General features: G+C 52.4%; 1 protein-coding gene and 1 long non-coding RNA gene across 2 annotated transcripts; one reads left to right on the top strand and one right to left on the bottom strand.

Annotated features, from left to right (window-relative positions):
• Window positions 1–16286: 16286 nt before the first annotated feature.
• On the bottom strand, window positions 16287–19212 carry POU3F1 (POU class 3 homeobox 1). Its single transcript, XM_043878753.1, has one exon. The coding sequence runs from the start codon at window positions 19161–19163 to the stop codon at window positions 17808–17810; it is 1356 nt and encodes a 451-aa protein (XP_043734688.1). The 5' UTR covers window positions 19164–19212; the 3' UTR covers window positions 16287–17807.
• Window positions 19213–19572: 360 nt separating this feature from the next.
• On the top strand, window positions 19573–67755 carry LOC122677467. The gene is made up of 2 exons (XR_006335795.1): window positions 19573–20045; window positions 67226–67755. It is a non-coding gene; the product is annotated as an uncharacterized LOC122677467 (long non-coding RNA).
• Window positions 67756–70212: the final 2457 nt, after the last annotated feature.

The raw sequence follows: 70212 nt of genomic DNA, 5'->3' as shown, positions 1-70212 counted from the left end.
GCCATTTCCTTCTCCAGGGGATCCTCCCAACCCAGGGATTGAACCTGTGTCTCTTACATCTCCTGCATTAGCAGGTGGGTTCTTTACCGCTAGCTAGTGCCACCTGGGAAGCCTAGGGGTCCAGAGCTGCTCTTAAACTGAAGGCTGTCTTTGAGGCCCAAGGATTCTAAGGGGAAAGATTGGCTGCCCCTCTGATGAACCTAAGCAGCTCCAGCTTCATGGGTCCTGAAAACAGGCCAAGGGCTCTGACATTTGCGTGCCTGTTGGAACCTCAGACTCCTGGCTCCTTGCTTGGAAAAGAGACTATTGTTTCTTTAGGATCCATCCCATCAAGGTCCAGAGGGTGCTTGGGCTCTTGGTGGCATCTGTTCTAGCTGTGCCAAGGAGAATGTGGCAGCCTCCAGATGTGGAGAGCATTTTTCTTGGCAGAACACATGTGAATCAGATCTCTTGTACAAACCCAAGTTTTCAAAGCAGCAGCTAAACAGGCGACATAGAAGCCCCAGGCCTCTCCAGCACAGAGAACCGGCTAACCCAGCTCCATCTTAGTCCATTGACACCTCTTAGGGCCCTTCTGATTGAAGCAGCAGCCTATCAAGCCCTATTCTGGGCTTGACAATAATAATAATAAATAACCCCCTTGATATAATAATAATAATAAACCCCTGTTCTGGGTTTATTTGAAGAAAACCTCATACTGGACCCATCCCTGGCAACACAGTGGGGAAGGGCCCAGTAGGTGGAGCTGCTGCCCCTTCGCTGAGGTTAGCTCTCAGGGTGCTGGTGTTGAAAGCTCCCAGTACTACATAGGTGCTTAGTAGGCATTTGGTTATTGGAGTTAATGCCATGTAAGTGAGCTCCTGTGAAAAAAGATCTTCTCCACCCCAGTCCCCTTCCTTCCCCGCCTCCCCTCTCCCCACCTTGAGATCGGTGTGGCCCCCAAGGGACTGGGCAGGAAAGGGCCTTCCGCTCACATTTCTGGTGAGGATCATGGAGGCAGCCGGTGTTGGCGTCCCAGGTGGTCCACTGATGGGCGGTCCCACCGAGACTGTGGGGGCAGCCCGTGTGCAGTTGTGTTCGCGGCTTGCTCCCTGAGCTGCTGGCTGTGGGGCAGCGAGCAATGAGAGCTGCACTCCCCAGCCGGGGAGGCTGCAAGTAGGCGCAGACTGGCTCCGCCGACCTGTGGAGGCCAGCGAGGCCGGGCCTGCTGGGACTTGAGACAGAGAGGTGAGTGGGTGTCTGCTGCTGGCCTCCCTTCCTTCTCGAGCTCTCCCAGCGCCAGTTCACAGAGCCTCTTGCATGGGGTGTTGGAGACGGGCGGGGGAAGCCTGGGTGGGAGTCCTGGCTCAGAGCCCCAGGTGAGCGGAGTCGAAGGCGGACCTGAAAGACGGTCTCGGGGCTGAGCTTGCAGGTTTCTTGTGCAGCCGTCTCCTGGGGTCAGAGGGTGCGCTCTCTTGCCAGCCAGGTCACGGGGCCTCCCTGCTAGCAGGGCTCCCGCCACCCGGCTCCCTGGGTCTGTCTCAGCAGAACTGCAGGGAGGAGGCAGACAGCAGCTATGGAGCTCCAAGAGGCAGAGTTTCCTTCCCCAAGCCCAGTGCGTAGACTTAGGAGGTTCGAGAGGCTGCCTGGTTCATGCTTCTGCTTGTTCTCCGTTCCTGGCTTCTCTGGTCAGACGGAAAAAATCTCTCCTGCTTCTTCAGACTCCCTGTAAGGAATCTCCCTGTTCCTTATTTCCAGATGCATCATCAGTACTTTTGGGAAAGTGCAGTCTAACCTGTATCTCTCCTAACTGAAGGGGCTACCTCATTCTCCCTGCCCAGTTGTCTGCGTCCCTCGATGGCCCTGGTAATGGCCATGGCCCTTCCCTCTCTGGTGCGAGGCGAGCTGACCGGGTGGGGCGGTGGTGCTGAGGGTAGTGATAGAGGCAGGTTCCAAACAGAGCCAGGGACCTACTGCTTCTCACCAAGAGGAGTTTATCGGGGGACTGCTCTTTGGGGTAGAGGGTGGAAAGGAAGCCCTTTCCTTTCCTCTTGTTGTCTGTCACCTGACGGCCAAGCCCAGATCATAAGTGTTAATGAATCGTGGTGCCCCGGAGGCAGCTGGGCAGCCCCCCCCGCCCTGAATCAGCCTGACTCATTTACAGCTCTCTCCCAGTTCCCCCAAAGGCTTCTCTCTGAGGTGACAAATATGGGTGGGGGGGGGGGTTGGTTTCAGTTTCATGTTTTCATATTACTGGATGGAAAAAAAAAAAAAGAAAAAACCTTTCCAAACCAAAAAACCAGCTTCTATAGCAGAAACATGTCCCGAGAGCACTGAAAATTTCCCCATCTTCTCTTCTCAGCTGCTCGGCGACATTGAGGCCAGTGACAGAGGGGTTAAGAGGAGGGGGTTGGAGCCAGGCTGTGTAGAGCATTGGGGACAGTCCCTTTAGGGGTGGCAGCACCTGCCTTCCTGCATAAAGACAGGGGAGGACCTATGCGGGGCCCTCTGCTTCTGGAGTCTGTGGCCAGCTGTGGATTGCCAGGGGATGCGGATGGGCAGGGGCTGGGGAAAGGGTGGCCCTCTTGCATTTCGAGCTAATTTGATCCCAGGGGGTTGGAGGGCAAGTGTCCCTCTCTCAGAGAGAGCTCTTGAGGTGGAGTGGTATGTGGGGAGATTTAGGGTCCATCTGGCACGTGGAGACTCCCGGGCACCACCCTGTTCTGCTACTGGCTGGTAGCGTTATAAACCATGACCACCCCTCCTCGACTGGGGCAGATGGCCTCCACGGCAGATGGAGACTAGGCCAGCAGTGACTGGATGAGCTTTGTAGTCTCAGTCTGGCCTCCCTGGCTAATAAGACAATCCAGAGGGGCAGTGGCAGGGGTGTTTGCATGTGTGTGTGTGTTTGTGTTTAGGGGCTGGGGCGCTGGCCTTGTTGGGTCATTCTGGAGGAGAGGGAAACAGGGAATCCCAGATGGAGCCAGTAGATGTTGGGGGCATACCTAAGTTTGCCGTGTAGAGGTGGCAGGTTCTCAGGGTGGCCCTGACCCAGCCCACCTGCCTGGCCTCCTGAAGCTGCCCAGGTTAATTCTCGAGTGTTAGTTCTCAAGTGAAGGCGATGGTCCTCCGCAGCAGGAGTCTCTGCTGCAGCTGGAGCCTGGTGGGCTGGGGCAGACCCCCCGCCAGGTCCCCAGAGCCCAGGGCCTGGGCAGCAGCAGCTCCTCCCAGAGGACGTGCCCGTTTATTATGCGCTCGGGCTCCCTCGCTGCGCAGGCAGGCAGCGGCCTTCATTAGCGCAGGAGCTGGGGTCTGTTTTGGCTGCCTCATCAGCATCAGTGAACTGCGTCCCTGCGAGATTTGATACAATTTAATTAACCTAATTAAAAGCTCTGATTGCAGAGATGATTGGGGTAGCGCCAGCAGCGACTGCATATTTATAATGAGCTGCAAGGTGTGGGACCGCAGCCAAACGCCACGCATCCTAATGAGCGGGAGCCGGGAGCCGGGAGCCAGGGAGCGGGAGAGCGAACGTTTATTTTTGGCAACAATGCCCAGTTCCTCCCTGCCAGGGAGTCAGAGACCTAGGGAGCGGAGACGGACCTGCCCACTGAGCTCTTCGGCACAAGGTGGGAGCAGAGGCGTGCACCCCACGTGTCCTGGTGCCTTTGGATGCCCACAGGAGCGCACAGTGCCCATGCTTTCTGCTGCAGAGTGGGGGTGGGGGCCCCAGCAATGCACTTTTCCTGCTTCTCTCCATCTCTGGGATCATGAGCCGTGGTGTGAAGAAACGGCCCAGCAGAACGACCTTGATGTCAAGTCTTCTGGATCCCTGGGCTGTTTTCTTCCAACTTGTCGAGGAAGATCAGAGGCTGAAAAACTGGATGGGGAATCAGAAAAAGGGGTCTGAAAGTTCAAGAGACCCAGTTGAGGATCCTGGGCTTGGAACAGACGGGAGAAACAGGAGAGATGACCCTCCAACTCAACCCGGATCCCCGTCTCCTGACTTTCTTCTGAGAACCCTGCGCCGGACAGGGCCACCTCCCCTGGACCTCTCCTCTCTCACTGCCTCTGCTGGGGAGTCTTGGTTTGTCTGACTCAGCATTTCCGCTGTAAATCACATCTAATAATAACGAGAGTGAGAGCTGTGGCCGAGATGCTGTGGGTGAAGGGGGCACTGGTGAGAAGGGGTGCGCTGCCTAGGTGCAGAGGGGTGTCGAGAGGGGAGGCAACTCCGGGCTGGTGGGAGTGGGCACTGGGTTTGGGAAGTCACCACCAGAGGCCTGGGGGATGGGGGAAGGAGGTGTGAGCCTCCCTCAACCCCTAGTCCTGGGGAGCTTGGGTATGTCATAAGCTCAGCCAGACTGCCCAGCCCCCTGAGTGCTCTGAGAGACGCCCGGACAAGATGAGATCTGTCCCCAGCCCACCTTGCAGAGCTGCAGCTGTTTAGCTCTCTTATCAATCTTCTCTGTGGGTTTAATCATCTCCTTGTCATCCTGCTGGGGCAGCCCTCCCCTTGCTGAAGCCTGGCTTTCCTCCCGTCCCCCTCCCCCAGATATAACCATCCTTTTCCACCTGACTTCCCTTGCAGGAGACAGAGGATGGGCCAGGGTGGCTTTGTCCCAGGTTTAGTCTTGGCGGCAGGGGCAGCAGTCCCAGTTTTTGCAAGGAGTCAGGAGGGGAGAGGGGTGGGTAGAGGAGAATCTATCCTAGCTGGGTACTTCTTGTGATCTTTGACTCCACTCCTGGCGGGGTAGGTGGGGCTCAGGGGTGCACCACAAGGACCTTTAGCCCAAATCGTGAAGATCCTGCGAAGTGTCCCTCCCTTCCTTCTTCCTCTCTTCTGCCAGCTTCTTAGGAGGTGCATCCACCCACGCCGTCCAGCCAGCCAGCTCTGGCCTCTTTTCCTGGGTGAGTCCTGTGGGGCCAGGCCCTGTGGAGCCTTGTGGGACTCCGGGGCCCGTGGGCCGGAACCACGAGCCCACAGTTTTGCGTGCATCTTGGGAAAGAGGGTTCCCAGGAGTCAATGGAGCCTGTGTTGTGGTCCAGGCCGGGAGCCAGGGCGCAAGGGGCTCTGGGGCCCATCCCCATGCTGACGTGCAAGATGACCTTCAGGGCAACTCTTGGGCCCTTCTCCACTTCCCCACTTATGGGAGGGGATGGGGGTGGCAGGGGTGGTGTGTGCAGCCCTCAGAGGGCACACGAGAAAGAGGTCCTTTCCTCCTCCGCCTGCTCACCGCTCCCATCCCAGGCACTCTCAGTGCAAGTGGAAGGCTCTTTCCTTCCCGTGTCTCAGAAGTGGCTGGGAGGTCCTGAAGAGGTTGGGATTAGTCTGAGCATCAGGCGGCTTGTCCTCGAGGTGGGGGCTGAGAGGGTCCCTTCAGGAGGGGACCACAGATTCTGAAAGGGCCGTTGCTCCCTCCAGCACGAGGCTGGGCTCTGGAGGACAATGGTGTGTTGATGAGGCTTTGGTCCTGGGCTCACATGACCCGACGGGGGCGGGTGGACCGCACGTGGCTGAGCCGCCTGGGCTGACCTTTGGTTGCTGGCTGGGGAAGAGAGGAAGCCATGAAGCTCCCCTCCTACTCCATGCACCCCAGGCGCCCTGCTCCCCGCAGCCGGGAGCTGCCTTCTGGGCATACGTGATCTCTTCATCTACCTTCTTTGGGCCTTTCCCCTCCCCCCTGCTCTGTGTGTGCATAAATTGCGTGTGAACATGTGTGTCCATGTGAGTGTGAGCAAGGAGGCTCCCAGAGGATGAAGGACAGTGAGGGAAGAAACGTCCTTCATAGGGATGAAGTTTTCCCCATCGTGAGGACACCACCAGGGTAGGGCCAAGGTGTGTGTGTGTGTATTTGCCCACATGTGTTCGTGGGCACAGGGGGTGCATGTGCGGGCATGTAGAGGTCAAGGCCTCTACCCTGCCTTGTCCTGTGACCTATGCCCTCCTCCAATGAGAGTGGGGGAAGTCTAGGTCAGCACTTTCCAGCTGGGGCTGGAGCCACACTCACCCACCCTCTGGCACTGGGCCAGAGTGTTACTTTCACAAGGAAAAAGGAAGACTTTGGGGGGATTGTGTAATTATTGTAATCAATTGAATTAACCAAAAATTATCATTCAGTTAGGAGGCAAGGCGTGTGCGTGCGCGCATGCGCACACACATCCCACCCCCCACCAACAATGAGTTACACATAAGACATGTTTACACAGATGGAAAGTCAAGATATATAGAGAGGTAGATAGGGATATACGCACACTTAATGATTCTTTTTTTTTTTTTTTTGAGAAGCTAGGGAAAGGTCCTAACGCATTTTCTTTTCTTTAAAAAAATTTTAAAGGACTTCCCTGGTGGTCCAGGGGTTGAGACTCTGCCTTTCAGTACAGGGGGCGGGGCGGGGTGGGGGGTGGTTGCTGGTTCGATCCCTGGTCAGGGAATTGGGATCCCACATACTGTGAGGCAATTAAGCCCGCACGCCAGAGCTGGAGAGAAGCCTGGGCACCACAACCGAGACTCGATGCAGCCAAATAAATAAATGTTAAAAAAATATTAAAAAAAATATTTTATATTGGAATATAGTAGATTTATAATGCTGTGTTAGTTTCATGTGGGCAGAAAAGTTATTTAGTTATACATATTCTTACATCTATTCTTTTTCATATTCTTTTTCCTCATAGGTTATTATAGAGCATTGCGTGTAGCTCCTTGTGCTATATAGTAGGTCCTTGTTGATTATCTATTTTATATAGATAGTCTTTTGTCTGTTAATTCCAGCCTCCTAATTTCTCTCTCACAGCTATGATTCTTGAAGGGGGTTATCCATCCTGCCTCTTCTTCCTCACCAAGGTGGATACAGCCAAGCAGGTTATCTGAAGAGAAACTTGAAGTCCCCAGGGGGTTGAGAACCGGGGCCTCTGAGATGGGGCAAGCCAGAACAAATGACATGCTACGGAAGTTGGAAAGCAAGTCCACGGTCTACTTTGTCACGCAATTTATTACAAACATTACATGAAGATGTTTTACCACATTCTCCTTTGTTGGGAGCCTCATCCAAGCCTGACTCTAGGGCTAGTCTACACCAATACCCCCTTGGTGGCCCAGGGGGGTATGTAGAGGGAAGTTAAATTCCCAGATCTGGGATAAGGTGGGGGTAGGGTACCCAGACACTGGCATGGGGAGGCCCGTGGGTGACAAGGGACCAGCATGGGCACCCTCAACCTCAACCTCTCAAATGGATAGCTTTGAGTGGTTGGATTGAGGGGTGTTTCTGGATGCTCTTACCCCTCCCCCCTCTGTTTTTTTCTTTGCCTCTTCCATCCCACCCCCATATAGTCCTGTTGACCCCACTGGATGCTGGGGACACAGTATGGGAATGTTTCTCAGCACTGAAGCAGAAAGAGGGCCTGGAGGGTAGGGATGGAGGCCGGGACTGAGACAGAGGCTGCAGCTGGGATCTGGACTGGAAGCCGAGCTCAGTGCGGACCCCGGTGGGGGCTGTCGGAGGTTGGGTTGCAGGGTGTCTGTCTTAGTCTTGACATGATTCTGAGGAGCCTTTTTTTGGAGTCCAAGGCAGGTGTTCTCCTCCAATGAAGAGCACGTTTGGCGTCTGCTCACCCCTTGGAGGGGCGGGACAGGTCCCCTCCCCCTGCTCCCCTCGGCTGAGCAGAGTCATACATCACCAAGGGGCCGGGCTCCCTAGATGTATTGCCCTAATACGTCGCTATAGCAACCCCACTCTAATCCTGCATTATTCTAATGTGGTCCCCCTCCTCACTGTGATGTATAGCTTGGGTCTTGGAGCTATGGGGCACCTTCTCCGAGTCTGCTCCAAGTACCCCAGGGATAAGTGGGTCCGAGGCTGGCTTGGCTTCCCTGGGTCCAGTCTTGCTTCTCCTCACCCTGCGCATGTGATCCTTTTGTGAGCTGGGGTGCGGAGGTGGGCTCTGGCCTGGCGGCCCACCCGTCCGCCTGCCCAGGGAGGGCAAGCGGCAGGCTGTGTGTCCTGGCCCTGGCACACGAGCGCTTGACGCACCGACCCACGCCAGCCTGCCCAGCCTGGGGACCTGAGGCCTTGGGGTTGGGGGCCAGGGCAGGACAATGGCCACATTCCGGCTGCCAGCCACAGGCCCCCATTGTTCCTGTGGACACTGCCCACTTGAGGGCCTCGGTTCTGGCCCTCACCCCGCTTGGGGCGTAGGATGCGCCCTGGACCACTCCCCCGGGGACCATAGAGGGGTGATTCATGGGGTGACCAGGGCATAGCAAGCCCCAGCTGTGCCCGGATTCTGGGGGGTGGCAGGGGGAGGTGACTGAGGGTTGTTTGTGTCAGGAGAGGGCGGGGCTGAATAGCCAGAGGACTCGGGGCTGTGGACACCGACCACGTCATTTCATACTCCCCCTCGTGTGTGGGCTGCTCAGACAGGCTCCATTGTCCGAAGGGCAGGCCCACCCAGGCCGGAAGGGAAGTGAGGATGCAGAGGGGTCACCTCAGAGTGGGGAGGACCCAGGACACCCCCACCCCCACCCCAACTGCACTGGGATCCAGAGAACGGCAGGGACTTAGTCAAGATCACACAGCTTGGTGGGGACAGGCCTGGGTCTAGAACATTCCCCAGACCTATCTGGTGCTGAGATGCTGCTGCTGTTTCTGGTAGAAAAACAGACCCAGTGGTGATCTTCAGCCTTGCCAGAAGTTATACTCACAAGCTCCTTCCTCTCCCTCACTTGCTTTGAAATTCCTCTAGTTCAGGTCAGTACCTGGCATCCCTGGAATGAGAATTTGGAGCTAAGGGGAGTCCTAGGGCCATGCAAAGGCCATACTGACTCCATCTTCTGTAGGGCCCTGAAGAAATGAGTGGGGCATGGAGGTTGCCAGCGCTCTGACACACAAGGTCCATCGATGTAACAATAGACTTCATTGCTTCCTCCCAGTCGGTGATCTCACTTGGGCTCTCACATGCCTGCTCTACATGACTGAGAGGTAGGGAAGGAAGAGGCTAGCTTAGGAGTGTTTTAAGAACAGGGGGACTGGTCTTATTTACCTCCATGTTCCTACTTCTCAACATGGGACCTGTTAAACTGGATGACTGGATGAGAGGATGGATGGGGAGTGGTTGGGTAAATGGAGAGTGGGTGGCTGAAGAGGCGATCAAGGGTTGCATGGATGAGTGGATGGGTAGGTAGACAGATGAATGAATGGTTGCCTGGGTGCACGGGTGGCTGGCGAGTGGGTGAATGGATGGATGCAGAATGGATGAGTGGGTAAGCGAGGGAATGATTCATTTTATATACTGAGGTCCAGAGATGACAAGTGACCCAGCTTGGGTCATCCTAAAGATAAACAGTGGAGTGAAGTCTGGAGCCAGGTACCTGGCCCCTGACTTTGAGGCTGGGACACCCTGGGTCATGGTTTGGTGGTCAATCTCTGGGCAGGGCTGCAGTGGAAGCAGGAGTTGGGACCTAAAGGAATCTGTAGTTGTGTTAGTGCCCTGAAAGGTGGCTTCCCAGAGTCTAGCAGCCTTGACCTTGAGTTGAATCTTCTGTGTTGGGATCAGGTATGTGGAAGGGTTCTGAGCAGAGCAGGAAGAGGCTTGACGTTTCAGGAAGGCAGAACTGGTGGAGTCTGAGGGCACTGGGGCTGAGTCGTTTTACCCCTTAGGGATCAGGCCCTGAGTTAGAAGCCCCAGAGGCAACTCCCAACTCATTCTTCATGACCTAGCTTAGTGGTACCAGTGTCTATGGGGCCTTCCCTGACCCTCTGGGTGCTCTCTCCCCAAAACCCAGCACAGCGCCTTAGGACATAGAAGGGGCTCAGAGTACATCACCAGGGTGATGCCACAAAGAATCAGAAGGGGGGATCAAGCTAGGAGACTGCACCTGCCACTGATTTTCTGGGTCATTTTGGACAAGTGCCTCAACCTCTTTGGGCCTGTTTCTTCTTCTATGGTTGGGGAGTGGAGAGGTTGAACTTTTCTTCCCAGGATGGCTTTGAGAATGAAGAAAAATAATTCTGGGGAGGGGGGAGAAGAAGCACTAGGCATTATTTTTCTGCACTACTTCAGCCCTAGCAATAACACGATAATATATATTGTACATATAAAATTGATTTTGTAGCTAACATTTAATGTGCACTTACACTGTGCCGGGCTCTCATTCTAAGTGTTTATGTATATCATCTCTCCTCTAGTTCTCACAACAATCCTACCAGGCAGGTGCTGTCATCTTCTTCTTTTGACATGCGAGGAGACCGAGGTAGGGAGAGCATGTGTAGCTTGCCCAAGGTCCCATGGGCAGTAGGTGGTGCGGCCAGGATGGAAGACTGGACGGACGCCAAGGCCCACATTCTCAGCCACCGTATGTATGTCATCTGTCAGCGTGCAGTGCTCTGAACGGACACACGAGAAGGCTTCCCGACTTTCTTGCTGATTCTAGGCGGCTCATCCAACTTCCCTGAGTCTATGGGATTTGCCTGGTTGCACAGTGGTGAAGAAGGTGACAGATCCTAGCCAGTTAACTCCAAAACCCATGGTCCCCACTTCTCTTCCTGGTTCAGTCCTGAGTTCTGGAACTCCCTCTGCTTTGGGCAGACCCCCCACGCACTGGACACTGCAGCTCTCCTCAGCAGGGAGTCTAAAAATAAGATATACCTGTCATTGTTGATGTTCATATATCTGAGCATCAGATAAAATGGGTTTTCTTCTAGGCCTTATAATTAACTAGTCTTGCTGCCTTGGATAGGTCACTCAAACTCTCTGGGCAACACTTTTCTCATCTGCAAAATAGGAATAGTTAATGTGAGATAATGAAAACAAAGCACAAAGTCAGTGCTTGGGTCAGTATTATGTCAGAGTGCCTTAGACAGAGTGGGATTGTGGTTAAAGTTTATTTACATTTTGGTTGTCCTCCTCGCTCACTTGCTTTTGTATGATGCGCTGCCCAGGTCCCACATTAAAACAGCTTTCACTCATCCATCACCTACTTATGCTAAGCACTCTGTGTACATCATGCCCCTTAATCCTTGAAGTAACTATGTGAGGTGGGGACTGCCATTACCACCGTATCAGGAAACTGAGGCCCAGAAAGGGTAAGGAGCTGGCCTAAAGTCACACAGCTGATAAGAGGTGAAGCCAGGATTTGTACCCAGATCTGTCTGGGTACAGACAGATGTGCATGTCACCTGTGTGTCACACATTCCACTCTTGGCCTCTCTTGAGACATGGAGAGCACCCCCAGGGACTTTGATGACACTGGGGAAAGGCAGGTGACCTACAGTGGCGGGAGGGGGCCTTGCTGGAAGGCCAGGTCTGTCCATGAGCTGCTGGGGTCAACTCTAGCAGCTTCTGTGAGGGCACTCTCTCCTCCCCGGGCTGGCCAGCCCCTGGGAGAGGCCGAGGATGGTGACAACTTCCCACCCTAAGCAGGGATGGCGGCTGCAGCGCGGGGTCCAGGTCTGCTCCTGCTCAGAGCTGAATAATCTGGAGCCTTTGAAGAAGGATTTCTGAAAAGCCATCAGGAGTGAATCATTGACTTAGGGAGGCGATGAATCAAAGGGGAGTTCATAAAACGGCAAATGAATCGGGTGTGTGAACGACGAGGCACTGCTATTCCCCAGAACCCTCCGGGGACAAGAGAGCCGAGAGAAAAGAAATAAAAATAACACGGGGCCTTACGCCTGCTCCAAACCCCAGTCAGCCCCTCCTTTCACATGGAAAGACAGGGGGGGACAGAGGGGTGAGACCCACTGGTGGGTGAAGTGGGGCTAGAGGGAGGCTCTCCGGGCACGTTCGGCTCCCTGGTCCAGGCTGTGGGTGCAATTAGCAAACGCCTTTTCCCCTTCTTTCCAGGAGCCCTCACAAGAAAGAACACTGATTTTGACGAACACCCAAAATAATGTGAGATCAGGCACCATGCATTATGCATGAGGTCTGATTTAACATGAACATTATTTCTTGTGTACGAGACCATATGCCTCCGTGCTGTCTCTGCAGCCTAATAATACCCAGACCCACCCTGGTCAGGCTCAGCCAGAGACATGTCCACTGGGGGTGTGTGCGTAGGGGGGGAGCGCTGAAGCAGAGTCCTCCTGGTACTTGGCTCTTCTGAGCGGAGCCCATTCAGATGTCCTGGAGGTGGGTGGGAGATAGGTCGTGCCCCTGGAGAAACACCAAGGAGCTGGGGGTGGGTGTGTGAAAGTGCCAGTGTGTGTATGTATGTGTGTGTGTGAAAGAGAGAGAAAGAGAAAGATCAAGAGCCCATGACTACGAGATGCTGGGTTCATGGCGTGGCAATGGGGGACATGTGTTTAGCACAAGAGGGACGACGGCAGGAACGGATAGATCTAATTGCTGTGTTGTGTTTGTATATATACACGCATATGTATGTGTGGGGGTGTGTGTTTAAAAAATAAGATCACACATACATACAAACACACAGCCTAACTTTAATTATCTGAAGGGAGCAGGCGAGATCTGGGAGGAGTTGGGAACAATGATGGGCAGGGATGTGTCTGGAAAGCAGCTTATGGGGTGAGTGTTTGAAAATCCTGAGAGGAGGGGACCCTGGCAAGGGATGGAAAGGAGGCTGCGTGTGTTAAATCAAATAAGCACAGGCACAGGTACCCAGCACCTCTGGAGAGCTCAGTGTTAAAGGCCTTGAAGCTGGCATCGGACAGCCAGACAGTGGTAGGGGTGTGCCTGCGAGTGTCAGCATGTGCGTGAGTGAGCAAGCTGGCAGAGTGTGCATTGGGGTTTTAGCTGGTTGAGAGGAGAAGTGGTGATGGGTGTGAGTGGGGCAGAAGCAGAGGAGGTAGCTGTGATGGAGAGTTTCTGAGGATGGCTGGAGGCACAGGCTGGGTGGAAGATGAAGGAAGGGTCATGGGCAAGCCTGTGTGTGTGTGAAGCCAGATGGCTTCCTTTGAAGGCTCAGGTTGCCTCTGCTCTACCTGGCACCCCTCAGCGTGTAGCCAACTTAATGCTGATTTGGGGTATGCTCAGTCGTGAGGGGGCCCTGGTGACTGCTGCCACGTCCCAGCTCAGGGACCAATAGAGGGCAGTCCTTCCACACGGAGGCCTCCCAAGTGGCAAGGGGAGCCTTGAAGGAGGGCAAATACTAACTCCAGGGCCTTCCCACATGCTGGGCAGGGACACATCAATGGCTCCTCTGGTCCCTAAGCCAGAAAACCCTGATGAATCCCCTTTGCTAAGCTTAGGGGGAACCTCCAGGCCAGGTAACTAACTTCCTCTTTCTCCTCTCCCTGCTCAGGTGGGTCTCCTTTCTGGAGCTCAAGCCCTGCTGGCGAAAGCCTGGGTCTGGACATGTCACGGGGGGCTTGACCCTCCCCCATGTTGGCCCAGAGCCTCTTCGGAGGAGAACTGATTCTAAAGAGCCCTAAGTGGGCAGTTGCAGTTGGGGGTCAGCTAGTCCTGTGGACCCCTAGTGGAGTCCTGGGGTCAAAAGATGATGGCACAGGTTCTAAGCTATGCAACATAGAAGCCAGTGCAAACTCCTGGGGCAAGTGGTAGTGGGGAATACAGGCATCCTTGAAATTCAGGGGCGGGAACCTTCCGAATCTGCCTTGATGACCCCAGGCAACCACAATGGCCACCTTTCTTCTTTGCATTTTAGCCAGCTCCCACCTTGCAAATATTCTCCCAGCTGAAAGCAACGGCAGTGTAGCATGGACGTTCTTCCCCCACTCCTATCTCTGGGAGCAGCTATGGATTTATAGGCACAGGAGCACCCGTACACCTTCACACACCAACACCCATAGGTTCCTGTGGGGAGAGGGAGGCTCTCTTTAACTACCAGAATCGGTGGCTGTCTGATCTCTGAAAAGAATTTTGTTCTGGTGAGAAGAGGAGGAAGATAGGATGAGAAAACCCCAAATCCGCTGGGGAAAGCTTGGGCTTCGTGGGAGGTCAATGCTAGGGACATCTGGCTCTCTTGAACAAAGGGAAGTTTGGAGCTCTCAGGAGTGAGCAGGTAGACCCCCATATACATGGGCTGGAAAAACCGAGGTCAAGCTCACAGCTGACTGCCATTTCTAAATTATATTCTACCTGGGGAGTAAGACTCCAGGGAAAAATATTGCTCCGTAGGTCCTGTGGTTTCCTTTTTATACTGTCAGACATGTTGTGGTTCCTACCATCAACCCAGGCTGGAGACTGGGGGAAGGAGTTCCCTGGGGCCTTCTGGGACCGAGGGGTGGGTCAGCGGGTAGCTGTCCCAGGCTGGTGTCTCATTAAGCAAAATCGCCCCCAAATGGAAGATTTTCTTCCATCGCCTTTCCCACTTTTCCCCCTCTTTTTGTTCTACTCCTCAGCTGCTGTTGGATCTTGGGGGACCGCATTGTTTGGTTGTTTTGGAGTTGACTTGCTTAAATAGTAAATCCACCCTCTTGGATCGGATTAAGCAGACAATTAGGAAATCAATCAATCAATTGGTGTCAGCTGCAGGCAGAGGCCAGGGACGGGCCCCCCGTCTTCCCGGCCGCACTTTCCAACCTCCAAACCTGCTGCGGCTCAGGCGGCAGGGAGCTCTGAGCTACGTTGGCTTCCATTTCAGGGCCTTGAGGCTGGGACGAATCCAGGAAGGAAGGAACAAGGAGGGAGTGTGGGGGAGCATGCGATTCCTTCGAAGTTGGAGATGAGAGGCCTAGGTGGGGTGGCCAGCGGCTCCTGGTCATGTTGTTACCCAACCGGCAGGTAAAGTTTCTAACCCCCCTTGTAAAAAGCCTGGGGAGGCTCCCTGGCCTGCCGATTTGGGAAATGGAATGGTTGGGACACGGGTGCCAACGCAGGGCTAATTGCTTACTAGGCTGGACCGAAGGTGTAAGGGGGAAAAGAAACAACCTGTGAGAGGCTGAGCCTGTGAAAACCACGGTGGCCTCTGTACTTGGAGGGACAACTCTCCCAAGACTGACCGGAGCAGAGCTCTGGGTGTCTCCAGGAGCCCGCAGCATCGAACAAGTCATCCTGAGACCCAAGCCTGCCAGAGACAGCCAACTTGGGGGCCTGGAAACCCCTCTCTGGGCACCCAAGATTCTGTCGGCTGGAGCCAAGGCCTCTCACAGACCTGGGCTTTGACAGCTTCCCCGGCAGGAGGAAACCACACACACACCCTCGCTAGGGACACAGCTTTCTCCCCCCCGACGAGCAATTGCACCTTCAAGCTTTGTCTCCACCAAGAGTAAGATAAACCTCACGTGGTTTCTCTTAAGATGGGAAAAGAACCGCTTCTACGGAGGAAACAGGAAGAGCTGTTTTATTAGTATTTTTAAGAGGAGTTGTTTTAAAGGAGAAAGGATCTTCGCTGGGACACAGACAGTCAGGGGCTTTGGCTCTGGAGCCCGGAGCTGCCTTCACCATCCTGACTCTGGGGAAGGGGGGCATGCTGTGCTGAAGGCTCGACAGGGGGATGTCTGAGCATTGCTGCTTCTCTTCCCAGGTCATGAGTGCACGGCCCTGGAGTCCTGCATAGGCAGAGGCAACCACTCCCTGAGGAGTGGGGGGGTGGGGGTTCCCTTGGGGACCCAGCCCTGGAGAGGAGATGCTGGGACTTTCTGGTGGCACAGATGTTCTTGCCCCCACTCCTCCCCGAGAGAAGTTGGGGCAGGTCGTTTGCCTGTAGAGAGGGAGTACTGGCTTTGCTCAAACAAACACATTGGAGTCTCTCCCCAGGCCATTCAACTCCTGCAGGCTCCCGTCTGAGCTGCTAGGGCTCTCAGTGGATCCAGGCAGGTTTGGTACCATTTGTTTGCAGGTGGAACGCCAGCTGGGGTGATCTGGTGGGGCCTGACTCGCTTCCACCTGCCCCAAGACCTGGAGTGATGAAGTTGGCCTGGGCTCCACCCAGGAAGTGCAAAGTGAAGTCAAAGTCAGGGGTGGGTGTGTGTATCGGGGGAATGTAAATACAGAGATGCCTGGCTGGTGGGCCAGGTAGAGAGAGGCAGGCTTCTTCCTTGGCTCAGAAGAGCAGTTGAGTTGTGCCTGAGGAATGGTTGATCCGAATTCGGTGCGCTGTCTGCAGTGTCTTATGCCCTGGTCAGATCCCAGGATAGTCTGTTTATGGGAGGGGGATATGAGGTGGCTTCATGTTCCCTAACCTCACTCATCTGAGGCAGGGGCCCAACTGGTGCCCAGCTAACAAGCTGCCCTGATACTGGCCTGAAAGAAGGTCTGTGTGGTCACCTTCCTCCAAGATAGTGATGCCAGAACTTCGGGGGAGGCAAGCCAGGGTATCCCATCACATCACCCATGAACCAACCCGGCCCTAGTAGTAAGGAGGACAGGACACAGCCCTGGGGTACATGTTTATGTGAGTAATAAAATATTTACTATAACATAAATATAAAGGGAACTTCCCAGTCTACATTATTATTACTTTTTTTTTTGCAATAAGGATACAAAGAGAATGCACCAAAACATTGTTCCAAAAAATAATAAAAATAAAATAACAAAATTTAAATTCAAACGGTAACAGAACAAGAAATGGAGAAGGGGGAAGCTCCAAACACATCCAGAAAATAAATAGAGATGGATCAGAAATCTGGAAATCATATTAAAATATCTTTTTTGGATTAGTGAGTGTACAAAATCCTTTAGGATAGGGAGGGAGGGCAACCCGGAAAACCAAAAATAAAAACCAAGCACAAAATGTTTCTTTCTCCCCGCCAGTGTGTACATATCTCACATATTTACATGGTTCCCACCTCACCCCAAATTTGGGGAATTTCTCTCCAGGCCTCCCCCAGCATCCCGCATCCTAAGGGGCTGGAAAGAGAGCGGATTCAGGCAGAAGGTTCTCAGGGAACGGCTTATTTCTACAGCTGGTTAAAAAATATCTCCAACTTTTCCAAGTTTCGTTTGTTTGTGGCCAGGAGGGCAGGGCCCCGCGGGGAGCCGGGGCCCTGCTACTTGCTGGTCGGTCAACGGCGGGGCAGAAGCCCCTTCCCATCCGCGTGTGCGTGGGAGCGCAGACTCCTCCAGCGTGGCCGGGAACCGAGCAGAAGCTCGGGTAAAACGAAACGAAAAATGAACACTCGAATTTTTTTTGTTAGTTTTTGTTTTTTTTTCTGTTTTGCTTTTTTTTTTTTTTTTTTTTGAGGGCTAAGATAGGGAAGGTAAGGGGGAAAATAAATTAGGCTAGATTAAAGCTTTGGCTATTTCCTGCTTTTATACACAGACGCGGCTCTCGCGGCCTCCCCTCCGGGGCCCCGATAAATACAGTATACAGCGATTTAAATTAAGGGCGCGGGCGGAGTTAGAAGGACCCCAGGAGCCGAGAGGCTCCATGAATAAATAAAAACCATAAAAAACCAAGCCCGGAGGAAGGGTAAGGGGGATGGGGCGCATCCTTATGGGAGAGAAGAGGCGTGGAGCGAGTAAGGTGACAGTTCCCCACCCGCGACCCGCAGGCTCGGGGATCCGCGCGGGGAAGAGGGATGGGGAGCTCGCCTCTCTTCGTCCTCCCGGGGAATCCCTAATCCCGTACCGCGTTACCTGTCGCTGTGGGGAGGCCGCTGCCGGGATCCGGCCCCGAACAGCCCGGGGGGGCAGGGGCGGGGGTCGTCGAGGGGTTGGGGGCAGGGAGCAGGCGGCGGGCAGGAAGCCCGGGGTGAGTTGGCGCGTTCCGGATCTTCGCTCCTCTCTCTCGGGGCTCGGGCGACGCAGCCTGTCGGCCGTCTTCGCCGCTCGCAGGAGAGGGTGGTCCGGGTGTTTGGTTTTATTCGAAAGTTTGTGGGCTTTTTGTAAAATCCAAAGCAACCGAACAAAAAAGAGTTCAGGCCGCGCGGCGCCTCGCCGCGCACCGGCGGGGGGCCCGGCCCGCGGGGTCACTGCACGGAGCCCGGCAGTGTGTGGTGGTGGTGGTGGTGCAGAGCAGCCGGCGGGGGCGGCGGGGGCGCCGAGGGCGGCGACGCGCTGCCCCCGCCCGGCCCCAGCTCGCCGGGGGCGTAAACGTCGTCCATGGGCGGGTGGCCGGCGCCGGCAGCCGGGGTCATGCGCTTCTCCTTCTGCCGCCGGTTGCAGAACCAGACCCGCACCACCTCCTTCTCCAGCTGCAGGCTGTCGGCCAAGCCTGTGATCTCGTGCGCCGAGGGCTTGGGGCACTTGAGAAAGTGGCTCTCGAGCGCGCCTTTGACCCCCACCTCGATGGACGTGCGCTTCTTGCGCTTGCGGCCCTGCGCCGCGATCTTGTCCAGGTTGGTGGGGCTGCCGCTGGACGAGTCGGTCTCCTCCAGCCACTTGTTGAGCAGCGGCTTGAGCTTGCACATGTTCTTGAAGCTCAGCTGCAGGGCCTCGAAGCGGCAGATGGTGGTCTGCGAGAACACGTTACCGTACAGCGTGCCCAGCGCCAGCCCCACGTCGGCCTGCGTGAAGCCCAGCTTGATGCGCCGCTGCTTGAACTGCTTGGCGAACTGCTCCAGGTCGTCCGAACTGGGCGCGTCCTCGTCCGAGTGCTCGCCCACCGACGAGCCACCGCCGCCCGCCCCCGGGTGCAGGTGCGCCGCCGCCGCGTGCAGGCCGCTAGCGTGTGCATGTCCGTGTGCGTGTCCGTGGGCGCCCAGGTGCGGCGGAGGCGACGGTTCCAGCTGCGCCTCGTGGCCGTCCTCGTGCAGCGCGTGGTGCAGGCCCGGCCCCGCACCGCCACCGCCCGCCGCCAGCATCCCGGCCAGGCCGCCGCCGCCGCCCCCGGGGTAGGCCGCCTGCGCGTACAGCCCCAGCGGTTGGGGCTGGTGGCCCCCGCCGGCCCCCGGCGACGGAGACATGGCGGGGCCCAAGTGATGTGCCGTGCCGCCCTGCGCCCATGCCGCGCCCGCGTGGGCCGCCCCCTGGTGCACCAGGCGCGCGTGAAAACCGCCGCCTCCGCCACCGTCGTCGGCTCGGCCGGTGCCGCCGCCTCCCGCCTTGCCGTGTTCCAGGTGCGGGCCGCCGGCCCAGTCGCCGCCGCCGCCGCCTCCCGTGGGTAACCACTGGGGGTGCGCTAGGCCCACTGGGTGGCCCGCGCCCGCGCCCAGCCACTCGTGGTGCATCAGCTTCTGCACTTCGCGGTACGCGGCCCCCGCGTGCAACCTCTCGGCGGCCGCGGCCGCCGCCGCTGCCGCCGCGGCATCCGGGTGCATGAGCGGTCCTGTGCCCCCGGCTCCGCCGCCGGGGCCCCGCGGCAAGTACTGCGCGGTGGTGGCCATGCCGCCCCGCGCCCCGCGCCGCGCCGCGCCGCCGCTCCTCTCCGTCTGCGGGCCCCGCCGCCGCGCTCCGCCGGCTTAAAGCCGGGACCCGCTCGGCGCTCCGGAGCCCCACCCCACCCGCCGCCCATTGGCTGCCCGCGGAGCCGCCTCCCGCCCCCCCGCGGCCCCGGCCCCCGCCCCCCGCGCCCGCCTGCCTCCCGGCCGGGCCGCCCAGAGCTTGCCATTGGGCCTCACTCCCGGGGTCCCGCGCGCCGGCCATGCTGATTGGCCGTTGGGGCTTCATTCACAGCCCCCCTACCGTCCGCGTACACACTCACGCCCCGGGGGCGCGGCCGCCACGTGGGGAGTGGCGCGGGGGTGGTACTGGGACCGCACCCCCTCTCGTCCTCGCTGCGTGGGCCCAGCTTTCTCCCGTCTCTGGAGACTCCGAGCCCGGCGGGCCCCACGCTCCACGCGAGCAGAATTCCCGCAGGTCTCCCGCCCGGGTGGCCAGAGGCGGTGGCGGGGATGCCGGGCTCCGGGAGGCGCTCGGGCTCCGAGAAGCCGCTTAGCCCCGCGCTCCTCCCTCCTCAGTGCCGCGGCCGGCGGGCCGGGATTCCCGCGGGTCTAGGCGGCTGCGAGCTGCAGCCGGCGCGGGTCCCCGGCTCGGCTGCGGTGCGGTTGCTCACCTTGCCCGCCTCGCCTCCCACGGCTTCCAGCGGGCGCGGAGCTCTCCTCTGCGCGCCTCCCCGGCCCGTCTCGGTTTCCCTTCTTCGTCCTCTAGACCACCCAGCACAACTCTGTCGGCCTCCGCGGCCCTGAGAGAGCATCCGGCGCCGGCAGAGTCGGACCAGCTCGACTTCACGCCTCTCATGGGCTCTCCTCCAGGGTACCGTGGCCCAGGTGAGTACCGCGCGGGTGGCTCCGCGCCGGAACGGTCGGCGGCAGCGATGCTGTGGGGGAGACCGGAGTTCCTGTAACCAGGCCGATTCCGAGGTTCCTGAGTGAGAGGACCTCGAGGTGGGGACTGGCTCCCGGGAAACGCCGCTGACAGGGCTGGTGGACAAACAGGGCCCATGGGTATCTGACCCACGCCGCTGCCGCCTTCTCGCTCCTTCTCCTTCCTGCCTGCATGGCTCATTGGCCTGGGTCATGGCGGGGTCACGCCCGGGGGAAACTTGCTCTAGGTGAGCAGCCGCGTGGACTTGGGGAAGGGCACTGGCCCTCAGAAATCCGGAGTGCAGGCCGGGAGCTGTCCAGCTTTTGCAGGGAACCCTGGGCTGGAGTTTAACCCACTTGCCCCGGGGCTGCTGAAAAGGGCACTGGGATTGAAGAGGCCTTGTTGGCAAGGCTGGGGTACCTCCTCATCCCCCAGGTCTTTGAGGGCTCCCTGAAGGATCTTCAGTGGACTTAGGCCTCAGCGTCAGCTCTTCCGTGACATGCTGGCTGGGAGCTGTGTGGAGTGAGCTGAGCCTCCACTCTTCCCATGCTGAGCCCTGTCTCACAGGGAGTCTTCGGCTGCCAGTTCATCTCGTTACTGACCTTGCCTCCAGGGGATTCATAGATTCCAGGGCCCCAGGGCCCCAGACTGCAGGACCAAGCTGGAGGCCCAGCTAGGGCCCTACTGGCAGGTCAGGACAGTGGAATAAAGCCTCAGTGTGTGAAGGATGATGGGGGCTCAGGTGGCAGCTGCAGTGGGGGTGACCGGGGCAGAGTCAACAGTGACAAGGGCACAGATGTGCTCATCCAGGCCTGGAATGCCCCAGGACTAGCCTCTGGCTAGCCTGCAAGGGAGAGTGGCCTTTGGCCACTGTCCTGAGCAAGCTGCTTAGGTCCCATCTCCATTGCAAGAGCTGTGATGGAGCTGGGTGTCTGAACCTAGCTAAAAATGCTGGGCTTTCCTGGACTCTGGCCAAGGAAGTTGTCATGTTGCAGCATCCCAGGACTTCCTTACCTCTCTCCCAGGCCCAGGAGTTAGGACCACACCTGGGAATTCTGTAGTGAAGTCCCCTCTCACTTCAGCGCTAACCAGGACAGTGTGACATTGAAGCTTCGGCTTCCAACCTGGACCTGCCACTATCTTCCTGGGCAAGAATAACTTCCTGGTTTGTTCTTTTACCTGTAAATTGGGAATAACAGTACCATAGGCAGCCCACTTGTCTCACTAAGGTAAGTCATAGGGTGGTACAAGACAGTGGGAGGGAATAGGACTCAGGAAGGATTTTACTCTTGTTGTTTCTATTGTTAGCACCCAGTGAATGAAGAGGTTACTCCCCCACTCTAACTCAATAGCAGTTCCCTCATCTGCAGAGTGGGGATGTGGAGGTTTGGACCAGATGGCCTCTTTGGTAACCTCCCTTCCAGCTCTGATGGTCTGAGTCTATGAACCTGTCTCAGTTTCTGTTGGAGGAAGGGAAATGTCTGGACAGTGGACAATATGTTGTTTGGAACGGTCACCATGAGCAATGGATGTTTTAACAAATAAATACTTTTCATTCATGATGTTACCTGCTACTCTCAGCCCCAAGAGAGAGAACTAGAGTTGTTCTCCCATTGCACAGATGAAGGAATTGAGGCCTGTCCAAGGGCTCAGAACAAGCCTCACCCTGGGAAGAATGATGGGGAAGTCCCACTCCCCATGGCTCCCCATCGTTCTCCCCAGGCTGCGGAATGGGGAAGTTTCCTGTGGAGGCTTTCACAGCAGAGAAAGCTTACTGCCCTACCTCTGGCCAACTGGTGTTCCTGAAGGCAAATTCCCAAGTCTGTGCTGAATTGAGGGGTGTCTGCAGCAAAACCAGGCTCCTAAGCAAGTTACCAGCTTGTCGGCTAGCAAATCTAGTCCCAATCCCATTAATCCCTTTAACAGCCCTGCTCTTTGCTTTGCCTGTTGGAGCCTCAGTTTCTTCATATAAAAACATGGACAGAAATGCCTACTTCTCAGGTTTGTTTTGGAGCTACAAGGATGAAACAAAGCGTGTAATTTAGATGCCCTCTCCGTAAGAGATGTTGCCCTGGGTTGAACAACAGTGTGAACTAGGAAAGGACAACATTTCTTTCTCTGCTTTCAAAGTTTTAGCTCCTCTACAATGATATGGGTTTGGTCTTGAGTCACAATTTTCTTGTATTTGAGAGTTAAGTTTTTCCTAGGAAGTCTCAGTATTCCGTTTACTCTTTTTTTTTTTTTTAGGATATTTTTTGATGTGGACCACTTTTAAAGTCTTTATTGAATTTGTTACAATGTTGTTTCCGTTTTCTGTTTGGTTTTTTTTTTTTGGCCTGGAGGCATGTGTGATCTTAGCTCCCTAACTAGGGATCAAATCTGTACCCCGCCGTATTGGAAGGGAAAGTCTTAACCGCTGGATTGCCAGGGAAGTCCTAGCCCCTTTGCTCTTGCTCCTCGAGATTCTGTGTAGGACACTGGGGGCAGTGACATGGCTAGTTGCAGAATACCTGCTACAGAGCATCTCCTCTCTCTAGGAGCCCTGCCCTTGTAGACCACAGGGAAAACCTGGAAGACGGAAGTCAGATACCCACCTGACCCATGCAGACACAGAGTGGTTTAGGCATGTGAGCAGATGTGCATTCACACACACACACACACAAATACACATAACACGCAGATACACACATGAAATTTAGCCTGGGGACAGACATACAGATTCATAATAGGAACACATGGACTCACATCATTAGGTTGGATATTCAAAGTCACGCAAACCAACGCACGATGATAAATACAGACATGTGTCTCAACATTTGCAGAGTCCACACCGAGGCTGAAATAGGCTCAAGCAGGCATTCCTTCCGCCCACTAGACCCAGACCTATAGGAGACCTACAGGCCCCTGGGGTGGCAAGCATGGAGGTTGTCAGCTGGCATGCTAGTTCACACAAATGGGCGTACCCTCTTGTGTTCACAATCGTGAGCATGCACTCTCCCACCCCAGGCATCACATAGACACCTACACCCTGTAGGAACTAACCCATCTACACAAGGGATCAGAAAGCCCAGGAGGGGGCCCTGCCCAGCCCAGAGCTTAGTCCATGCAATTCAGCGGCCCCATTCATTTGAAGGAAGCAGGAAAGCCCTTTCTTTTCATATTCCGCCCCCCCCCCCCACTCTCCTTGTCTGTGGAGGGCAGCTCCCAGCCAGGCCGCCGCCAGCCTCAGAGGCTCCCTGGCCTCCCTCCCCAGCGGGGGCCCCTGCCCAACCTGCCCCCAGGCCAGGAGCTGCCCAGGCTTTCCCAGAGTGGCGAGGCCTCCTCCAGGCCCTGGAGTGTGACCGAGCGCCTGCTCATTTGACACAGGTCAGTGAGCCTCCAGCAGATGGGGCCCTCGCTGTGGGGGGTCTCTGAGCCGGAGGGGCTGCAGGGGCGAGGCTCTGTGGGGATGAGCTGCAGCTACACAAGCCCCCATATCCTTTCTCTCAAAAGTCTCAAGTCAGAGACACAAACCCCACAACCTATATTCACACTCCCGCCTGAGAGATTCAGGAGTGGCCTGTAGAATATGACCATCCTCGCCATCAGCAGCAGGGCAGCCACACACACACTGTAATATTCTAGATGCACATCCCAGACAGGCGAGCACGCACAATGGTGTGCTGAGAGATTTGGGAGGGAGGAGGGGGGGCAGCTGGGCCCAGCTGCTTGCCCGCTTTGGTCTCTGGGCTCCTGCCATTATGTCTTGTTGCAGTGGGTCAGTGGGTCCTCGGAGTCCAGGGGAGCCCTGAGAGCAGATGCAGCCACAGACCTAAGGCCCTTTCTTCTCCTTCTTCTTCTTTTTTAATATTTATTTTTATTTATTTATTTGACCATATTGGGTTTTAGCTGGGGCATGCAAATTCTTAGTTGTGGCATGTGGGATCTAGCTCCCCATCCAGGGGTCAAAGCTGAGCCCCTTGTATTGGGAGTGTGAAGTCCTAGCCACTGGGCCACCGGGAAAGTCCCCAAGGCCTTTTCAGTGTTGGAGGAAGAAGGGCTCCGGACGCTACCTGAATTCGTCGAAAGTCAGGAGTGCCCAGTGGAGCTAAGGAGAGGAGAGATCAGACTGGTAGGGAGGGCTGCTGGGAGGAGCTCATGTCCTAGGATGCCCTCCTGTGTGCGTGGGCTTGAAGTCTTTGTCCAAGGCAGGCTGAGTGGGAAGGGGGGCAAAATGGGGGCAGCCTGCTTCCGTTTCCTTCTCAGCCCACTGGTCTTTCCCTTATGCTCCAGATCCTGTGTTTTCAGTGTCAAGGAGCCCTAGGTTCCATCCTGACTCAGACCTGCCTGATGACACCAATCTCAGCTCTCCTGATTCTGTGAACCTCAGTGTCCTCATCTGTAGGCTGGGCAGGACGGTCTCCGCTGGGTTCCTGTGGAGGCGGGATGAGATCACTGCCTGGATGGAAACTTGGAAAGGGAGAGCGTGGCTTGGTTTTCCTGCCTGGCTGCCAGGGGTGAGTAAGAGGCTGGAGAGCAGGAGCAGAACCTGCCGGTTCCCTCAACCAGTCCTTGCTGAGCAGTGTTGGGAGCGACCACGCCCACACCCTGCTGCTTCTGGGCTGGAACGTGTGTTTTTGACTGGAAGCATCTGGCAGGGTCCCGGCTGCCTCAGATTCCAGCCTGCCTTCGTGCTGGGTGGATTCAGTCGTGGCCGACTCTTTGTGACCCTATGGACTGTAGCCTGACAGGCTCCTCTGTCCATGGGATGTCCCAGGCAAGAACGATGGGAGTGGGTTGCCATACCCTCCTCCGGGGAAATCTTCCTGACCCAGGGATTGAACCTGAGTCTCTTATGCCTCTTGCATTGGCAGGGGGGTTCTTTACCACTAGGACCACCTGGGAAGCCCAGCCTGGGTAGGTACATCCACTTCCTCCTTGCAGGTTGGTGCCAGCTAGACAGATTCATAGCACTCCCCACCATCAGGAGATCTTTCCCACATGGGATGGGATCACTCTATTCTGAGCTCTCAAACCCCCTCCTCTCTCCCTCTGAACTCAGCCCCTCCAGTTGTCTTCCTTTTTTGTCCTTCTTGTGCTCCTGAGAGCCTCGTATAGGGGAGCGGAGAGTAGGAGAGGCACGGCTGCCTTTGGCGGAGGAGAAAGAAGCAGTTTCACTTATTTAAGTTTCCCTATGTCTCAGTCTTGGGGAAGGGAAAGAAGGATGAAAGGTGAGATATCTTTTAGGAATGAACCTTTCCTTGTGTATTTTCCCTTGCCTCAGCCTTCTAGGTTGATAGGTGGGGGTGAGGGTCCTCCCAGTGCATCAGTAGGATATTCAAATTAGGGGTGGTCAATTGCTCTTGAAATTTACTTTCATTTTTAGCAGAATAGCAGCCTCTGAGCTGGTGTTAATGCCCACAATCCGGTTATGCAGAACACGCTCTCTGCAAATCGGTAAATCATTAGCAGGGATTAATCACTCTGAAAGGCTGGGGCTGGATTTGAGTTTCTCTCTCTCACTTTTTTTTTTTTAACACACTTTTTGTCTGGATGGCTGCAAAATTCACCACCACAGGGTGGGGTGGGAGCAACGAGTGATAATTTAAGTTCTTGTCATCATTGTTAGACAAGGGATGTGCCTTCCTGGGCCTGGTCTTGCCTCTGGCCGACTGAGACTGGGGGTGGGCAGGTGAGTAGTCTGGAAGGGAAGGAGCTGGAAGGGAGTTCCTTGTGTCTGTGTGCCTTACAGTGTTTACAACAGTGAGTTGGGGGCTTGGTGTGCTTGTGTAGGTGGGTAACTGTAGGTTAGCATTCCTGCACGAATTCCTGTTTGTATTTTATAGAAGCGCGTAAGTATTTCTGTGCTTGTGTTAGGGTGTTTGTGCTTGGTTTGTATTAATATGTGTGCATTAGTGTTTGTAGTTGTTTCGGACAGTGCTTGCCTTTGAGAGTGGTTTTAAAGACCACACCTCACCTTCCTTAGTCTCCAGGAAGCTCTTGAGGGGGAGGAGGTAGAGCTGGAGGGAGGTCCTGACTTCACCTGTGGGAGGGGGGCGTGGCTTATGCTTTATTTACATATGCATGAGCTGCTGCCTCTAGGAACTCCCCTTCAGAATAGACTGAGTCTAGTGGGGGAGCCCCTTATGGCAGATGGGGAAAAGGGGAGTTCAAAGTCTCACTGTGACCCCTCTCTTTCCTCTACCCAAGTCTAGTGGCTTGGAATGGGAAAACCCATGGTTCTGAACCTCAGCTTCTGCAAAGCTGCAGTTAACATAGCTCTGGCTCCTGATGGGCGCGGCACGGCAGTGATGGGAAAGCTCTTTTTCCTTCCTGGTCTGCGATGCCCCTATGAGGGCTCTTGGGGAAAGAAGGTCATTCTAGCCAGGACCAAGCTGATGAATGGGACTCATTCTCACTTACTGTCCACACTTCCTAATTTCTGTCTTTGTCCCTAGCTTAGTGCAGTCCAACTTTGGAGCAGTAGTTACTTTCAAATGACTCAGCAATGGCATTTCTAGGGTGTTGGTCAAAGTACATGAGTATGGAGGTGAGGTCATAGGACTTCTCCCCTGCAGTCCCAGAGTGTGGGTTTTGAGGTAAGACTAAGTGGGCTTAGTCTTTACATCAGCTCTGATCCCCTCCTCGTCCCCTTTCTTTGTCCAGTCATCTCGGTAGCCTGGGTACCATTGTCTACCATGCCACAGATGGCGCAGATGCTCTGTGCTGTTGTCCACGTGCCTCCTTCATTGCCCCACTGTATGTGCCTTCTTTCCCTCCGTGCAGCAGGCCAGCTTGGAGTCGGGGGAAAGACAGAATAATATAGCTCTTTGGCTGTGCAAGTTGGGAGGGCCTGGAAAGAGCTGGCTGGGCTCAGTGCTGGCCTTCCTCAGCTTTCTCAAGAGTAGCAGGTGGAGGGTGGAAGCGGCAAAGAAGAATTTAGGAATTATATTTTCCCAGGGACCTCTTAGCATCTTTATATGTCTCTGGTGGCAGACATCTGTCTGAGCTTAGGGTAGCATCTGCCTGGGCTGGAGACAACATCTGTTTGAGGCTGGAACACCTGGCTGAACCCAGAACATTATCTGGCCCCAGGAAAGCTTTCGTCTGGGCCCAGGACATGTGTCTGAACTTGGCACAGCATCTGTCTGGGCCTGGTGCAACATCCTCCTGGCCTGGGGGCAATGTCTGTTTGAGTCCTGGACATCTGTCTGACTTGGGGATGTCTGCTGAGCCCAGAACAATACCTGTCTGAGCCTGGGGGTGGACTTGTCATTGCAGATAAAATCACCCTGGAGTCTCAACTTTGGTTTGTGGCTGAGAACAGAGTATATGCCAGACTCACGTCTCTGCTCTCATTTTGACCAGGAAAGGGCTCTTCTGTAGAGTGCCTCAGTTAACCTCCATCTGTAGGCCCATTGGCCTGCTAGCTCTGGGCACCTCAAGGGACAGCCAAAACCTACACTCCAGGAAATCAAAGTTAAAAGAATAAGGGGGACTGGATAGGTGATAAAATCTAGCTACTGTGCAAGTTGGGAGGGCCTGGGCTAGGACCATTCTTCCTTTTTCCAGTCCCTTTGTTGAATCAAACCAGAGCGCTGCCCCCCCGACCCCTGTCAGGACACACTCGGACATGTCACTTGCCTCCTGAGAAGCTGTTCCTTGCTCCCCATTGTGTATAGTATCCAACCCAAAGCCCCCTCTGGTCCTGCCCCTGCCTCTCCTCTGAACCAGCAGCATAGAGCTGCTTTCCCACAAACACATCGGGTCCTGATGGTTCCTTACCTTTGAGCACACAGCTCCCTCTCCTTGGAATGCCTTTCTCTCTGCCCCCTCCCCTGTCTTCCCATCCCACCCTTCAGGTCCTAGTTCAAGGAGCACCTGCTCTGGGCATTCTTTTCACTCCCTCTCTAGACTGAGCCACAGCTTCTGCCCTGCCTCCACGCTGTGCTGTGAAGACCACCTCTGTGTTAGCGTTTGTGGGCTGGCGTGCCATTGCCATCGCCCTTTGTAGATGTGTCTCTCCTGGCAGGGCTGTGAGGTCCGAGGAGCAGCTGGCTCTGGTTCATGTCTGTCTCCCCAGCACCCTGCCCAATTCCTGGTCTCTGGTGGTGCCAGTAAGAAAGGAAGGCCTGTCGGATGATGACATGGTTACGCTTCTGTCATCTCATTCCGTTCTCTATTTGTGACCTGGATGAAGATTCGAAACATACGCTCCTGACAGGAGCAGGGGAGAGCAGTGGTGGCCAGGGAGCAGCCACGAATCCAGACCTCGTAACCTGTCTGAGGGCTCTGGGGATGGGACCCCATCTAAGTCCAGGTAGACCTGGCCTAGCTTGCTGGGGAAGTTTCAGGATTCCTGGGCTTACTGATCCTGCCAGAGAGGGAAAGTCACATAAAGTGCTGTTATCATAAACACTGTGCCCAGAGCAGACTGCTCTCCCTGACCATTTTTGGAGGAGAGTGTCTGGGGACAGAGGCTGAGTAGGGAGGCATGCAGAACCATGAGGAGGTGGCTAGGAAGTGGGTGCTCCCAGGACAGGGTCTCTGCCTTGGTGGCTTTATTCCACCAAATAGAAGTAGCTTTCTTGTTCCTACTGCTGGTGAAAGCCATTCAAACTCATTTGTCAAAATTCTTGGCCTCAGAAATATACGAAAGAGAAAGTGGAGGGCCTCTGTTCATCCCTCTGCCTCCCCTCTGTTAACCACTCCTCAAGGCTCTATCTTTCCAGAACTTGTTTGCATGGACACACAGTGTTTAATAAAATTGCTGAGATTTATTGAGTGCTACCCTGTGCAGTGCTTCTGCCTGGGTTTCCGCCTTGCATCCTGACCACAGCACTCTGAATCAGGTGCAACTCTAATTCTCATTTTACAAATGAAGAAACTGAGAAATAACAGTTCCTATTAACATTAATAATAGCCCATGTACATTGGGTGCTTGCTAGGTAGGTGCCAGGTACCATTCTAAGTACTGTGCATGTTATCTCATTGAATGCCTATAGTATGAAGAATGCCTGGCATGTAGTAGGCAATCAATAAATGGGGGTTGATGCTTCCAGCTTGAAAGTTCGAGAATCTCAGATGATACATCTAGAGTTGTTCAGTGGACCCCTAGATGGGAGGGCTCTTGTCCCAAACCTCCTGAGTTGCAGGCAGCCTCTCCTGTGTCTGGAGATGCTGACTCAGCAGTGAAAGATGTAAATTCCTACCTTGGTTTGCATTTGATTTACACATATTTATTTATGAGTGTCTTTGATTAATGTCAAAGTGTCTCGGTGATTTTTCTGCCAGGCTTCGGGGCCCTGTAGAGGGCATGGGCTAGTGTGGACCGGCTGCAGGTTCTGAACGTGCCTGCATGGGGGGGCTGTTGGATGAGGTGAAAGTGACATCTGGGGAGAGGTGGATGGCAGCCTGGAGTCTGAGTAGGTAGACTGGGGCTTGGGATTCTGGAATGGGTGGTTTGGGCAGCTGGTGTGAGTGGGGGCTGTTTGTCAGCTTAAGGCAGGATCCAACTGAGGGGCTGGGGCAGAGTTAGAGTGCCAGGCACTGGGGTGGGTGACTGGTGGGCCTCTAGGTGGCCATGGTCCTCAATAAGCCAAGGGATCAGTCAGACTTTCTGGGTAGGAACTCATACTCTAGGAGCCCTAGGAAATGGATGTGGGGTTCAGATTAGGACACCTGGGCTAACCTGGTGAGGGCTTCTAAAACAAGGCAGAAATCATTAAGAAGAATGAAATCATGCCATTTGCAGCAACCTGGATGGACGTAGAGATTGTCGTACTGAGTGAAGTAAGTCAGACAGAGAAGGAGAAATATACTATGACATCCCTAATATGGGAATCTAAAAAGAAATGTGACAAATGAAGTTACAAGACAGAAAGAGACTCACAGATTTAGAGAATGAACTTATGGTGGCCCGGGGAAAGGATGGAGAGAAGGAATAGTTAGGGAGTTTGGGATGGACATGTGCACACTGCTATATTTAAAATGAATAACCAACAAAGACTGTATAGCACAGGGAATTCTGCTGCATGTTATGTGGCAGCCTGGATGGGAGGGGAGTCTGGGGGACAATGGATACATGTATATTTATGGCTGAGTCCCTTCGCTGTTCTCTTGAAACTATCACAACATTGTTTGTTAATCCGCTATACCCCAGTACAAAATAAAAAGTTAAAAAGAAAAAATAAAATGAGGCAGAAGCTGAGAGACAAGGAAGGAGCCTCCTTCCAGAAGTGTTCCTCCTGGTGCTGTCCAGGGCAGGGATCCCCTGCTTGGCTGCTTTGGGACAGGGCGCGCTCTCTGCAATCACGGCCTTGGGAAAATCTGCTCATTAGCAGGAATAGTCTGTGTGTGCTGGTGGTGCCCAGCCCTGTGCCTGGCACCACAGGGAAGGCCAGTCCCAGCCTGCAAACCTTGGCAGGGAAGCCAGTGAGATAAGGCGGGAAGGGCAGGGCCCTGGCCTTGATTGAAGGCTGCATGCACTTTTATCCATTATCTCCTTTGATCGTCAGCAGGATCAAAGGCAGTGACTGTCTTATCTCCACATTACTGAGGAGGAAGCAGAGACTCAGAGAGCTGCAGTGACTTGCCCAAGGTCACACCATGAGGGAAGGAGCTCAGATTTGAACCCAGTTCTTTTTCACTCTATAGTCTGAGCACTTAGTTTATTCTGCTTCAGCCATGTATACAATAAGGACCACACCCACCTTGCTTAATTGTTGTGAAGGTTAGATGAGCTCCGGTATGTAGGGAGCGTAGCACAGTGGCTGGCAAACAGTAAGTGCTCAGTAAAAGTTTTTTTCCTTAAGTGATAGAGCTAGGATTTTAAATTGTGGTCCAGTGGACTCTACTGTTTGCGTGGTACCGTGGTTCTTGCCAAGGCTGGTTGGGAGGGGGCTGGTTGGGAACAGAGCAGAACCTCTGCCGTGGGTTGTGTGAGCTCTTGTTGTGCATGGACGCTGCTGGCCATCTACATATGGGTGGGCGGCTGGGGGGCTACCTGCCAGGCCAGAGCCCCTGCCAGCTCTCGTCCTAACCCTGGGTAGGGTGGGGACTCTGCAGTGGTCTAGTTAGAATTGCCTGGATTTGTGTGTGTGTGTGTGTGTCTGTACATACTTGGCGAGGGTCCTTGACTGGGAAAGGAGAAACAACTTTAAGAGCTCTATTAGCAGACAGAGGTCAGGGCCCTTTCTCATTTCCAGTGGCAGAGATAAATCAAGTGAGGGAGGGAACCCTCAGGTGAGGATATGAGGAAAGTCACTCCTAACAGAGGAAATAGCAAGTGCAAAGGCTCTGGGGTTAGAATGGGCTTAATGTGTATCTTCCCCAGTAGTTATGGAGACAGTATTGACTTACATCTTTTGGTGTTTGGGGTGGAGGAGCTAAGTGGGAGCAGGATTCCTTCATTCATTCGTATATTAATTCAACAACTATTTAGTGCTCATTTTGTGCTAGGCACTAAGTGCCGATGGCTAACATTTATTGAGCCCTTACTCTTTGTCTTAGCACTTTAGTATATTATTTCATGTATTTTTTATGCACCACAAGGAATCCTGGGGAGATAGTTGGGCTTCCTTTGATTCCTTCAGACTCTTCCCACCTCCTAACCACCTCAGGCACCAGTGTCTGCCACTTAGACAGGGCAGGATCCACACAATGGGTGAGGCAGGGTGGTCCTGAGAACGTCATGGCTCTGGAGTCTTACATGTCCTGGCTAGGCCCTGCCCAGGAACAGGCCCTGAGCCTCCTGGAAGCCACCCAGTAGAGGGTGGGGTGCCCACATTAATCCCATCCAACCAGGCCTGCCTCAGAACTTCCTCTCCCTGGGGCTCCCAGTCACATCTTCCCTGTATCCCCTCCATCTCTTAGCTCCTGGCCCCCTGGCAGCTCCCCGCATAGCTAAGCCCTGTCTTCTGGGCTCTGCGCAGGGAGCCAAGTTAGGGCTTGGATTACCGGCTCTTGGCAGGGAGAAGAGAAGGCTCTGTACTTGTTTCCTCGTGGGACTGTCCTGATGCACTCGCTGTGCCTCGCTGACTCTGATGGAGGTGGCAGGGACGGTGCTCACCTGGCCTGGCTCCCTCTGTCCCTTTCCCAGGTGGTGAACACACAGGCCTCAGCCAGGGCGGGCTTCTCGGTTCCTGACCATCCATCTGTGCCTGTGACCTGGGCTCTTCACCATCTCCTGCAGGAAAAGGAACAGAGAAGAGGAAATGGAAAAGTTGCGCAAAATTCAGAGGCCAAGGAAGGAGTCTGGTGGATAAAGAAACTTGGGAAAGAAGGCTTTTTGGATAGCACAAAGGAAAAGGAAGATCTTGTTCTGATGGGCTATGCTAACTTGGAAGTCATGACTCCATCTGTCTTCCCATCCACCCATCCATCTATCTATCCATCCATTCTTCCACTTGTCTATTCATTCACTCATCCATCCACCCCCTAGATCACCCATCCATCCCCCAGTCCATCAATCCCTCCATCCCCCACCCATCCATCCATCCCTCAGACCATCCATCCATCCCCCAATGCACCCATCAATCCATCCATCCATCCCTCAACCTACCCATGCATCCATGCATCCACTGACCGAATGCCTAACACAGACACCATTCAGTTATCTTTACTGAGTGTGTATGTTGGAGAGCTGGTCAGTGTTTATATTTTTGTGACCCTTTTGTTTATGTAATTCCTTTCCCCACCTGGTTCTTACAGAAGTTCCTTGAGAACTCAGGGTCCCCATCCCTATAGAGCCAGGAGGAAGGGTTCTGTCTTGGCTGTGGGGTTGTCAGCAGCTGCCTGGCTTAGATACCCTGGGGGACTAGGGTCGTGGGGAATCTTGCATGCTGCTCCCACCCCTGCTGGGCTGGGCCTGTGACCCTCACTGTGACCCAGCTTGGAGGATGCCCTGCTGCTCCCGGGGCAGGGACTCACCGCCAGGGGCTGTTGGCCTCTTGCCAGCACCGAGCCTTTGGCGCGGTCAAGTTGTGTGGCTATGGAGCCTCTCCACGCTTCTGTTGCTGCTGTAATAAACAAGCAGGCTGGGACTTAAGGCGGGAACTGGGCCGGGGATGGCTGCCCTGCTGGCAAGAGGTGGAGCCTCATGGGGGCTCAGAGGAGTGGGTGGGCGAACCCTGAACTGAGCTGCTGCTGTGGGCTGGAGACTTCAGGCCACTCTCCCTGCCCTCCTCCCTGCCCAGACCAGACCTGTGGGGCAGCTCTAAGCTGCCCTGGTAGGAGGTGAAACTGAAGGAGGAGGGGCTTAGACAAACACCCACATTCAAGACAAAGAGACACGGAGAGGCTGAGGGTTATAGAGATGAGGCTTCAGAGAGAGAAAGAGAGAGAGGGAGGGAGAGACTGAGACTCAGAAAGACGGATCTGGGTGAGAGAAGAAAGACTCAAAGGCCCTGAAGAGGAGGGTTGGGGGTGGGAGTCCAGGGTAAGAGGAGAAAGCGGTGGGCCCAGGGGGAATAGCTCTTCCAGAGGCAGGAAGTATGGAGCTTAATAACAGCCCCCTCCTATGTGGATAGCACCCCACAGTGAACAAAACTTTTCCACTTGCTTAAGCTCATTCAAGATTCACAATAGCCTGGCTGAGATGGGCTTGGAGTCCTCCAAGGATGGGGGCAGGGATGTGCCCCGTTGTGGGGAGCGGCGGGGGAAGAGGGAGCTGCAAAACTGGAACTGGAACCTGAGGACTGGCTGTGAGATGGGTCCTACAGAGTAGACAGTGAGGGGTTTGGAGACAGAGCCCCCGGCTGGGCCTGGGTCCCTCCAGCAACTGAGTCTTCCTCAGCTGTGCTCAGAAGCCCTGGTTGGTGTCGGGCCCTCCTGGTGCTGGGGCATTACTGCTCCTCTTCCCATGAGAAAGGAGTGTTCCTGGTCAGGAGGCCCCCCCCTTGGTCCCCTTCCTCCTGTCTCCCCTGGCTGCCTGGCTGTAATATGGGAGTGTGGGCTGTTGATGGCTTCCAGATGAATCCATGTCCGGGAATTGCCTTTGGTGGAAGAGGGGGCACCTTGCCCAAAATTAGCCCCTTCCCGGGGAGCAGCCTGCCTCTAATGACTGGTCAGTTGGTGAGGGGTGTGCAAAGGCCAGGTCCCCTTGCTGTAACTTGGGACATTTCTGAAGGGCCTTCCCAGCCCCTGATGTTCGTGTCAGGCTGGCTGTGATTGGACTGCACATCAGCGTCTCCCTTTGTCCAGTGCTGCTTCCTTCTCTTGCAGTTGTCTTAAGAGTCTTCTCCCGTAAACATCCTTTATGCAGATCTCATAGCCTCCGAGCATTTCCAGGGAGTCTGACCTGTGACACTAACTCCAGCCATTGGGCACCGCCTGGGCTCAGCTCAGCTCCCCGGCCAGGCATCCTTGTTTTCTTCCTAATCCTCATCTGCACCCAGCTCTCAGTCCCTCCTGCACCTGGCAATGCCTGCTACCTTGTCTTCTTGCTTTTGCTTCTGCCACTCTATAGCGGGGCTGCCCACTACTGTAATCACAGGCAGCTAGCTGGGCGCTTAAAGTGTGACTCGTCTGAATTGAGATGAGCTGCAAGTATAAAATACACACTGGATTTTGAAGACTTGGTATGAAAAAAAAGAATGCAAACCATCTAATAATCTTTCAGTATAGATGTCATGTTGAGAGGATAATAATTGGATGAAAGAAAATGTATTGTTAAAATTAATTTTACCTTCTTCTTTACCTTTAAAAAATGTTTATTTTTATTTGTTTATTTGGCTGTGCTGGGTCCCAGTTGCAGCATGTGGGATCTTTAGATTGTGTCTTGTGGCATCTAGTTTCCTGACCAGGGATGGAACCCAGGCCCTTGCATAGGGAGACCAGAGTCTTAACTGTTGGATCACCAGGGGAGTCCCTGTTTCTTTACTTTTTGATGTGGCCATTAGAAACTTTTAAATCATATATGTGGCTTCCATTCTGCTGCATGGTCTGTTATTCCATGGCAGCCTGAAGGATCCTTTAAAATCTGGGTTGGACCATGTCCCTCCTCAGTTCACAGCCCTTTAAATGCTCCCATCTCACACAGGCTAAAATCTGCCTGACCTACCCTCTTCTTCCTTGCAGATCTTCCCTCCTGCCATCCTCTCCCTTATTCCTTTGTTCCAGCCACACTGGCTACACCAGCCACCCTTTTACTCCTTAAACTCCTTAAACTCATTTCTACCCCAGGGCCTTTGCACTTGCTGTTCCCTCTGCCAGGAGTGATTTCTCACCTCTTCGCATGCTCAAACTCCTCCTCCCAGAATGGTCTTTTCTGTCTACCTTGGCTAAAACAGCTGCCTCCCTCTCTAACGTCTGGGGCAGAGCATTTTTCCTTGTGCAACATTACATTATCTATTTGAGTGTTTACATTTTGATTGTTTCCCCAGTTTGAATGTAAACTTCATAAAGCTTGGTTTGTCTTAGTCTGACAGACTTGGTTTGTCCTACTTACCAAAATATTCCTGTGTCTAGAACCGGGCCTGTGATAGACTAGATGGTCAATGAGTATTGGTCAAGTGATTGAAATTTACAAATGACAAAACTGATCCAGGAAGATGAACTTGTGCCCAAAGCCACACAGACAGGCAGGAACAGAGCAGGGAATAGCTCAGGGCTGAGACCCAGGCTCTGTCTGAAGCCTCTTTCCTTCCTCCTGGTCCCATCACATGGGAAGACAGGCACTGCCTTGGAGAGAGGGCATCTGGCTGCAGAGAGGCTGCAGACTCTGTTTTTCTGGCACCTCTGGCTTTCTGAGTCCTGCAGACTTCTGTGCACAGTCACTCAGCTGCCCGTTTGTCCTTCCCTCCCCTGTACACTCAGGTTCCCCAGTTCAAGGGAGGCCCTTGGATAACGGTGGAGGGGAACAGGGAAACTTCAGGGGAATAGGGGTATAGTCTTCCCAGGGGGCAGAAATACTGTCTGCCTGATGCTGAGTGTGGGGCATAGGGAGGGGGTCACGGCTGTGAGCAAGGAGATCCAGGTTTGAGAAGCAGGGAGAAAGAGCCCTGGAAACCATAGGGCTCAGAGAAGGTGGAGGTAGGACAGTCAGAGGGACCAGATCTAGGGAGGGCATGGGCAGGCGGTAAGTTGGACTTGGGCCTGGTTGAGTTGGAGGTGCCTGTGAGGCTTCAGCATAGAGATGCCCTGGGGGCAATTGGATCCCCGGCTCTGGAGGGCAGTTTGCTCCAGGGAAGGAGGTTGGGGGTTATTGGCAAAGAGAGAGGTAAATCTGTGGGAGTGGGAGAAGGCCCAGGGGAGTGTGTGGCATGAGAGGAGGTGAGTATCAAGAACAGAACTGGGGACCCTTCCTTTAGAAGGCCAGTTGGGGAAAACGAGCTGGAAAGGAACCTCAGAGGGGCCAAAAGAGACAGAAGGGGAATCAGACAGACGACTGCTACCGAAACCTCAAGGGGGCTTCTTAAGTATTTATGGAATGAATGAATGAGTGTGCTCATGAGTGTGGTGAAAAGGACTGGATTTTCCCTGGGCACCGGGCCCAACCCACTGATTCTCTGCTGAAGACCCACAATCAAGGCTCCTTCTCCCTCCCAGGGACGTTCTGGCTCTTACCTCTCTCCTGCCCTGTGGTCACCCCTTCCCCAGGGAGCCAAGACAGGATTACTGTCTCTGCATCAAACTAGGGAAACTGAGGCAGAGAGGACCAGAACCACAGAGGCACTCTGTGTCTCAGGGCACGTGTATTCTGGGGGCAGGACATTTCCAGACGGGGAGCTCCCAGAGGAGCGGGGTGTTTTGGGGTCTTCTGAAATTCCACCTTTGGTCTATGATTTCTTGCCCGGTAATTATGAAAATCCCACTGACACGTGGAAGGCTCTTAGAGCTCACCTGGTTCAACACTCTCATTTTATAGATGGAAAGACTGAAGCCCAGGAAAGGAAGAAGCCTGCCCAAGTTCAGAGTCACTGAAATAATGATACCCAACTATCATTTTTTTTTTGGCTGAGCATGGGCTTTCTCTAGTTGCAGTGAGCATGGGCTACTCTTTATCGTGGGCACGGGCTTCTCATTGCGGTGGCTTCTCTTATTGTGGAGCACAGGCTCTAGGGTGCACGGGCCTTAGGAGTTGCGGTGCGCAGGCTCAGTAGTTGTGGCGCATGGGCTTAGTTGCCCTGCAGCATGTGGAATCTTCCTGGACCAGGAGTCAAACCCATATTCCCTGCATTGGCAGGGGATTACTGACCACTGGGTCCCCACTAGGGAGTCCCCCCAACTACCATTTATTGAACACCTACTATATAAGCCAGGGGTTTCCCATCTATTTTTTTTGTCATTCCCTCTCTTTCCTTTGTAGTCTCTGATTTTGCAGATGAAGTATCGGAAGTTCAGAGGGGTAAAGTGATTTGTCTGAAGTCACACAGTAGGTGGGCGTCGGCCGGGATTTAGACCTGGATCTGTTTGATCACCGGAGCTTGGGTGGTTCCTCTGCCCTCTGTAGTCTCCCAAATCCCAGGACCCGGGACTCCTGCATTCAGGCTAGAAGATATTCTCTACTGGTTGCAGCTTTTGTCAGACCCAGGCAGCAGCTCAGGGAGATGACGTTCAGCAGAGTAGAGGGAGCACCAGCCTTGAGTGTCCACCGTGCACAGAACAAATGGGAGAAGGAAGAGAGGGCCCCCAGCCCACCCCTGCCCCGCCACTCAGCCAGGCAGCCTGGCTTTCTCCCTCCCTGGGGCTGGAGCTGCCTCTCCGCCTCTGCCTGCCTGATCGGGGCAGAGCGGCTTCATGTATTATTAATAGCACTGCCAGCCTTCCTGTTTTCACGCTGATAACCTGCTGGGGAGGGCGGGTGGGAGGGAGGGAGCAAGGTGGCAAACCCTGGAGCTTCCAGGGCCCCTCCCCCAGCCAGTGGAACTGCTCTGCGGGGGCTGGCCCAGCCCCAAGTCTCTGAAGTTGGTTTCTAGAACTTCCCCATCTGAGCTCACAGGAGGGGACCCGGGCCTCTGAAGGGAATTCACGTGGGAGGTTGGAACGGGTGCCTCTGGGCAGGGCTCTGTCCCTCATTTTCCCCAGAATACACCAAGGGCTGAAATCACCTTGGCCTCCCTAGAGGCGCATGTGTCCATAGCCAAGTGGCCCTGGGACTCAGGGCTGAGGATTCAGGGGTATGTTGAGTGTGTGAGTTTGTGAGTGTGAGTGTATGTGTGTGTGTGTGTGTGTGAGAGAGAGAGAGAGAGAGAGAGACATTGACTCCCAAGATTCCTAGGAACACATGAACCGCAGGCCACATCTGAGTTGGTCTCTTATTGCCCGCCACCCCTATGCCTAACCTTTTCCCTTCCAGGGCCCAGTTTGAGGGCCAAGGGTGGGGAACAGATAGAGCCAGCCCTGTCAGGGGTCAGGGTGGGGTATGTCCTCTGAGCCAACCTGCAGGCTGGAGGTCACTTCTATGGGCCTGCTGGTGTTTCTCTTTCAACGTCTCACTCAGTGGCAATACCTTGGTAGTTTGAAACGAGGTAGGAAATCAGCAGATACTGCAGATCAGGGTCCCCCACCCCTAGAGCCAGTTGTTAGGCATTTATTAAGCTCTCCTCCGAGATGGGTATGGAAGGCTCTGTTCTGAACTTGAATGTGCCTGCACTCTGCCTTTAACTGCTGCCCAGCCTGCTCCTCGGAATTCTTTACTCTTCCCCTTTGCCTGTTAATTTTCAATAACAATAAATAAAAGCAGGAATAATAATGGCTAACCTTTGAAGTGAGTGAAGCATTAGTTACTCAGCCCAACTCTTTGCGACCCCATGGACTGTACTTCCTGGGCTCTTCTGTGCATGGGATTCTCCAGGCAAGAATACAGGAGTGGGTTGCCATGCTCTCCTCCAGGGGATCTTCCCGACCCAGGGATGGAACCCACATCTCCTCACTGCAGGCAGACTCTTTACCGTCTGAGCCACCAGGTACTGTGTGCTTGTAACTGTGTTTGCTCAGTGTGAAGAGCTTTACAAATTCAATCCATTTCATCTTCACAGCCGTTCAATGAGTAGACATTGTATATGTTTTTTCTATCTTTTATTTTCGCTTAAATATTTATTTTTATTTATTTGTTTGGCTGGGCCAGGTCTTAGTTTCATCATGAGGGATATTGTTCCCCGGCCAGGGATGAAACCTGGGCCCCTTGCACTGGGAGTGCAGTCTTAGTCACTGGACCATCAGAGAAGCCCCTATATTTTTTCTTTTTAAGTTGTTGAATTATAGTTGATGTATAATATTATGTGAGTTATAGGTGTACAATATAATGATTCACAACTTTTGAAAGTTATGCTCCATTTATAGTTATTATAAAATACTGGTTACATTCCCTGTGTTGTACAATGTATCCTCGTAGCTTATGTTACACATAACAGTTTGTTCCTTTTAATCCCTGACCCCTGTCTTACCCCTTCCTCCTTCCCTCTCCCCACTGGTAACCACAAGTTTGTTCTCTATATCTGAGTCTGATTCTTTTTTGTTATATTCACTCGCTTGTTTTATATTTTAGATTCCCCATATAAGTGATGCCATACAGGATTTGTTTCTCTCTCTCTGTCTGGTTTATTTCATTTAGCATAATACCCTCCAAGTCCATCCATGTTGCTGCAAATGGCAAAATTTCATTCTTTTTTATGGCTGAGTAGGGAGGGTGGGTATTCTGTATTTATATTCTGTAAATATATGCACATATTTTTTGGCCGCTTTTGGGATCTTAGTTTCCTGGCCAGGGATGGAGCTGGGATCCTTGGCAATGAAAGTGTGGAGTCCTAACCACTGGACCAACAGAGAATTCCCTATAAATCCCTCCATCCTGGGAGTGGAACAGCTGTTGCAGGAGAAGCAGGGAAGGGTTCCACTTTCCACAGTGCAAAACAGTCTCGCAGCCCTTGTCTGGGTCCTGGGCTTCTTGTAGATCCCAGTGCAGCACAGAGTTGCCTCAGTTTCCCTTCCAGACTCCTATCAGACTCCTCACCTATTCTGATCATACGTCCTGCCTGAGGGGCACTGCGGGTCTGGAATGGCACCCTCCTTCTCTGGGTTTCTGCTGTCCTTTCTGCCTCAGGGAATACTTCTTCCAAGGTCAGATTCACTAGATGCTGACCACCAGACCGGCCATTCCTGATGCTCCTGCTTTCCAGACACTGCCCTTTGTGTTCCTGAAGTCCGGCCTCCAGGCAGAGCCTGCTTGAGAGCAATGCAGCTGTCTCCCCAAAGAGAGTGAGGGCTGCAGGGCCTCGAGAGCCTGGTGGTACATGAATGAGGTAGCGAAGGAAGGCACAGCATGGTGGGGTGCGCTGTGGGAGTTCAGTGGGCCCGAGGGGTGCTGCAGGGGTCTCCTACCCATCTCGAGGCCAGGACCAGTGCTTGGGGGTGGTGCCAGGGCGGGTGATGTCTGGGTTGGGGGTGTGAGGACTGGATTTATTTGTCCAATGCCACACCCCACCCCAGAGCCCTAAGTGCTCAGCATCGTAAATAAAACCCACCTAATAAATCTCCCCTGTAAATTTTCTGCGTAGAATTTCATTACTCGTCTCGTTTCCAGTCATTAGGTTTTAGTCCAATTTGGAGTTGTCCCGATGGCTGTGTAAATCATGTCTGCACTCTGGGGAGTGTGAACTCCAGGGAAAAATCACGCCTGGGCCTGAAGGGGTGACAGCTCGAGCCCGAAGACCTGGACCCCGAGTTGTCGCCTGTGGAGTGTCGGCTGTTGGTGGCAAGCTCCTGTTCTTCCCCTTGCCCTGGAAAAGGGCAAGGCGCTGACATGAATTGAGCACTTTATGTATGCCAGGATCTTTATATGTATCACCTTTATTTTTGTAGTGTTTATTTATTTGACTACGTTGGCTCTTAGTGGCATGTAGGATCTTTCATTGCATTGCACGGACTCTTTAGTTGAGGCACGTGCGCTTAGTAGTTGTGGTGTGTGGGCTTCATTGCTCCAAGGCAATGGATCTCAGTTCCCCAACCAGAGATTGAATCTGCATCCCTTGCATTGCAAGGTGGATTCTTAACCAGTGGACCATCAGAGAAGTCCCTACACACATTATGTTAAATCCTCATATATGCCCTGCAAAGTAGGAATTACTATCTCTATCTTAAAGAATGGGATGGACGCTTGGAGAGGGTAAGTTACTTGTACAAGGTACACAGCTCAGCTGGTTTATACCTTGATAGTTTGGTTAGGGCCCAGGTTTATCCGACTCCAAAGCCATTGCACCTGCTGCCTCCCAGCTTCATGGATGGAGGAGTTTATGAAGAATTTAGCACAACGCCACCACTTCCAGGAAGCATTCCTCTGTGACTAGCAGGAGTCTGTCCGGTCATCTGTTTCCCCCGTATGAACTTTGAACCACTTTGGGAGCTTTCATCACCTCCAGCGGCCTTCCGTGACCCTTCATCTGCTGTGCTGTCCCATGGATCCCTGGGCCTTTCATTCACAGTCTTTTGCACTCCATTGCTTTAATTTCTGTGACTGCTGGGTTGTTGTCTTTCCTCTCCTTTTAAAAATTATTTTATTTATTTATGGGCTTCCCAGGTGGCGCTAGGGGTAAAGAATCCACCTGCCAATGCAGGAGACGTGAGACCCAGGTTCAAGATCCCTGGTTTGGGAAGAGTTTCTGGAGGAGGAAATGGCAACCCACTCCAGTATACTTGCCTGGAAAATTCCATGGACAGAGGAGCCTGGCAGGCTGCAATCCATGGGTTGCAAGGAGTCAGACACAGCTGAGCACCACATATTTATTTATGGTTGTGCTGGTTCTTCGCTGCTTCATGCAGACTTTCTCTAGCTGTGGCAAGCAAGGGCTTCTTTTCGTTGTGATGCGTGGGCTTACTATCACTGCAGTGGCTTCTCTTGTGGAGTGTAGGCTCCAGGGTGCATGGACGTCAGTAGTTGCTGCTTGAGGGCTGTGGAACTCAGGCTCAGTAGTTGCGGCATGGTTTTAGTTGCTCCACAGCATGTGAGATCTTCCCGGGCCAAGGATTGAACTGGTGTCCCTTGCATTGCAAGGCAGATTCTTAACCACTGGAAGCCCTTTCGTCCCTTTAAAAACACAAGTTCGATGGAAGTAGCAGCCGCATCTGCTTGGCTTACAGTGCATTTCCAACATCCGGTATAGTGCTCAGCACACAATAGATGAGCAGTATATTTTTCACTGAATGGTTGAGTGAAATAATAAATGAATGAATAAAGTAGCCAGCCCAGAGGGAAAAAGGAGGAGATGTCACTGTGTCAACACCTCTACAGAGTAGGTCAGTGAGGCTCCCAAATCTCTGTGGGGGTCTGTGCAGGCAGGTAGGATTCCAGAACCTCAAGCCCAAACCTCAACTCAGGGCAGACTCAGCCTCAGCCTGATTTCAGTCTTCAACCCCAGACCCCACTCAGACCTCAACCTTGACCTTAACCTCTAACCCATCTCCAATGCTGATTTCAGCCCCACCCTCAACTCCCTCCTCAGCCCTCACCTTAACCTCAACTCCAGCCCATCATAGCCCCAACTACATTCTTAACTTCAACCCTACATCCATCTTGAAATCAGCTTCAATCTTAGCTCCAACTTGAGCATAGATCCAACTCTGAGCCTAACCTCCATACCAGACAGCCACCCCAAATTTACCACCAACCCCAGCCTCAATCTAAATCCCCATCCTAAATCTAACCCCAGCCCAAATTTCAATCACAGCCTCATTCCCAGTTTCAGCCAGGTTCCTGCTGCAACCTCAGTGTCAATATCATTTGGGATATTGATGTTCTTCAGAAAGCAGTGGCGCTTCCTTGTCTGTGGGGCAGGGGGCAGCCCTAGACATCAGATGTTGGCTCTTCTGTAGGCCTGCTACCCTTTCCCCCCACCTGCCTTGCAACTTGGAGGCAGGAACTCAGTAATAATTTCCCACCTCAGTGTCATGGTTGAGGTTTACAGACCACATCGCATCCCTCAGCCCACCAGACCCCTAACAGCTTGGGAAGAAGAGTGAATTTCTTTATGCTATAAAGCAGGAAGTGGAGGTTATCAAATGTTTTAGCTGCTTTGTGGCAAAGGGGGTGCTGATTACCCTCCAGAGTTATAAGCTGCCCTTTTCTCTCTGGCCTGTGAGGAAGATGTGAGGGTCTATTGGCTCTCTCTCTCTGTAACAGGAACCCCTTCCCCAACCTAGCATCTTGCGGGGGCGGGCGTCTCTCTACTAGGAGACAGAAGCAGTCTCAGTGTTTCCCACCCTGGGTTCAGGAGAACTTGCAGGGGAGAGACACTAAGAGATACCGAGGATGCCAAAGAGCATCCTTTGGTTGAGTAGGTTGAGAAGTGTTCACTTAGGGTCCTGGCAGGACACACTGTGTGTGTGTGTGTGTGTGTGTGTGTGTGTGCACACACACGCACACGTGCTTAGTCGCTTAGTTGTGTTGGACTCTTTGTGACCCCGCCATGGACTGTAGCCCACCAGGCTCCTCTGTCTATGGAATTCTGGCAATCGTGAATTCTGGAATCCAAGGCCAGAATACTGGAATGGGTTGCCATTTACTTCTCAAGGGGATCTTCCTGACCCAGGGATCAAACCTGCCTCTCTTGCAGCTCCTGCATTGGTAGGTGGATTCTTTACCACACCTCAAATGCTTTACGTATAGAGACTGCAATGGAATGGACAGGCTACTTGCAAGGCAGGGCTGGAGTTTAGAAAGCCAGGGCTGGTGCCAGGAAGGACCAGATGCCTCGTGCATGCTGTAATTGTGGAGTAACACAACCTTTTTGAAAGATGTGGCCCAGGAGAGGGGTCGTGGGGAAGGAATCCCTGACTGCCCTCCCCTCCCACCCTGCCATCTCTTCTCATGCCTCCTGCAGGCTAAACCCAACCAGGGGCACCTCAGGCGTGCAGTCCTCAGGGGTCAGCCTCCCAGGGCACAGAGCAGGACTGAGCAGGGCAGCAACTGAATCCAAGGCAGGGGATCAGATGGGGAACGAACAACCCAGGGAGACAAAGACACGGAGGAGCAAGCCGTCCGGCAGAGACAGATAGACAAAGAGCAGCCAAGTGAGGTGCAGAGTGTATGAGCGAGACAGTGAGAAAGGGCTCAGCCTGTTGGTCTGGGCAGGTCTGCTGAACCCAGATCTGGCTCATCTGAGTCTCCTCAAATAAATTGAGCAGTGAATGCAGGAAGCTGGCATGGTGCAGAGAAGTCAGCCGATGTGTGTGTAGTGAATCCCATGCTTTCTGTTCCCCGCCTCTGAGAAGGGCAGCACAGCCTGGGTGTCCTTCCCTCTGATCCCCAGGAATGGTCTCCACCGTGGGCATAGGGAAACGTGGAGAGAAACCTCTCACCCAGTAGGCCTGAGGTCCAGAGGGATGCAAGTCACACTGGAGAGTGACACTGGTCTCTGAGGTTGACACCAGCCTTCACATGCATGATGCGATGGTGCCTCCATCGCATGCGATGCGCTGCCTCCAGAGGGCATGCTGGCTGGCCTCATTGTTCCATTTTACAGGCAAGGAAACTGAGGCTTCTAGGGAAGGGATTTTCACACAGGGCTGTGTTGTGAGTCAGTGGGAGAGCTCTGATTAGGCTCGGACTGAGCCTGAACTCTGACCTCACAGTGAGCCCCAGCCCAGGCCCAGACTGGCCCTGAACACGACCTCAGATTGAGCCTCATTCTGTCTGGACAGACTTCTGGGATGCCCTTGAGGCTTGGAATTTTTCCAAAAGAAACTTTTACTAAAGGAAGACCGCTGCTATTTATGAAACAGTTTTTCGTTACCTGGCACCATGTGAAGCACTTGCATGAGCTGTCTCATTTAATCCTCTCAACTATTTATAAATTCGGTACTATCATTATGCTCATTTTATAAATGAAGAAACTGGGGCTCTGAGAGGTTAAATAGCTCTTTCAGTATCTCATGGCTGGAACGTGGTGGAGGTGGGATTCAAACCCACATGTCTGTGACTGTTGTTTTTCACTGTCAAGCTACACTGCCTAACAGAGACCAGAGACTGTAGTTTGTCCCTTTTCTTTCAAAAACAAACACCTTACAGATCTCTAATGAGAAAGGACACAAGTCAGCTTGCTGGGCACAGCATCTGTTTTCAAGGTTGGCCTGTGACAGAGGAGACTTGAAAGAGTTGCCTTCCTTCATCCCCAGGGAAGGGGGGTAGGGGAGGGGGTCATGGTCATGGAAGCAACATCCTCAGTCTTGCACAGGACAAAATTCTGTAGTCACTGCAGACCTGGGCAGTCCACAAGGTATGGGTATGTTTATTGGTCAGGGCTCTCAAGAGAAACAGAACAATAGTGTGTGTATATATATGTATCTGTGTGTGTGTGTGTATCTATCTATCTATCTATATCTATCTATCTATCTATCTATATATATATATATATAGAGAGAGAGGTTTATTATGAGGGATTGGCTCACATGATTATGGATGTTGAGAAGTTCTACCATCTGCCATCTATAAGCTGGAAGCCCAAGAAGACCAGTGGTACACTTCCAGTTCAAACCTGGAGGCCTGAGAACCGGGAGAACCATTGATATAAGTTCCAGTCTAAGTCTGAAGGTGTGAGAAGCAGAAGAACTAAAGTCTGAAGGCAGAAGATGGACATCTCAGCTCCAACAGGGAGGGCATTCACCCTTCCTCTGCCCTTCCTGTTCTATCCAGGCCCTTGGTGGGCTGAGTGGTGCCCACCCACATTGGTGAGCGTGACCCCCTTTACTCCATCTGCTGATTCACATGTGGATCTCTTCTGGAAACGCTCTTGGAGACATACATAGAAATAATGTTTTTTCCAGCTATCTAGGCACCCCTTAGCCCAGTCATGTTGCCACAGAAAATGAACCATCACAGCATGCTGCACACGTGTGAGAGAGAGATGTCAGCTTGCCAAGAGAAGGTGCTGGGTGCGTGTAGGGGGCCTCTTCCTACCCTCGTCCTAGTGCTGTGCGCAGTGCTAGGCATGTGAATGATCCGTTAAAGCCCCCACTCAGAACTGTGCGGAGGAGAGATGGGCAGAGGACACTTTCCAAGAGTTCTGGTCTATGGCTGCACCCCCAGGGAGAGCCTCGGCCTCCTGCAGCCGTCTGTTCCTCCGGGCAGCCCTCTCGTGCGGTCTCCCTCTACACCAGTAGGGAGTTCCTAGAAAAGAGAAGGGACCCAGAATCCTGCCCTCGCCTTCTGTGGGGCAGCATGGGATGTGGAGATTGTGAGCTTGGAGATCCAGCATCTTTGTGATCCGGGGAAAGTCCTTTGCCCTCTCTGGCCTGTTTCTTCCTATGCAAAGGAAAGCAGTGGGCTTCATTGGTCCCCAGGATTCCTTCACACTGATTTCCCCACTGCGCCCCCCCACCCCGGCTCCCCAGCTCTGAGCCCTGCAGCATCTTCTGATCTTGATCCTCTCCTGCCATTTTTAGCCTCTGGGCAGAGACTCTGGCCATGGTGCTGAAGGAGCCATAGCTTCTACAGCAGCTTGGAGACGGGCAAGGTAGCCATCTAAGGGTTTGCGAGAGCAGAGGAAACTACCTGAATTGAGCACCTACTATGTACCAGTCTCTTTGCCGTTCCTGTTGCGTGCTTTGTCACCTTGACTGATGGAAGTATCTCCTTGGAGGAAGGGATCTTCAGGGGGAAACTGAGTTTCAGGAGCTGTGGGTCCCATACCTCCCAGGAAGCAGAAAGCTATTCCCTTGACTTTGGATTTCAAGTCTCCATGGTTCCCAGAGATGGTCCTGGGACAATTAAGGGCAGCTGAGAAAACAGTGACACGCAGAAATGGTTGATAAAGCTGTGAAGGAACGTCTGTTGGCATTGGTTCTGAGCCTGCGGCCAGAGATGAATGATTGAAACGCCAGGCTTGTTAAAGCGAGAGCACGTTTGATTTCTCTGCCCTGCACTGCATGCGATTTCGCTGGAGGGAAGTTAGCAATCAGCTAATTGACATTGAATTAACCATGAAACTCAGCCTGTGCCTTCTCTCTGAAACACTCTCCAGCAAGACTTTATCAAGGCTTTGAATTATTGATTATTACTTATAGCTCTGATGGGGTGATTTCCTTTTATTTGTTTTCACGTTGGGTGTCCTTCATAAGTGTCCCTGAGAGTGGGAGGCACCCAGACAGCAGAGCTTCTTACTGGAGAAGCCCAGGGAGGAGGGTTCTGGACAGTCCACCCTGCCCCAGAGAAATATGCATGTATTTGTTAAACTGTGAAGCTTTTGCTTTTTTGTTGTTGTTCCTGTTAGTATTGCGAAGCCTAGCCTAACCTGACTAATAGGGGTTCTGAGGGCTGGCATCCTTCCTGATGCCTTATGATGCCAAGCTTAGAGTGTGAATGAGCTGTGCTCCCTACCCTTGCTGTCTGAACTCTAATTGTAAGGACTACTATTGTATGTTTATTTCAACTTCTTCAGATACCTGAAGAATCAAAGCCTCCAAATCAAATGGCTTTCTGGACTCTGCTTGCATATTCCTGCAACAGGGAATTCACTCTCTCCTGTGGCAGTCTTTTCAAAAGTGCTCTGCTCAGACTGTGCCTCTGGGAATTGTCTGTATAACTTCCCTTGGTCTGAGCTCTGCACCAAGGAGACCCACAGAGTAGTTTTTGTCCCATGACAGTCCTTCAAGAATCTGAAATTCGATATTGGAGGCCTATCCTCTTCCAGACCAAGCGTCTTTTCAACTCTTCCTCGGTGTAGACTTCAAGTTCCCTTTTCAACTTGATCTCCTCTCTTTTTGGGAGTCCCATGTTTCTGGGAAGCTCTGAAAATACACCTAAAGATGCAGAATAGCAGTCTAATTAAAGTTTGAAAGTGGCATTGCTGAATAGAACCATCAGCTTCTTCTGGTTGGATATTAGACCTTTAATGGTACAGCCCAACTTGATGAATAATTTCATTCCATGGCAGAGACATTTGCTTCTTACTGAATTCATGTGCTGCCTATATTTCTAACTTCCTGTGTCCACGCAGGGCCATGTGACCGATCTGGCCAGGGGTCTGTGAGCTGAAGTTATATGTGACACTCTGGAATGAAACATTTAAGAGCCAGTGAATGACATTTCTTTTTCCTGGCCATGGTGACTTGGAAGCCATGTGTTCCAGATGGTATTGCTATAGGACACAGGAAGCCTGGATCCCTGAGTCACTAGTGGAGAGGGAGTGGACATGAAGAGTTCCTGGGCCCACAGTAGACTTTGCATGAGCCGAAATAAACTCGCATGTGTTAAGTCACTGACATTTCTGCTGTCGTGGTTGCTGTCACTGTGGCACCGCCTAGCAAACCCGACTAACAGGCCGTCATGCTGCGTATTCACAGTGGGCTCCAAGCCCATTCCATCACCGATGTGATGCCTCATGTCAAGCCCATCCCTCCTCAGTCAGACCTGGTGGTGATTCTTATTATTAACTTTGAGCTCCTTAAGGTTACTGAGCATTTTTTATTCTTTGTATCACCCTGGGGCCCAGTCTACCATGCAGAGTACGTTAATCTTTGCAGAGGAAGGGAGTAAGAAAAGGAACTTCTGGGTCCATCAAGATGGAGACAGAAAATATCCCCTTCGGAATGAGGAAATGTGGATTCAAATCTCTAGCTGCCTTACTGACCAGCTGTGTCTCCTTGGTTGGTTACATATCCTCTGTGGATTTTAGTCAGATCGCGATAGGAATCCCGGTCTCTCAGAATCTGAGGATGTAATAGTATATTTTATAAAAAGTCTGCCACACTGTGTTGTAAATAAATGCCACGTGTCACCATTTTCATCATTATTATCGTCATCAGTGGGAACAAGGGATATTGTTGCCCTATCCATCCAGGCAGAGAGCTGAGACAAGGATCATCCCTCAAGGGACTCAGCCCAAGGTGGTCACAGGGAGGATTTTGCTGACGTGGGATCAAGGAGGCCCTCCTGGGCCAGACATCCCAGATCTAGCCACATTGTAGCATCCCTCCAAGGATGCTCACCCTACCCACCCCGGGCATCCCTCCCCTTCCTCACTGGTGTTGGCTCAACAGAGATGTTTGGCCTGGGGTGCAGCTTGTCACATCCATCTGTATGGCTCCTCCCATGACTCTGCTTGGTTCCAGCAGACACCTGGGCAAGACGATGGGAGAGTGAGGAGCCGCGTCACTCTGCTGGCGGGTGTTCGGTGTGCAGGGGAGGGAGGGTGACCTCTGCACAGACGCCACACTGGAGGTGGACAGCACATGCAGGCAGATGTCCTCTAAAGATGATCCCAGACAAATGTCACTGTGCAGATGGACGCCACTTTGTGTTTTTTAAAAAAAATTGGAAGAATTTTTATTGTAATTGATTTACAATGTTGTGTTAATTTCTCTCTATTCAGCAAAGAGATTCAGTTATACACATGTATACATTTTAAAATATTCTTTTCCATTATGGTTTATCCCAGGATATTGAATATAGGTACCTGTGCTATACAGTAGGACCTTGTTGTTTATTCATTCTATATGTAACAGTTTACATCTGCTAACCCCAGTCTCTCAGTCCATTCCTCTCCCATCCCTTTCCTCCTTGGCAAACACAAGTCTGTTCTCTATGTCTGTGAGTCTGCTTCTCCTTTGTAGATAGGTTCATATGTGGCATATTTTAGATTTCACATATGAGTGATATGGTATTTGTCTTTCTCTTTTTGACTTAGGATGGTAATCTCTAGGTCAATTCATGTTGCTGTAAATGGCATTACTTAGTTCTTTTTTATGGCTGAGTAGTATTCCATTGCATGACAGTACCATATCTTTATCCATTTATCCGTTATTGGGTGTTTAGGTTGTCTCCATGTCTTGGCTATTGTGAATAGTAGATGCACACCACTTTGAATGCCTAATGTCCCTGAGGAAGAAGAAAAGAGAGGAAGTTTACATTTTTTGGGCACCTACTTTGTGCAAGCTGTAATTTTAATCTCATTTAATCCTCATGATTCTATGAGATAAGGATTGTTATTTCCATTTGACATACGAGGAAACTAGGCCTAGAAAGTGTTTGAACTGGGGACTTGAGTCCAGGTTTACCAGACTTCAAAGCCCAACTTCTTTTAAATCATTGCCTGCCTCCCAAGCCTTGTCTTCTGCCTACTGCCCTCCACCTTGACAAATGTATAATTTATTTTCCTTCCTAAAATGTTTCCTAAATCACCAGGCACTGTCATATGTTCTGAACCTCAGTTTCCTGTCCTGAAAATGCAAATAATAATAGCACCTGCCTCTTAGGGTTGCCATGAGATTGAGTTCATATCCATAAAACATTTCATTCAGAGTTAACATTATTGCAGTAGAGTCATTAATGTAATATAGCTAACATGTATGGAGTCCTGTTTTCCATGTTCCAGGCATGGTGCTAAGTGCTTTATGTGGTTCATTTTATTTAACCCTCAAAACAACCCTTGGGGCAGGCATTAGTACCCTCATTTTCAGCTGAGGATTTTGAAGCATAAGGAAAGTTATGTGAATTATTCCAGTTTACACCCTAAGGAAGAGGTAGTGTGGGAGTCCGAATCCTGATCACCTGAGGCTGTGTTATATGAGGTCAGAATCAAGGAATAATAATAGTATAGGGATAACATGTATTAAGTGGCTATTAGGTATCAGGCACAGTGCTAACATATGCACTACAGAATTTCAATTTTCAAAACTATCCTCTATGAGGCAAGTCCTGTAACGAGCTGATTTTTTTTTTTTACACATGAGAGTAAGCAAGATTAGATAACTTACTGAAGATCTCACGGCTAGATGTGGGGACCTGAACCCAGGCAGTTGATAGCCCCTGCACTTAACCATGTAATCACCTTAGCAGCAGTGATAATATAGGTGTTACATATCCTAAGAATGTGATGCAATGTGGACTGAAAACTGGTTTACAGAATACATCCTGTAAACAAAAGGATCCAGAAAGCTTGAAGAGGAAGGGATAAGTAAAGACATCTCCAGCAAAGGCCAACACAAAGGAAAGGTATTGACTGGTTGACCTTCCAGTGGCTCCAGGTGGGTTGAGCAGGTCATAACCAGTTTGATTCAGCTTCATCCAGTCCTGGCCAGCTCCACACATTCTGTGCTGGCCCCACCGGGTCTGGTTTGATTCAAGCCAGCTTGAATCAGTTAGGTCTGAACTGGACTGACCTAGTTTAAGTCTGTCTCTTTAGGCTGACTTCCCTTTCAGCATTAGGGTTCTGACTCCCTGTGGACGCTCTTCTCATGGACTCCTCGGTTGGATGGCTTTGGTTGGGACACCAGTGAGAAAGAAAGTGTAAGTAAATTATTAACCTTGGAGAGGCTGCCCTGGGACCCTGGGGGGTCTATAGCTGGAAGACACAGCTGACGAGCCCTGCCTTGGTCAGCTCTGCCAGGGCACCCCTCCTCAATTCCCTCCTCCTTCTGTCCCTGTGGAATCCTCTTGCCATGTGTTCCCCCCTCCCCGTCCTTTTCTGTCCTACAAGTAGACTTTCCTTCAATTTTATTGATTTATTTCGTTTATGCTGGGTCTTCATTGCTTTGAATGGACTTTTCTCTAGTTGCAGTAAGCAGGGGCTACCCTCTAGTTGTACACAGGCTTCTCATTCGGGTGGCTTCTCTTGTTGCGGAGCAAAGGCTCTAGATGCATGGGCTTCAGTAGTTACAACTCGAGGGCTCAGTAGTTGCAGCTCAAGGGCTCAGTAGTTGCAGCTCACAGGCTCTAGAGCGTAGGCTCAGTAGTTGTGATGCACAGACTTAGATGTTCCGCGGCCTGGGGAATCTTCCCCAGCCAGAGATTGAGCCCGTGGCCCCTGCATTGGCAGGCAGATTCTTATCCACTGCACCTCCAGGGAAATCCTCAATTTTTAAAAAAATGTGCGAACCTGGGGGATCTGAATGTGCCAACCTAGAGCTGTGCCTGGGCAGTGGGGCTGGTCTGGGATGACAGGATGCTTGTGTGGTGGGGGCCCCCCCCCCCATCATGGGAGACTTGGTGGGCATTGCTCACCTCATCCCCAGACCCTGAAACAGATGTGACTTGCACTTCGACACTGGAAATTCAATTAAACATTGATGTGTGTGGGGGCTGGGGGGCGGAAGGTGGGCAGCGAGGGCAGGTGCCGGCTAATGGGATGCCACATTGCATTACCATTCTGCAGAAACCATGCCCCCTTTGGAGAATAACGCAGGCCGAAGGGGCTGAGCACCAGGCAGGCCTGGGGAAGGGGGCCTCCACGCGGGCTGGACCGCCACCCCGGGCTTGCTGCTCCATTCCTAGCTGCAGCGGGTGGTGATGGAGCTGTAGGACTGATCAGACCCAGGAAGCATCAGAAATCCAGCACCAGCCGTGACCTGGAGCTGATGGTCCCCTGGGACCAGCCACCTCCTCCTTCCCTGTTAGAGCCACGCCTAAGGCTGCGAGTATGTTGGTTAGCGAGCAGGACTGCCACCTGGTAGGGAATTTACATTCTTAGAACTAGAAGAAACTTGTTGCGGTCACTTACCACTGTCACGTGGAGGTTCGGTAGCAGTCCTGCATGCTTCTTCTGGAGACCTGTGATCCATTCTATACACAGCAGGGGAATAGGGTAATGAGAAGGGGGGACTCCTGCCTCCAGGCCGGGCCATGTCTACCGTAATGCACCCCTCTGCCTGCATGGAAGGCCAGCTCTGCTCTGGAGCACTAGTTTCCCATTCTCCCAGGCCTAGCTCTCCCCCAACTCTTCTCTGACCTTGCCACCTCCACCTGCCAAGAAGCAGGCCATGCAAGGGCTCTGGGGACCCCAGAGGGTACTTCCAGTTCCTTCTGTGGTCCCCAGTTCTCCAGGTCCTTTGAGGAGGGACTGGGGCCACAAGAGAGGGGGGTGATGCGTCTATAAATGTTAATAAAGGGCGGGGGACTCAGTGGACTGTGTCAGGGGTCTACTTTGTCCTAAGATTGACTGTGCCCAAGGGACCGAGTGTAGTGCCTGGCTGCTGACCATGCCTCGGGATGGATAGTGTCCTGGTCAGCCAACAATGCCCGGGAACCGGCTCTGTCCAGGGGCTGGTGGTGACCTTGGAGTAACTGAGCCCAAATGACTGTTCTCAGAGACCCTTTGAGAACCCCCTGTGTCTGGGGCTCATCCATGCCCAGGACTCTGCCTACCATGGCTGCCCGAGAGCTGACTAGACCTGGGGCTACCCTGCCCAGGGGCTGATTATGCCAGATACGGGGTATACGGAACCTGACTGTGCCAGAGACTAGAGTGGCCCAGTGGCCAGTTCTGCTCAGGACAGCCCTACCTGATGAAGCAACTGAGCCCGGTTCTCCTCTGCCCAGGGCTGGAGGAGGCCAAGAATGGGCTGTGCCTGGACCACTCAGACCGAGGTAGGAGCCCAGCTCTGCCCGGAGACCGTATTGGGGGCAGAGACTCTTCTACCTGGAAATGGAGTCTTGTGCCCAGCACACAGGCCACCCAGTCAAATGGCACCATGCCTGGGGTGAGGGTTTCCGGCAGCAGCTTTTCTTTTGGAACAGGGCAAGGAGGAAGCCCCCACCCTCGATGCAGGCAGCCTCAGAGGCCCTGTTTTAGAGCCTGATGAACAGAGAAGGAGAAAGAGCTGCTGAGTACCTCCTGTGTGTCTGCACATGCACGGTTTTGGCATTTTGGCATTTCATCCCTAGGACAACCCCAGGAAGCAGTGGCTATCATCCCCATTTACAGATGGAAAAACTGAGGTGCATGGAGGTGAACATTCTTTCTGGTCTTTCTTCTCTTCTGCCCGTAAGGCTGTGAGCTTCCCTTGCTCCTCATTGGAAGGAGAGGTTGGGGCCTCTCTCCATCTTGCAGAAGAGGAGACTGAGGACAGATCAGAACCCAGACATCCAGTCTGCAGCTGGCAAGTTGAACCTGCTCGTGCCAGCGGCCCGGATCCTCGGGCAGGAGCAGGGCACTTGGCAGGCCTGGTAGGAAGGGCTTCCTGCGGGTTGCATTCCTGGTTGCTGTCCTGGAGGCGGGCGGGCCCGGGTGCGGAGGCCGTCTGCCTCCTTACAAGCCCCCTTTCATGATGCTCAACAAGGCTCCCTCAGAGCCCGGACTCGGCTGTGCAAACACGCACATCTGGGCCGCTGGCTGCAGCGGGGCAGCGGAACTATCCCACAGCTGGCCAGCTGCTCCTGACCTTCTGGACAAAAGGAGCTTTGGCCCTGTGGGGGCTCCCCGGGGGACTTGGGGCTCTGGAGGGGACTGTCCCCACCCGGCCCTCCGCGGGGAGCAGTCGTCTCTGGCTGCTGCCTGTCATCTTCATCAGGCCCGAGATGCTGATGCTGACAGCATTTCCTGCCGGGGGCATGCCCTCCTCCTCTTTCCCGGGCCAACACCCAGCCAGAACAGGGGAAAACAGAACAAAGACCGCAGGCAGAGAGGGATGCAAGTGGGCAAAGAAGCGTCTGAGCGGTCATCCCAGTCCAAACCCCCTCTTCCTAGAATTTATAATGTCATGAAGGAAAAAGCCACAAATCAAGTAATCACACACACAAAAATTGTAAAGAACAGCACACTCTTACCTAGTGCTTTTCAGATGCCAGGCACTATTTTTGGTGCTGTGCATATTTTAACTCGTTTCATCCTTATAATGACCCTAGGAGGGGGGATACTATTATTATTCCCACTTTAGATTAGGTGGTTGAAGCACAGAGAGGCTAGGTGATTTGTCCAAGGCCGCTCAGCTAGGAAGTGGTAGAGCCAGGATTTGAACTCAAGGAGTGTGGGTTAACAGTATCAGGGCAGTGCAGGGGGATTCGGTGGTGCAGGGGGATTCGGTGGTGGAGTGGGCAGAGGGGAAGTCATTGGGAAGGGAAATATGATCTGAACGTAGGGAGGATCACTTTGGTGGCTGGCTGGAGGGCAGATCTAAGCATCCAGACTAAAGGCTGTCGCAAGAGTGTAGGTGAGAGAGGTTGGTGATGCAGCCTGGGTTAGGGCAGGCAGGGCAGGCAGCCTGGGGAGAAGAGCGGGCAGGGGACCTGGGTTTGGGAGAGGTGCAGCATCTAGAATGGTGAGAGCTGGCAGCTGGGTGGGGATGAGGGTGGATGGAGGAGTCTACCCTGTGTCTGGGGAGTGGGCCAGCTGGGTCCCAGGTCCCTCTTCACCTGCCTGGCAGGACCACTTTGGCTCTCCTGCCTCCTGGGAGGATGGGGCCTATTGTTGCTATGCTCCAGCTGCCAGAAGCACCCCTGGGGGTCTGGAGGGGACAGCAGGTTCGTGGTCCAGTAGAGGAAGCCTCGATTTGGCAGCCAACATGGATTTAAATCCTGACTCCTCCTCTGACAACCTGAGAGATGTTGGATGCTTGACCTATATCTCAGCACCTTAATTCCTTCTGAAATTGGGGAAATGATGCTTCCCTTGCAAGGCCTGTGTAAGACTGGATGTGAAAGTGAGGGGCAAGGTAAAGGGCTGAGTTGCCCCTCCTTGCTGCTGTTTAAGTGGCATCCTTGGAGTCTCCTTCTGCCGGATGGCTGGAGGACTCTGGAGGCCAGGATACTTGTCTCTAAGATGCTGCGTGATGCTGGACATGTCTTCTGCCCTGGGCTTTGGTGTCCTGCTCTGGACCATGAGCCACCCTGTGGGAGGTAGAGGAGCCAGGGCTGTCCTGAGTTTAGCACCTGGAATGGACCTGGGCAGACAGGACATCTCTTGTTCATCCCAGTTTGTGCTCTTGTTTAACAAACATTTTTTTTTGGGGGGGGGTGCTTATTTATTTATTTATGACTTACGAGATCTTAGTTCCCCAACCAGAGATTGAACCTGGGCCCATGTCAGTGAAAACCCATATCTTAACCACTGGACCAGCAGGGAATTCCCTCCTTTAACCAACTTTTAGCTGAGCCTGTCCTAAGTACCAGACCCTTTCCAAGGAGGAGAGATATTGTGATGAAACTAGGTCTGCAATATCCTGGCTTTCCAAAACTCCTTTATAGTGGGGGACGTGAATAATTATCAAGTCAAAAAATTCAAAAAAGAAGGCTACATTAATGAGATGTACTACACAGAGGGGATAAGGGATAGGGAGAGGGATTCCTTTGGATGGGGTGACCAGGGGCAGTCAGGGCAGAGGCCCCAAAGAGGCGCTGGGGGAGCAGAGGCCTGGTGGATGAGGAGCAACCTGCCTGGAGATGTGAGGATGAGCTGGCTATGTGACTAGCAGAGGCCTGGGGAGGTAAGAGAGATCCAGCTCATATCGGGCTTTACAGGCTCTTAAAGAGTGTGAACTTTCCTCCAAGAGCCATGGGAAGCCTTTGAAAGGATTAAAGCCAGGGCATGACATAATCTGATGCACTGGTTTAAAAGGTTACTCGGGTTCCCTTGCAGAGAATGGATTGCGTGGAGGAAAGGAACATGCTGACCCGTCCATCTCAGCTCTGAATCCTGCCCCAGCGCTGCCCCCTCCTTCAGGGGTCCTCCCCCATTCTCCCTACCCCTCTTCCACCCCACGGCTCCAGATGTGCCGTGGTCCTGGGGGTGGTGGGGGTGGGGAGCACCAGGGCCCCCAAGGCTGAGTCCTGGCTGGCTGACCCCGGGGGCAGCCTGGGCTGGAGGCTGCAGGCGGGGGCCCATGTGTTGGGACAGTGGGCGTGGGCACGGCTACCCTGCCGCTTCCACCCACCGTGTGGGGCAGGCCCCCTACCCCCACCCCGCATGGGGCTTTTGAATTAAAAAGTCTTAACTTTTTCTTTTAAATGGCAGCTCTGTGTACTGTACATGGTAATTAATACATTAGCATTTATGCAAAATACCATCACAGCCAGGCTGGTATGTCAGCTGCCTTCCTGAGCTGCAAAAATGTGAGCGCCCCGAGGTACCTCAGACAGGCCCCCGCCCCTAGCAGACAGCTCCCTTTGACCTGGCGGTTCTCTAAGCGTTTCTGCCTGTGTGTGTTTCTCTGGACGCCGGCTCATGTGTGTGTGCACTGCTTCTTGTGAGGGTCTGTGAGTTTGCATGTATCCTCGTGTGCGTGTGAATGCACACGTGCTTCTGTGTTGACATGAAGGCTCCTGAGTGGTACATGAGGGCACCCCTGTGTCTGTGTGTGCCTGTGATGACCCGGGAGTGAGTGACTAAGAATGAGACTTTATATGCGTGCCTCTCTGACTATGTGTGTGTACATCTTTGTGTGCCCAGGGACATGTCTGCTGGTCTGTGTATTCGTGATTGGGTAGGTGTGCGTGAAGTTGTGTGTCCGCACATGTCTGTATGTGCACCTGGATATACTCAGTGTGTGTCTGTGCATCTGTGTGGGTTATGTGCACAAATGCACATGTGCATGGATGTGTATGTTTGTGTTCATCTGTATATATTAGTTGGCACACATGTATGAGCATTCATGTGTATCAGGCACGCCTATGGAGTCTGCTGTTTGTGTCTGTTCATCTGTGTGTGTCTCTGTTTGGATATACCCATGTGCATCTCTATACATGTTGAAGTATGTGTGTGTATATGTGTGTATGAGACGCTTGCTAGAGTGGTCCCTAATTGAAGCTGTGATGCAGTGGGAAGAACAGCCCACTGGGAATAGTGACATCTGAGTTTAAGCCCTGGCTGCACCGCTTGCCAGTTCTGTGATCTTGGGAGAGTCGCTTCCCCTCCCTATGCCTCATTTTCCTCACCTATAAACTGGGACTGATGATCTGACCCTGCGTAATGAGCATTCACTGGGTGCTGGATGCCCTCTGTCAAGGAGCTCACGGTGCAGTGGGGAGACGAACCCATACCTAGGCAGTGACATCGAGGCCATGAGGGTGATGGCAAAGAGTGCTGGAGCGAAACTCATTTAGCCCTGAGCAGGAGATGGGGTGGGATGGGGGTCAGGGAAGGCTTCTGGGAGAAGGCAATTGTTGAGCAGGGTCTTGGAGGATGAGAAGGGGTGAGTCAGATGAAGAAGCAGAAAAGAGCAAGCCAGGCTGAGGGAGCACAGGCATGGAGCTGTCTGGCCCCTTTGGGGTGGCTTGAGACAGGGAGAAAGTTGCAGGAGTTGGGGAGTGTGTAGCTGGTGGAGACCACCCAGTGCATGGGGGAGCCAGTGAAGAAGACCTTTAGGAAGGAGAGTCTGGGTCTAGCTTCTGTGGGGAGGCGGTGACTGCAGGTGAGGGGTAACCTGGAGACAGTGACCCTGAGCAAGGCAATGGGGAGGAAGGGGAGAGGAGGGGACTACAAGGTGTTGCTGAGTCAAAATCAATACCATGCAGAAATTGATTAGATAAGAACAGAGGACTATCGTAGGCAGAGGTAAAGAGCAGGTGCAAAAGCCCAGCAGCGAGAGAGAAAGTGGTGTCTGGGAAGAATTATAAAGGGCTTAGGGAGGTGGGAGAATGCAGGAGAGAGAGCTCAGGCCCCCGGCAGGGGCCTGGAGGTGGGTAAGTAGGTGGAATGTTTAGGGGAGACAGTTGGGAGGAGGCACTGACCGTAGGAGATTGCCAGGTCAGTTTGGTGTTTTAGGAAACCTTTCCTTTCCCCTTCTTGCCCTTGTCCAAAGCTTGCCCAGGGGGTCCTTGGTTCTCTGATCTACAGATCAGATGGGGCTGATGATCTGGGCCATTGCCATACAGTTGTGAAATCGATTAAAGCTGGGCCCTGGTGATATATCCCTGCCCTCTAGGAACGTCTGACAGCACATCATAGGGGCTGATTAAGTATTTGGTGAATAAGTGGTCTGTAGGGGTGATCTGGGACGACTTCCCGGATGAGGTGACCACCAAGCTGGATCCTAGAGCAGGAGTGGAAAGTAGCCGGGTGAGAGGGGAAGGAGATGCATGGTCGGGGCGGGGGTGGGGGTGGGGAACGTGTGACAGCGCAGAAGGCTGGGATGATTGTGAGCACTCAGTGAAGACTGGAGATGGGTGTGGCTGGAGTGGGGTAGAAACCACAGCAGGAAAGACCTGAGTTATCAGCCTAAGGAGCAGAGATTCCGCCTGAACCCCGCCCCGCCCTCCCCGGGCAATGTGAAGTTTTGTAAATTTTATAAATGTGGTTCTGGGTACAGGATATTGGATCCTGACTGAGGGAGGGCAGAGTTAAGGACACAGAGGCAAGCGAAGGGGCCTTCTGTGGCTTAGTTTGGGGTAATGACCTTGCTGCTAGACCTCTTGGATTTCTTTTAAGGAATGGGGCACCAAGCTGTTTTGTTTGATTTTGATTTTTGGGGGGCTGCCCCGCATGGCTTGTGGGATCTCAGATCCCCTGACCAAGGATTGAATCCAGGGCCACGATAGTGAAAGCGCCAAGTACTAACCACTGGACCAGCAGGAAATTCCTATCAAGATTTTTTCAATGAAGGCATGCACAGGACAACAGCAGGAGACCCCACCCCGCAGCCTCCCACTGTCCAGCCCTGCGACCTCGGGTTGCCAAGTCAGTTAGCTTCTCAGGGTTTTAGGTGGTTCTTGGGAAAGGAGATGGTAGGAGGTGAAGCAGTAGAAAGGGGGGGATGTGGGGAAGGGCCTTGATTCCCTCACCTCTTGCGGCAAGGGTCCCATCAGGACACAGGAGGGCCGGGAGAGGGGGATGGCTCTCTCCTTCCGCCAGCCCCCCTGGACTGGAGCAGGGTGAGGACAAGGACGAGGCGAGCTCATGTATTTTCATGCCGTGGCCTCGACTCTCAGCCGCACAGTCCCAGCTCACAGGGGCTGGGAGGCTGCTCTGGGGTGGGCCGACCCCACCCGCAAGCAGACACTCTGCTATTGTTCAAAATGGAATTGGTCCCAGGAAGCTTGGAGCCTGCGAAAACCGCTATGAATTTTGCAAAACAGCTCTGAGGCGGTAAAGCATGTCAGAAGAATCAAATGCGGAAATCCCTATTTAGAAACTCCACTCTGGACAGGCATGACATGCCCTGAGAAGATCGGGTGCAGGGGCTCCGGGGCTCCAAATCTCCCCTGTAGCGCACAGCAGAGGGGGGACAGCCCCGCCGCCCCTGCCCCTGCCCCGGCCCCAGCTTCTGCTGGGTTTGCCTGGCTGGGGGTTGAGCCCTTCATAAGGCACTTCCCTCTCCCATTCTTTCTTAATGTACCTATACTTTTTTTTCTTTTGAAGGCGGCTTTATCATTTTGTAAAAAAGGATACATATGCTCATTGCAAAAAATTCAGACAATATGGAAAAGTTCAAAGAAAAATGTAAAAATCACCTCAGATTTCACCATCCAGAGATAACCACATAACATTTTGGTGAGCGTCCTTCCAGACTTCTCTCTGTGCATAAATATACACAAATAGACTCCACGTATGCAATTCTACCCTGAGTGAGATCAGACGACACATGCTGTTCTGTCACCTGTTTTTTTTTTTTCCCCCACTCAGCAATATGTCATGGACATCCTTCATGTCAATACATATAGACCCACCTCAAAGTTTGAATGCCTGTATTCTATGTTTGAATGCACCTCTCTTACCCAGTCCCCAGCTGATGGCGATAGATGTTTTTCCAATTGTTTTGCTCTTGTAAACATCCCTGCAATGATTGTCTACGTGCCTATCTTTGTGCATTCATTCATTCATTCGTGCCACAGATGTTAGCCAAGGGTATTCTACATACCAGGCCTGTGCTGGGCTGGGAATAGGAATGGGGAATAAAACTACATGGTCGGTCCTTGTTTTTGCAGAGTTTATGATGTAGTGAGGAGACAGGACAACCAGCCCCTGCCAGCAGGGAAGACAGTGATTTTTTGCGATGAGCTTATGTCTTAAGCATTTACAGAAATAACTATCCAATTAGCACATGATATGCAGTACGAAAGTACACATAGTACGAAGGAAAAGAGAGAGAGTCAGACAGGAGAAGGTAACTTAGACTCAGGAGTCAGGGAGGGCTTCTCTGAGGAGGTGACTTTCAGGTTGAAAGATGAGTGGACAGGAGACAGAAGAAGGGAAAATGATGGGTGAGTGTGAAGGGGAACAGAAAGAGGACTTCACTTAAAGGGAGCAGTATTTTCAATGACTGACATACGGAAAATTCCCAAAAATGGGATTGCTGGGTCAAAGGGTAAGTGGAGCTTGCATTTCATCACATATTGTAAATTGCTTTCCGCAAAGGTGTTGCTTTTTACAGTCTCATAAAGGGGACGTGGAAGGGGTTGTCGGGAGAGTCGGTGAAAGTCAGTGTAAGCAGGTAGGGAGGGCTAAGTGGTTGCATACAGGAAGCGAGCTGGTCGCTGCTGTTGCCATTATTATTATAATTATCTTTGCCAATCTAATCGGTGAAAAATGATATCTCATCTTTGTTTTCAACCAACTTGTCTTTTTTTTCTGATTCTGCAGGAAATTGAGCCCTTGGGGGGAAATGAACTATCTTTCTTTCTTAAGCCACCTTTGTCAGAACCTTCCTGTGCCCTGGGAGAGGCAGGAAGTGTTCAGGGTCCTTGGCCTGTGGTCCCATTCTCCCAGTAAAGCCCCCGGGACTTAGAAATGATTCCAAATCCCTCATGGCTCTGGGTCTCCTGAGGCAGGCAGAGGGTGGTTTGACACCCGGTTAGGGTGGGAGTAATACCCTCGGGGAGGGTCAGGCAGAGAGGTAGGGGCGCTGCAGCCAGAGTCCACATGCCATTAGGAGTGCTTGGAGATCCCAGGTGCTCCTGGAGGATATTAATGCAGCTAGATGAATATTAACAGAGCGGCTATTAATATTAATGACAATAATAAACAAGTGTGAGGATTATTTTTAAAAGAGGGCTGCTGCTCCAGCTGTTGCCTCCGTTCATTAAGAAGCTTCTGAGGTCCTCAGCCTTCCTCTCCCCAGGCCTCATGCAGGACTCAATGGCATCCTCACGACCTTTTCCCTGGGCTGGGACTGAGCCAGAAGGGCCTTTCCAACACTTTGGACTGAACGAGAATCAATGCAAGAAACCCCGAGTTTCCGTCCAAGGCGCTCTGGGCCAGTGAGTGGATGGGGGCCAAGGAAGGGATGAATTGGCTTGTGTGCGGGCAGCCAGCTGCCAAGACACTACTTCTGACCCTCTCAGGCATAAGGCCCCGGTGTCTTCATCCCCAGAGGAACATGGGCAGGGGGCTTGCAAGGGGCCCATCTCTTGCAGAGGTGGCTGGAGGAATTACCCTGCTAAAGTGGTCATGAATTATAGAAGAAGAAGGGGGAGGAAGGCCCAGAATATCATATGTGTAAATAAACCGGAGTGGCTGCCAGACATAACAGCCAGCCACCAAGCTCTTGGACCCACAGCGCCCCTTCTCCCACGACCCGCTCATGCCAAGTACCACAGTGAGTCGCTTACCACCTCCTTCTTCAAAGGATTTGTTAATAAGTCAATGACGGAACATCTAAAGGGGAAAAATATTTCTCTTTATAGTTGGAGATAATTGTCCCAGGAAAAAAAAAACAACAAACCTTTAATTACAACTCACATGGAGAAAGCTTGATTTGTGGGCAGAGCCCAAATGCTGAGGAGCTGGATGTAAAATATTTGTAATATTTAGGGAACCTAGAGTTTTACATAAAAGTAAACAGCATTGCCTGAAGGCACAATTTCCAGCAACACAATAAAATGTGCAGTGAATTTATGGCGGCCATCCATTAGCTCTTACCAAGGCAACGTCGCCCCTATCTGTCGTCCATCATTATAATAGAGGGTTAATGCACCGAATTTACATAAAAAAGTCATATTGTCTGCATGAATTATTTACACTCGAAGCTGTTTTTACAGCTTGGTTTCAAGCTGGATTCTGGGAGAGATTCTGCCAGTAAATTACTCTGTGGAGACCTGGTTCTATAACTACGCGCGGAGCCAGCAATGAAAAGAAAGGAAAATGGGCCGGCCCTGGCGGGTCGTTGGCGCTGACGCCTCCCCGGTGGGGGCTGGAGGCAGTGGTGGGGGCCTGGGGGGCTGTGGGACTTTGCTGCTGCAGATGAACCTCTGTGTCTGGGCCCGTGGCTTCGTGGTTGCTGCCTATGCATGTGGTCAAGAGCAGTTTGGGCCCAGTTGGAAATGCAGCAATCCTTCAGAGGTGTCCAAAGGCTCTTGGTGGCTGAAGTTAGGTTTTGTTTAGACATCAGGGTCCTAGAGAGGGAGAGGAGCTGCTGTGTTGGTTGGAGCAGGGGCCTAGCTCAGCAGTGTGAGGGAGACCCAACGTCCCCATTGTACAGATGGGAAGAGTGAGCCCCCAAGAGGCACCTACTTGAGAAGCAGGAAGCCTATTCATCCCAGGTGGGCCTGGGGAATGTGGGATGTGCACACACTTCCAATGTGGGGGGAGAGTGGGGCTGGGATGGGGCATCCTTGGAGGACATACACAGAGTCCCCAAGATGCCATCTCAGCCCTTATGTTTTCTAGGAAGTTTAGTGAATCAAAAGCAGTTTTTGTTGGGCCGGGGATGAGCCATTGTGTGGCACTGGGTCCTTAAACTCTCTTCACTTTAGGATTGGGGGACTGGGGGGAGCTGCTCATGCTTCCAGGTGATGAGGAGGTTGGGGAGCCAATCACACAGTGGAAACACACCTGGATTTTAAATTCAAAGCCAGCTGCATGGCCTTGAGCAAGGCTTTTAGCTTCTGGGGGCTCAGTTTCCTCATCTGTAAAATGGGGTTTTTAATTTCAACTCTGCCAACCTGTACCACCACATGCCCCCTCCCACACACATGCCAAGAGGCTCAGATGGAATAATGTGCCACCCTGGGAGAGGTGTGATGTGTCAGCAGCAAGGCCACAGCAGACAGAGGTCAGCAGAGGGAAACCTTGAGGTTAGGGGAACTGATAGAGGAACTTGGAGAGTGAAAGACAGACAGATGGAGAGAGACGGCCAGACAGCCAGACACAGGCAAGAAACAAATCCCAGAGATAGAAAGACAAAGAACAAACACACAGAAACAGAGAGAAAGGCATGGAGCAGAGGGAAGAGTGGACGGTCCCAGGGAGGAAGAATCAGGCAAATTCAGGCTAAGACTCAGACATCCTAGAACCCTGAGGGTGTTATTCTGGCTGGTGAAGAGGTTGACGGGGTGGGATCTGCACTGGGACCACTTCGTGCATGGACCCCCTTTCTCCCTCCAGGCCAAGTGGCTGGGCTTCTCTGGCCTGCAGACTCCTGCCTCCCCTCTCTGCTTTTCTTTAGCACCAGGAAGCCTGGGCTGGATGCCGGCCCCTTCCTCCCCCATCCCCCAGCACCTGGGACAGGAACGTGCTTGTCGCTGCTGCTCTCTGGGTCTCCCACCCTCCCGGAGCAGCCACAGCGGGTCCCAGGGGCCTGGAGACAACAAATGACTCCCTGCTGACGGGTTGCTGGCTGCCTCCTGCCTGCCAGCCCTTTCCCCTGCACACGGCAGATAATCATGTAAGGCAAGGAAACCCCTCCTGCCCGTGGTCGTGTGATTTAAACCTGAACTTTGCTTTGCTTTCATCCCCCGGAGAAGCAAGATTTAGATTATAAATTTCTCTGTCTTCTTGGGCGCGTGCACACACATGTGCGTACACACACACACATACACACACGCCGCAGACTCCCTGTGTGTGAATTCTTACACACAAACGTGTCCTCCCCAGTTGCAAACCACATGCCTACACGTTCACGTAGGATGCATCTGTACGCACACACCTGCCATCCAGGGAACTTGCGGCTGCTGGTCAGGGCAGGAAGAAGATGCTGAAACAGCTGGGAAGGGTAGGGTGGGTGGGGGAGGGAGAAGTGAACAAGCAACACCGAAATTGTCAGAAGCTCTCCAAACCTCACCCCGCCGGGCTGCCTATAAGAAGGGAATGGGGGTTTGTGTTTTTGTGTGAATATGTGTGTACAAGTCTGTGTGCTTATGTGTGGGTGTTCCCACGTGTGGGTACCTCTGTGGGTGCTGCTGGCATCAGGCAAGCTGGTGCCTCTCTCCCAGCATCAGTTCCCTCTGGCCGCTGAGGGTTCTGCCAGTTCTGACTTTTGTCTCCCTGGGTGACCTCAAGGGAGGGTGACCCTGAGGCTTGAGTAAACTGGGCGTTTGTGTGTGTGTGTGTGTATGTGTGTGGGACAGTGTGTGGGGAAAGATCTGTGAGTGTGTTTTGCTTAATAGAAGAATTAGTAAGGATGAGGACCCGATAGCTTAAAACTGCGCCCGTCCTGTTTCCTACTCCTTCTCTGCTTTAAAATTCTCTATCGCAGCCATCACTATTTTTTAAAAAAATATTTATATATTTATTTGGCTCCGCTGGGTCTTAGTTGTGGCATGTGGGGTCTAGCTCCCTGATCAGGGGTCAAAGCCGGGCCCCCTGCATTGGGAATGCGGAATCCTAGCCACTGGACCACCAGGGAAGTCTCAGCATCCATCACTATTGGACATATTATATTTATTTAGTTTCTAATTTCTCTCTCCCCTGCCAGAATATAAACTCTAAGAGGGTAGAAATTTTAGCTCTTTTGTTCATGTTAGTATCCCCACTATTAGAACCATCTCTGTCTCATTGTGTGTTCAATAAATATTTGTTGAATGAATGAACCCATGAATAACTTCCTAATCTCTTTCCAAGAGTTCTCTTTAAGTGTCACTTTCTTTTCCCCCTGAAAATGCTGTTAATCATAGCGCACCATCTGTGGACCAGCAAGAGCTGACATCACCAAGGTGCAGATAAAGGATGGAAAGGGAGGAGAAAGGGGAAGTTCCTTTTTAAGAGAAAGTTGCTTATCTTTCCAGGAGCAGTTTTGACAGAGTTCTGAGAATGAATAATAGATTTCAGGGTATCAAAAAGGGAGGTGGAGAAGACCAGGTAAAGACAGTTGTTTTGGAAAAGAGTTGGAGGGGGGCAGAAAAAACATATTAGCTGGAAGAGGTATTGGGGTCCCTAAATCATTCTGACTGACATGATGACATTCATCAACCTTCCTGTCAAGTGACCCAGGTCCATGGTATGTGGTAACTTAAGTAGGTTTTCAGGCATTTGTAACAGGGAGTATCTCTCTGAATGAGGGAATTAATGGAAAACTGTCTAGGTGTGAGCTTTCCAACACAGGAGCCATTGGCCAAGCATGTGTGGCTACTGAGCATGTAAGTGTCACTTTCTTTTGTTTTATTTTATTGAAGTATAGTTGATTTACAATACTGTGTTAATTTCCACTGCACAGCAAAGTGATTCACACACACACACACACAGACACACATATATATATACTTTTCCATTCTGGTTTATCACAGGATATTGAACATAGTTCCCCGGGCTATGCAGTAGAACCTTGTTGTGTATTCTTCCTGTATGTAACAGTTTATATCTGCTAATTACAGACTCCCAGTCCATGCCACCTCCCCCGCCCTTGACAACCACATGCCTGTTCTCTGGGTGTGAGCCTGCTTCTGTTTGGTAGATAAGTTCATTTGTGACATATTTATATATATGTTTATATTTTTGAGGTGGACCATTTAAAAAATCTTTATTGAATTTTTTACAATATTGCTTCTGTTGTTTTATGTTTTGGTTTTTTGGCTGCAAGGCATGTAGGATCTCAGCTCCCTGACCAGGGATCCAACCCGCACCCTGTGCGTTAGAAGATGAAGTCTTAACCTCTGGACTGCCATCAGACTCCTCATAGGCAAAATAGAGATGCTTTTAATTTCATACCAGGATTGAAAGGATTAGGCTGCTATTATCACTGTTATTATTTTATGTGTATAAACAAAACTGCACAGATCCAGGAAGGGAAGAATGAACTAACAGAAATTCACATGAAAAAGAGCCAGGGTTTTGGCTGATCTCAAATTAGCGTGAGGGCCAAGCATGGGTGGTAAAATCTGTGACGCCCAGAAAATAAGGCAGTGACATTTGGAGCCAACGTGGGTTCACCAGACCAGACACGTCTTTCAGATTCTCGCCGGCTTAATGGCTGGTGGCTGAAGGAGGAAAGCTAGCATGTGGTGGACTGGAGTCTGTTTACTGAGCACCTACTGGTACTGGATGTCTCACATGGTCTTTTTTTTTTTTTAATCTTGTTTATTTATTTTTGGCTGCCCTGAGTCTTGCTGTGCACAGGTTTTCTCAAGTTGCGGCAAGCAGGGGCTGCTCTCTAGTTGTGATGCTCAGGCTTCTCACTGTTGTGGTGTGCAGGCTTCAGTAGTTGTGGTGTTACCTGCAGCATGTGGAATCTTCCCAGACCAGGGATCAGACTCATCTTCCCTGCATTGGCAGGCGGGTTCCTGACCACTGGACCACCAGGGAAGTCCCATCACATACATAGTCTTGATCTTCAGAAACTTGTGCACTAGATGTGACCATTCTTTATTTTGCAGATGAGAAACTGAATCTCCAGGAAGTTAAGTGACTTGCCCAAGACCCGCGGAGCTGGGATTCAAGCCTGGATCTGCCTGACCCTTTCTGCTATATCATGCTGCTCTCCCAGACACTGGACAGGATCTCTCGTGACTCTTGAAGACATGATGGATGGTGTAAGGGCTCAGAAGGGGCTCCCATCTGAAGGACAACTATGGAATGTTCTTATAGGTGGGAACAGGTCAGTCTGTAAAGGTCTTTAGAGGCTGCTGTGGGCCTCTGCCTGCTCCCCAGTTCTGACCAGTATATGCCAACGACCAGAAGATGCAGAGCATGCAGGCCTTTGACAGTAGGAAGTAGGGGGGATAGAGAAAAAGGACAGAGAAAAGCTCAGATAGCAGGATCAGGATCTAGGGAGATCTCCACAGACTGGAGTGAAGAGGTGAACTTCGCAGGATGAAATGTCATGAGGATAAATGCTGGGGCCCATCTTGCTGACAGGAAAAAAATTGTAGAGAGGAACAGCAGCTTACAAGAAAGGGATTTAGGAGTTCAGGGACCCAGTAGGTTCAGTGTGAGTCAGTGGGCTACATTAATAGAGGCATGGGGTTTGAGTCAGGGGAGAGGACCACCAGCCTGATCCAGTCTGCTCTCTGCCCTGGGGCAGTCTCTCTTCTACATATCTGAAGGTCATGTACTAGTACCTGCTTTTTCAGATCTCCTTTTTTGAGGGGTGGGGATAGAACCCTTTTGGAGTTCAATCCTTGGAATTCAGAGCAGCCTTCTAGAACGACACCTTTGAAAGTGGAAAAGAAGGTGCAGATTTCCTGGACATTTTTTGAGCAGCAAGTCCAGGATCTCATCTTTGTGCCAAACCTCCCTCGTTTGGCGAGAGGGAAGTTCTAGTCCCCGAATATTGTGGAACAGGGAGGGGTCCAGGTTTCTTTGGCCACCGGCCAGGTGAGTCCACTGCTTTTCCAGCTGCCTTCCTCCGCTCTTGGAGCCCTGAGCCCAGTGGTCAGCGGTTTGCCGGAGCCTGGCGGGGCTGGTTCCTCCCATGCTGGAGGCAGGCAGGAGCAGAGAACCTTGCGGTTGCTCATGTCAGGGCTGGATCCCTGCTCGAGCTGGAGCGTCACCTGCCAAGCTGAATTCGGCACAGGAAGCGCCTGGCGGGGAGATGTACTGTTTGGAGGTTCTGTTCCACTCTGAAATGCACTTCTTCTGGCAGCTGCAGTGAAGTGAAGCTGTTGCACTTCCTTCTCTCTTGCCAGAATCACAGCCACTTTTTCCTGAGAGAGAAACAGGGCTGCAGACAGTTTGACTCATTAAATACTTCTTTTCCTCTTAAATCTGATTTTGTAATTTTTCTTCTTTTTTTTTTTTTTCATGACTGGAAAATCCAAATGAATGATATTGAAATAAACAAGGCATTTGTGATGGGAGGGTTAAAGCAGATTGTTGGGGGTGGGGAAAGGGGGTTGGAGACGCCTCACGTTTCTGCACACAGGCTGCTCATAGCCTGTTGAGGAGGGGAGTGAGAGAGTGTTCATGTTCTGCCCACCTCCAAGCCCAGAGGAGCCTTTTTCTCCTGGTGTCTTGGGAATTCACTGAGAAAGGCTGTGGGGAAGGGAACTCTCATTTATCAAGAACCTACTAAGTGCTAGGCCTGTAATATGGGTAATGTCATTTTATCCTCATAGCAGCCTTAGGGGATAAGGGGACCCATTGTGTAGATAAGGGAGGTTGAGGCTCAGAGGGGTTAAGGTGAACCAGCCCAGGATACACAGGGCTGGGATTTGCACCTCCATCTGTCTGACCTTAAATGCCATGCTCTTTTTGCTGCTCATTACTCTGAGCAGTTGTATATTGAGCTCGGGGATATAAAAGGAGTAAGAGGAGGAGAAGAAGAAAGGTGAGGAGACTTTGACCAGCTCCGAGGAGTGGGCATCCTACCTGGCAAGACAGACCAGGACACTGACTAATGTGAGTGAGCCAAGCCCTAGTTGCTGGGTTCTGGCAAATATGGGTGGTTTAGGGAAGGGTGTGGAGTGTGAATGGGTTTGGCCTGAAAACCAGGATGGGCTTCCTGGAGGTGGAGGCCCTGGAAGTTGAATGGAGGTGAGGGAATGACCTTGCTGTGTAAGCAAACATAGGAAGAAAGGTCTGAGTCTGGCTTGGGTATGGGGACATAAGTCTGGGTGGGGTAGTGATGATTGTGTTGAGAATCTAAGTGTTGGAGACTTCCCTGGTGGTGGTCCAGTGGCAAAGACTTCATGCTCCCAATGCAGGAGACCTGGGTTTGATCCCTGGTTGGGTTTGATCTCTGCTGCTGCTAAAATGACCCCACAAGCTGCAAATGAGACTTGGCACAGTCAAATAAATAAATAAATAAAATATTAAAAAAAAGAATGTCTGTGTTGGAGTTGGGGTAGAGGGGTGATCAGGTTGAAGAGAGTCTTGCGAAGAAAGAGCCCGGGGCTGGGAGGCAGGTGCCTACTTCTTGTCCTGGCTCTGCTACTGGCTTGCTGTGTGATCTTAGGCAAATCCCTTTCCCTTTCTGGGCCTTAGATTTTCTGTCTGAAAAATGGTGGAATTGGACTGGAGGCTCCCCAAAGACCTTTGCAGGGTCCCATAAAGAGAGAAGCTGACTGTAGAATCCAGAAGGCCTTGAATATCAAGACTTGGCATTAGAATGATGAAATGTTAGTGTTTAAAAGAGCCCCCTGTCGCTGCTACTTAGTTGCTCGGTCATGTCCAACTCTTTGCGACCCTGTGGACTGCAGCCCACCAGGCTCCTCTGTCCATGGGGATTCTCCAGGCAAGAATACTGGAGTGGGTTGCCATGCCCTTCTCCTGGGGATCTTCCCAACCCAGGGATTGAACCCCAGTCTCCCACACTGCAGGCGGATTCTTTTACCATCTGAACCGCCAGGGAAGCAAAAGAGCCCCTAGGAATCATCAGCTAAACCATGCCACTTTATGTCTTAAAGGATGAGAAGGAGTTCTT

The sequence above is a fragment of the Cervus elaphus genome, chromosome 20, assembly GCF_910594005.1.
Source record: "Cervus elaphus chromosome 20, mCerEla1.1, whole genome shotgun sequence".
NCBI classification, from domain to species: domain Eukaryota; kingdom Metazoa; phylum Chordata; class Mammalia; order Artiodactyla; family Cervidae; genus Cervus; species Cervus elaphus.
The sequence above is the reverse complement of the archived record's forward strand: the minus strand, read 5'-3'. Positions and strand labels throughout refer to the sequence as shown.

Coding starts and splice junctions, on each gene's coding strand:
- POU3F1 (XM_043878753.1), bottom strand. CDS start 19,163: ATGGCCACCACCGCGCAGTACTTGCCGCGGGGCCCCGGCGGCGGAGCC.